The 69,695-nt window shown below is 36.3% G+C and overlaps 7 protein-coding genes and 2 long non-coding RNA genes across 12 annotated transcripts in view; 6 read left to right on the top strand and 3 right to left on the bottom strand.

Moving 5' to 3' along the window:
* The window catches only part of LOC113732081 (uncharacterized), a 2,077-nt gene extending 1,250 nt beyond the window's left edge, over positions 1 to 827 (bottom strand). The window contains exon 1 of the mRNA XM_027257684.2: positions 698 to 827. The gene's annotated coding sequence lies outside the window, so the exon portion shown is untranslated. The remainder of the gene's footprint in view (positions 1 to 697) is intronic.
* A 17,983-nt stretch (positions 828 to 18,810) lies between these two features.
* LOC113732078 (putative ABC transporter C family member 15) lies at positions 18,811 to 30,405 on the top strand. Its single transcript, XM_027257680.2, has 11 exons — positions 18,811 to 19,148; positions 22,606 to 24,953; positions 25,215 to 25,301; positions 25,710 to 26,357; positions 27,388 to 27,552; positions 27,824 to 28,118; positions 28,303 to 28,517; positions 28,740 to 29,045; positions 29,408 to 29,471; positions 29,570 to 29,809; positions 29,914 to 30,405. The coding sequence occupies exons 1-11, from the start codon at positions 19,118 to 19,120 to the stop codon at positions 30,039 to 30,041; spliced, it is 4,527 nt and encodes a 1,508-aa protein (XP_027113481.1). The 5' UTR covers positions 18,811 to 19,117; the 3' UTR covers positions 30,042 to 30,405.
* On the bottom strand, positions 27,264 to 28,424 carry LOC140036919 (uncharacterized). The gene is made up of 2 exons (XR_011840514.1): positions 28,285 to 28,424; positions 27,264 to 28,178 (listed from the first exon to the last, which is right to left on the bottom strand). It is a non-coding gene; the product is annotated as an uncharacterized lncRNA (long non-coding RNA).
* A 676-nt stretch (positions 30,406 to 31,081) lies between the features above and the next one.
* LOC113732080 (uncharacterized) lies at positions 31,082 to 34,013 on the top strand. The gene is made up of 4 exons (XM_027257682.2): positions 31,082 to 31,234; positions 32,337 to 32,433; positions 33,393 to 33,447; positions 33,537 to 34,013. The coding sequence occupies exons 1-4, from the start codon at positions 31,082 to 31,084 to the stop codon at positions 33,736 to 33,738; spliced, it is 507 nt and encodes a 168-aa protein (XP_027113483.1). The 3' UTR covers positions 33,739 to 34,013.
* Positions 34,014 to 34,212: 199 nt separating this feature from the next.
* LOC113732079 (ribose-phosphate pyrophosphokinase 5, chloroplastic-like) lies at positions 34,213 to 42,180 on the bottom strand. Of its 2 annotated transcripts, XM_027257681.2 has the most exons (9): positions 41,978 to 42,180; positions 41,579 to 41,767; positions 39,813 to 40,061; positions 38,918 to 39,061; positions 38,544 to 38,711; positions 36,664 to 36,733; positions 35,754 to 35,835; positions 34,936 to 35,095; positions 34,213 to 34,526 (listed from the first exon to the last, which is right to left on the bottom strand). In XM_027257681.2, the coding sequence occupies exons 1-9, from the start codon at positions 42,065 to 42,067 to the stop codon at positions 34,488 to 34,490; spliced, it is 1,191 nt and encodes a 396-aa protein (XP_027113482.2). In that variant the 5' UTR covers positions 42,068 to 42,180; the 3' UTR covers positions 34,213 to 34,487. The 2 variants fall into 2 exon arrangements, with proteins under 2 accessions (XP_027113482.2, XP_071936165.1); XM_072080064.1 differs by lacking the exons at positions 41,579 to 41,767; positions 41,978 to 42,180 and adding an exon at positions 40,253 to 40,949.
* A 1,853-nt stretch (positions 42,181 to 44,033) lies between these two features.
* Positions 44,034 to 47,502, top strand: LOC140036918 (uncharacterized). 2 transcript variants are annotated; one of them, XR_011840513.1, is made up of 4 exons: positions 44,034 to 44,439; positions 44,554 to 46,305; positions 46,422 to 46,541; positions 47,366 to 47,502. It is a non-coding gene; the product is annotated as an uncharacterized lncRNA (long non-coding RNA). The 2 variants fall into 2 exon arrangements; XR_011840512.1 differs by lacking the exon at positions 47,366 to 47,502 and having other exon boundaries at positions 46,422 to 46,671.
* Positions 47,503 to 48,845: 1,343 nt separating this feature from the next.
* Positions 48,846 to 52,998, top strand: LOC113732077 (NADH dehydrogenase [ubiquinone] iron-sulfur protein 8, mitochondrial). Its single transcript, XM_027257679.2, has 7 exons — positions 48,846 to 49,073; positions 49,911 to 50,007; positions 50,885 to 50,938; positions 51,026 to 51,117; positions 51,630 to 51,743; positions 52,257 to 52,436; positions 52,515 to 52,998. The coding sequence occupies exons 1-7, from the start codon at positions 49,020 to 49,022 to the stop codon at positions 52,608 to 52,610; spliced, it is 687 nt and encodes a 228-aa protein (XP_027113480.1). The 5' UTR covers positions 48,846 to 49,019; the 3' UTR covers positions 52,611 to 52,998.
* Positions 52,999 to 54,106: 1,108 nt separating this feature from the next.
* LOC113732074 (phenylalanine--tRNA ligase alpha subunit, cytoplasmic-like) lies at positions 54,107 to 62,284 on the top strand. Its single transcript, XM_072080062.1, has 18 exons — positions 54,107 to 54,445; positions 55,119 to 55,244; positions 55,715 to 55,807; positions 56,259 to 56,315; positions 57,031 to 57,086; positions 57,218 to 57,310; positions 58,094 to 58,184; positions 58,835 to 58,872; positions 58,979 to 59,017; positions 59,675 to 59,751; positions 59,831 to 59,915; positions 59,992 to 60,088; positions 60,776 to 60,872; positions 61,231 to 61,302; positions 61,377 to 61,443; positions 61,525 to 61,650; positions 61,826 to 61,880; positions 61,964 to 62,284. Exons 1-18 carry the CDS (start codon positions 54,299 to 54,301, stop codon positions 62,030 to 62,032), a joined length of 1,485 nt encoding a protein of 494 aa, XP_071936163.1. The 5' UTR covers positions 54,107 to 54,298; the 3' UTR covers positions 62,033 to 62,284.
* Positions 62,285 to 68,695: 6,411 nt separating this feature from the next.
* LOC113732073 (uncharacterized) overlaps positions 68,696 to 69,695 on the top strand; it is a 3,641-nt gene continuing 2,641 nt past the window's right edge. For both annotated transcript variants that reach the window (XM_072080061.1, XM_027257676.2), the window contains exon 1: positions 68,696 to 69,695. This exon is cut by the window's right edge and continues 1,129 nt beyond it. In XM_072080061.1, coding sequence (XP_071936162.1) covers positions 68,839 to 69,695 — 857 coding nt within the window. In that variant the 5' untranslated portion in view covers positions 68,696 to 68,838.

The raw sequence follows: 69,695 nt of genomic DNA, 5'->3' as shown, positions 1-69,695 counted from the left end.
TAAAGGATACAGCATGGACCAAATTCTAATCCTATTACATCAGCTTGATCCTAATTTCTGTTGGATCAACCTAATTACAAGTGCATAAGTATTGCAATGACTAAATCCTAAGTCAAAAACAGTTTCTCTTTCTACACTAAAATCAAACAAAGGTTGTGTAAAAACACAGTCAACAAGAGAGAAAAAAGCGAATAAAGAGTAAATGCGTCAAATGAAAATACTCTGTCACTTAGCAATGCACTCCCACTAAAATCAACTAATATTCAGCTAATGACAGCAGTCAAGAAAGGAAGATTATACAATAAAAATTTCCCAATTTTACTAAACAGAGCAAAGCCCAAATCCTGATGACAACCCCATAATTAGATAACTATTATACTGTGAAGAAGTAACAAAAAAGTTACAAATTTGGGTCGGTGACAAAAGATGCACATATCACTTTATTGGGAAAAAAAAAAAAAAAGCCTTCATTTGTATCTCATCTTAAAACTGTCTCGCCCCCTAAATCCTACATACTCCCAAAACCCTTTACTAGGGTTAATCAATAATAGTATTATTCAAGCTCAAATTTTTTATGGGTCACTCCAAATGTTAATCCAAAATGCAATCTTCTTCAGAAAGGGGCAAAAAAACTTAAATGACTGAAAGGTATGGGTTGAAGGAGAAGGACAAGATAGCGGAGAGGAAATAAGCATACCACGGTACCGGAGGGGCTCAGTCCGGAAAGACTTCGACAGGGCTTGACGAGGAGGGGGAAGGAAGAAAAGGGTTTTAGGTAGCATAAGGGTCTGTTTGCTGCTTGCGTTTTCTGCTCCGAAGCTAGAAGAAATCGGGTTCGGGTCAATGGGCTACTATGTTTAAATTTTATTGAGGGGAAATCACCAATTTGGTTCCTAAACTTTTTCACTTAAACCAATTTAGTCCTTCACGGTTTTTTTTCACCAATTTAATCCTCAAACAATTTTTTCGAGTCCAATGTAGGACTTTTTGGGCGGCGCCACCACATTTTATGTATTTTTCACGGCGGACCAGGGGTATAATTGGAATGACAGGTATAATTGTCTAAACACCTTTACTAAAATGGCAGCTCTGTCACGATAAGCAAAAGAAACCCCTGCAAATCGACTTCTTCAGAGCTCATAGGAATTAGGCATTCTGATCAAAATGTAAGAAAATGTGATTGCCAACAGAAGATGAGCAGATCCGTGTCTTCGATGAAGGAAGGTGTCGATGGCGACAAGGATGGTGAAAAGGAAGCAGTTGCAGCAACACTATCCAGTAAGCTTTAACCAGATCTTACTTAGCTGAACATTTTCTGCTATGCTTGTTTGATGTTTGAGCAACTGCATGTTAGTTTAGCCTTTTCATCAAAATGTTAAAGCTAATGTGTTTGTACTTTGTCGTTGTCTGTGGGGCTGAAGTAGTCGAACATTTTCTTCTCTGTTTAATGACAGTGTTAAGCATGTGGGCGATTAATTAGTGGAATATGGTACATTGTGGAGTTGACGTGTTTTTTTAAAAATGTCTTCTGCGTGGGTCATAGGCAGATCTGGGAATGGTGAAATATGCTATATTTAAAGCTTAATTTTTTTAATGGTGATATGGTCCCTGTAGTTCTAAAATGTAGTGTGCTGTTGTTTTCATATTCTAAAAAGTGAGACAAAGTAGTAGGAAAACAACAGCACACTTGAATGTTCTGATGTGGTCCCAGATCAGATTTTTATGGTTATAACACACCTGGATGTTGTTATTAAATAAGTCTTTTTTGTGGTTTAAAAAAATGCAGGACAAGAGGTTGAATTTTTTACTTTGAAAATCTATCATGGGGGTGTATATGTTAAAGAACCCGTAGAGCAATATTTGGGGGGTAGCATGGAAAGTTTTGAAGGTGTCATTGCCATGAGAGTGAATAAAGCAATTGTATCTGACTTTTGCTATTATCTTGGATATCCTGCAAATGTAACAATGATGTATAGAATTCCAACATAAGGTAGTGCACTTGTGTTGAGCAAAATAAATTCTGATGATGTAGCAACTGACATGGCTTGTATAGGCAAGCAAAATGGAGAAGCAGAAGTTTATTTTGTTTCTGACTTTCACATTAGATTGATGGTAAATGTGAGAATGCAGTTGCATCAAACAGTTGTAATGCTATAGAAATAGAAGAAGAAGAAGACTTCTTTGTAGACATAACATTTGAGGATGTTGATGTTGCTGACATAGGGAAAATTCCTGTTCATGTGGAGAAAATGAAGGAGCTTGAGAAGAAGAACCAGGAAACTTGTCAGGCTGTTGAAGTAGAACAAGGTGATGCGGAGGAGGCTAATGATGCTGTAAACTCAGACTCAATGGAGGGTGAAAAGTTCCATGATAGTGGCTATGATTTCAGTGAAGATGATAATGATGTCATTTTTCAAACTTCTGTTGTGGCTCCATATCAGGAGTTAGGTGCTGCAATGGATAAATTGCCAACAGGAAATTGCCAAAGTAGAAATAGAAAGGCAAAGAAAGAAGCAAGACAGGCAGCAGCACCCAATAAAAAAAAAATCAGAGTCAAGGCAACTTCTAATTCACACCTACACCTTGATGAAGAGATCAGATTCCAGTTCATGAGGAATCTAATTCGATGGTGTCAGATGAGCTAAATAGTGTGACTGATTCCTCCGATGAAGATGGCACAAGGAAGAAGCCCAAACTGATCAGATTCCGACCAGAAATGGACATGAATGATCCAAAATTTCATGTTGGTCAACAATTTGATGATAAGCAGCTATTCAAGATGGCAGTTGGCAATTATGCAGTCAAATGGGAAAGGATATAAAGTGGGTGAAGCATGATAAGTATAGAATGAGGGTGAAATGCAAAGCTGAACATTGTAAGTGGATGTTGTTTGCTTCTAAAATTGATGAAGGTGATAATTCCATTGCAATCAAGACAATAGGTCCAGCACACACATGTAGCAGGACTTTTTACCACAAGAGAGCTACCCTCAGGTTTCTTAGCAAGAAAATATGTGGACTTCCTAAGGATGAACAAGAGAATAACAGTTTCTGAGTTCAAGGATAAGGTACATGCAGAGCTGAATGTAAACATTACTAAATCTCAAGTTTATAAGACATTCATGAAAGCAAAAATTTTGATCCATGGGAGCTACAAAAATCAGTACAACAGATTGTGGGATTATTGTGAGGAACTAATGAAGGCAAATCCTGATTCTACAGTGTACATGGAAACTACATTAGATAAAGATTCTGGAAAACAAAGATTTCAGAGACTTTACATTTGCTTCGAGGCACTAAAGAGAGGATTTAAATCTGGTTGTAAAAAGATAATTGGAGTTGATGGTTGCCACTTGAGAGGTCCATATTCGGGTGTGTTATTAACTGCAGTTGGGATAGATCCAAATGACTGTGTTTATCCAGTTGCATATGCAGTAGTTGAAGCAGAAAATAAGAGGTCGTGGAAGTGGTTTATTGAATTCTTGAAATATGACCTATCCATCAATGATCAAAGAAATTGGAGCTTCATAAGTGATAGACAGAAGGTGAATAAGATCAACTTACATTGTTTATATATGTTTATTACATATATATGAATGCTTACTGATTGTGCTGAACTTGCATTTGTCTATTTTGCAGGGTTTAGGATCTGCAATTCAGGAAGTCATTCCAAATCTTGAGCACAGACATTGTGTAAGGCACTTGCACAACAATTTCAAAAAAAAATCATCCGGGTGAAGCATTGAAGGAAAGATTTTGGACATGTGCAAGGTCATCGTACATGAGGATGTTCGAAAATCATATAGAGTGTTTAAGGGATTATGATATAGCTGCTTGGAAGTGGTTAAATGACAACACCTCTCCGTATCACTGGTCAAGATCACACTTTCGAATGGCTGCCAAGTGTGACATTCTCCTTAATAATTTATATGAAAGCTTTAATTCGGTCATAATGGATGCAAGGGAAAAGCCAATCCTTGGAATGCTTGAGACTATCAGAATCTATCTAATGGAAAGGCTTCGTACAAAAAGGGAGTGGATGAAGAAGAGGAGTGATAAGATCTGCCCAAAAATTCAAAAGAAACTGGAGAAGGCAAAAACAGAAGCAGCTGCAAACATTGCGAGATGGTCTGATCAAGATAAATTTGAGGTTACACATATGTATGAAGGCAAACATGTGGTGGACTTAAAGCAACAGACTTGTAGCTGCAAGAGATGGGAGTTGACTGGATTGTCATGCTGCCATGTGATTTGTTATATTTCTTTAATAGGTCAAGAGCCAGAAAGACTTGTTCATCATTACTATTCGCGAGACAATTACTTAAAGTCTTATGAGCCAGCAATTGCTCCTTTGAGTGGGCCAAATGTTTTGGTGCAATCAGATAAAGATCCTATCTTACCACCCTTGAAGTTGAAGTTACCCAGTCAGCCAAAGAAAATAAGAAGAAGGGAACCAGAAGAGCCTAGGCCTAATTCGAAGGGGGTTACCAAACTTTCTAGATCTAGCCTTGTTAGAATGACATGTACAAAATGCTATCAAAAGGGGCATACAGTGAGAAAGTGTCCGCTGCTGGTACCTTCTAATGAGCTTGGTGCATCTACCAATAAAAGGCTACCACCGTCCAACTCCAACAAGTGTAGCAAATGCAAGGCACTTGGCCATAACAAGAGAACTTGACCACAAAATCTCAGAATAAGGGAGAATGCTATATGTAAATTACCCCAAAAATCTGGTAATTTGACCTATCCCTCATCCACTGATATATGGTGTAATACTTAACTAATGATGCTTTGATGTGTACAGATCAAGTGCTCGGGAAGGAGCCAACTAAAGTACCTCTGGAATCTAGCTCAATGCCAGATGTTCCAAGTGGTCAGCAATTTAGGATTTTTCCATGTAGTTCATGATAATTTTATTCTTGTACTTGTTACCTGTTTTAATTTATTTCATGGTCAGGTGATAAAGCACAGGTTGTTATTGATGAACAAGAGGTTATTGATTTACAGTCATCGGGTCAAGAAAAACTACCTGAAGTGCAAAAGAAATTCACCAAGTGTTCCTTCTATCATGGCTTAGGACATAACCGGCAAACATGTGCAACCTGGCAAGCTCAAGCATGGAGAAAAAGAAAGGCTGCTATGACTATTTTTGGTCCATTCCCTCCATCAAAGGAAAAAATGACTAGGAAAAAGGAGAAAGCAAGTTCAAGTAATTAAAACAGAAACAAACAGCATGTCTTGGACATTTGCTGGACAATGATTTTGACATGACTTAAAACGAGACTGTTTATGATTTTTGACATGTGCCTTTATTTGTGTAGGCACATAGGCTGTTGAATGAAGAAGATGATATTGTTGCCCAGTCAAGTTAATGGAGCTTGGGAATACAGTAGACTTCTATTTTGTGGGATATGCTCTGTTTTGTACATTAAAAGCTTCTGTTTTGTCAATGGATACTAACTGGATTAACAATACGATTCTGTTTTGTACATTTGATGTGGCTGCATTTTGTCTAAAACGAATTCAATACTGAGGTAAAATTCAGCCTGCTATATTGGCAATGTCGCACCTATGTTGATGAGTATGAACTTCTATTTGCACTCTTCCTATACCATTTACTTTGACTTTCTTCTTGTTGTTTAGCAGTTTTTATGGGGTATTTGTGCGAGTAGGGATTATCGAAATTTAGGATGAAATGTTGTCAAATTTTTTATACAACTTGAGGTGAATCTCTGTTAAATTTTAACAAAGACATCTTTCAAGGTAATATGTCCAACAACTAACAAAATCTCTTAATCATTTTATAGCGATTTCGTTTCAGTAAATATGCCCAGCAACAACTGACAAAATCTCTCGATTAATTTACAAAAACATCATTCCAGACAATGTTCCATTTTAATGCATACACATGTTCCATACACCCATGTCTACATTCCAACATTACAGCATTCAAATTACATGAAGCAATTACTCAACTGCTAACTTCATACAGGAAGATCTAATGTAGCATTTTTAAGTTGGCATTCCTTTCATTGCCACTGGGTAATAGTACATCAATAACCATAATACATATGCAAACCACGACCAGCATTAGCCACTTCCTTGCTGCTTTCAACTTCCTAATTTCACTTTTGAGCACCTTGTTCTCTTCTTCAAGCTTACACATTTCAATTTTCACGAAATTATTTTCTTCCTCAGCTTTCCTCAAAATTTTCAAAATTCTCACCATCATATTTTTTGTCACCTGTTGCACAGGTGGATCATACCACAAAAAATAATTGCAGGCTTTTGGGGTCTACAATGACCATTAATTCTAGTTATTAGTTGTAGTAAATTATAAAATACATCAAAATATACAAGTGATATGTCGTGATTAATTGTAAAAATTACCCCATAATTTATGCATCCATGAAATCTTCTGCCTGGGTTCGTCAATGTCCATGAAGTTACAATTCTACATTCTTCACAGCAATGGCAAATTACTGTTTCATTCCCATTGTAGAATTCTACCCTCTCTCCCTTCACCCCTGTCGAATGCCCACTTACTCGGCTATCCAGATTTGAGTGTTGGCTGCTACATAAACTTGAGGCGGAGTTGTCGAAATTTCTGCTTGATTGCATTTCACCTGGTTGTCGAAGTCTCTCCCTCAGTTTCTACTTGTCAAAGTTTCTGCCTTAATTCTTATGAGCTCTGAAGAAGTCGATTTGTAGGGGTTTCTTTTGCTTATTGTGACAGAGCTGCCATTCTAGTCAAGGTGTTTAGACAATTATACCTGTCATCCAATTATACCCCTGGTCCGCCATGAAAAATACAAAAAATGTGGTGGCGCCGCCTAAAAAGTCCTACATTGGACTCGGTAAAATTGTTTGAGGATTAAATTGGTGGAAAAAAAACCGTGAAGGACTTAATTGGTTTAAGTGAAAAAGTTTAGGAACCAAATTGGCGATTTTCCCTTTTATTTATAGGCATATGCGCGTGCATGTATATGTATGCATATATGTATGTACGTACATGTAATAATCTACTGTTTTTGGGGGTATTTTTAAAATATTTTATTGTAACAATATATATGAAAAACTTTTATTGTAAATGTTTTTTTGTGTTATTTTTAAATGTGTTTTTAGGATATATTTTGGGGTATTTTTTAAGTTTAAAAACTTTTTAGGATATTTTTAAAAAATTAACACTACTACCCGTCACCTCCACCACTCCCTCCCTCCTCTCTGCTCCCCTCTTCCTCCTTCCTCTTTCTCCTCCTTCCCTCCTCCCCAAATCTGGTCTTGACCAAATCACGGTAGGTCACACAACATTCTAATTGCGACCTGGTAGCGACCAGATCAAGGCCTCTTGTCAGACGATCTAGTTGCAATGAGATCGTGACCAGAAGGTTGCTCAACCTTTCGCGATCGGGGGGAAGCGAGGAGAGAGACGGATGTGGTGGGAAAGGAAGGGGAGAAGGAAAAAGGAGGAGTAAGGGGGAAGGAGAGGAAAGAACAGAAAAGAGAGGGAGGAAGGAGGGAATGATAGTGGTAGTGGTAGCCGATAGTAGTGATAGATAGAAGAAGAAGATGGTGCATATTTTTTTTTAAAAAATTTGTTTGTATATTTGAAGTTATTTTTAATATTGTATGGACGTAGTATTTTTAGAGTTATTTTCATTTGCATACTATTATAACATTACATATGAAAAGTTTGATGTTCAAAAAATGAGGAATCGAAACAGAGCCTTTGTGTTTTGATTGGATGGGTTATTAGTTTGACTAATATGTGAATATTTAAGTATTTGAAATAAACGTAGAAACACAAGATGATTTATATACGGTGGAAGTATTAATAAAATGTCCAATAATGCATGTATAAAAAAATATTTATATAGATTAGACAAAACGTATTTAAGGACAAAATATGTAGATAACTATAACAGTGAAATCTTGAAATAATATGTATATATGTTTGAAATATCTATGAGAATTTCAATTTCTTAAATTTCCTAAGGGAAATAGATGTATATTCAGCTTATATTTTAAATGGTTAGTTACAATTAATCCCCTTAAAGTATACTCTATTTCCCATTTTACCTCATAACATTTTTTTCGTCTCACTTTATTTCCTATCAGACAAAATTACCCTTCTATTATTTTAAACTCTTATTTTTTTTCTCTTTTATTTTTTTCTTTCCCCTTTTTTCCTCATTTATTTTCTTTGTCCCTTTCTTTAATTCTTCCTGTTTCCCACAAGAAATTTCATCTTAGTGATTGAAGTTAAAAAAAAAAAGAGGAATTGTAGAGATCTATTTTCTTCTCAAATGATTACAAAATATTCAAAACCTTAGGAGCGTAAACACCTAAATTTTAAAACTTGTTTGATTATTTTAAAGAGTTTGGAATTTTGTTCAAATTTGGCTTGCTTATTTATTTAATCGAGTTTGAATGAACTTTTTATCGAATTTGAATATTATCAAACATAAAATACTGTTTAAATTTGGTTTAATTAGTTGACGAACCAAATTCGAACGAACTCTTACTAAGTCAAGCTTGATTCGAATATTAAGTAATTTGATTCATCTTTCAGCCCTACACTTACCCAAAATACTATCTTTTAACGTTTCAACTCTTTTGCCTTTTCTCCTTTGAATTCTAGTTTCTCATTTTATTTTCAAGAAAATATCACAAGATGAATTTGTGACCTAATTATTAATCATTAATTGTAATTTGCGATACATGACATTGTACAAAAGATCAAAATTAGCTTTTGATGCCTTTTAAAGTTTCATTCAAAAATGCAATTACAAACTCAAGATAAAATTTTCCGTTGAGATGGAGGTTTTTGGGGAAGAATAGAAGAGAGAAGACAGAAGAAATAGAAAAAAAAGAGAAAGAAATGAGGGAAGAAAGAAGGACAAATAAAAAGTTAAAATAATTGAAGGGTAATGTTATCCTACAGGGATGGTTAAGTGATATAAATTAAAAATTAGGAGGTAAAGTGAGAAATGGGGTACACATTAAGGGGATTAACTGTTATTAACCCTATTTCTAATGATGTTTAGATATATGCCATAATATCTATTCATGGTGTAACAAAAATTAGTTAAAAGATTTCAAGTTGTTTAAAGACGCAATAATACGAGGACATTCCTTAAAGAATAGCTTTTTTTTTTCTCACTTTCTCCCTCTTTAAAGAATAGCTTACTTAATAAAACAAAAGAAATTGCATTACCAGTGCAACTATAGTAGGCTTAGCCTCTTTTGGCCTTTGTTAATGCTGCCTTTTACTTCTCTGTCAAATCATCCCAAACTTTAGATGAGTCCAGAGTCCAAAGTCCAAATATTGTAGCTGTAACCGAGCACTAACAAGAAGTTAAGAACTTCCAAATCATTTCATTCATCTAGGTTAGGCTTGAAAGGTAAACCAACTAGTCAGTACTCGATTTGAATTCGACTTGATAAGAGTTTATTTGAATTTTATTTATTAATTAATCAAAATTAAGGTTGAACAGTATTGTACGTTCAATAACTCTCAAAATTGATAAAAAAAAAAACTCTTTCAAATTTGACTCGGCAAATAAATAAATTAAATTTAAACAAAATTTCAAACTCGTTAAAATGATCAAAACAAGTTTTAACATTAGAATATTCAACTTGATTAGATTCGTTTATATCCCTGTCCAAAGAATGATTTTATTTCGGACACTTTCAAGCGGGAATCACTCTTAGAGCGCTTGCTAGTTACAGTGGTTATGCCCCTATAGAAGCAAAAAAGAGAAAAAAACAGGTTTATAGACTTCTAATAATCTCTGTATTGGCATTTTATATTCTTGTCCATTGACTTAGTCAATAGCACTAGAATAATTTCTTGTCATGTATGTTAGCTAGTACTAGTGTTTTTTGTTCCCTCTGGAATTGTCGATAAATTTGATCAAATCAGGTAAGATCAGCAATTAATTTCCTCCCTTTTCCAAATAAAGACGAGCGTTATGAAATGGTTAAAAATCATATACTTGACAAAAGAGATGATCGGTATCATAATAAAGTATGCTTTAGCAGTTTACGTTGTTTTTAGATTTCCCATTCTATCTTAAATTTCTTGAGAGCAAAATGATTGCTATGTAGCCAATCGTTCATTTTTGTCATAAATGTTTGGATAAAAAATATTTGAAAAAATGAAATAACACTAGCTACTGTAACTTTTTTTTTTGTGATGTAATATATATGAGATAAAAATATGATTAAAAAATAAAAAATATTTATTTACTGTGATGAATGTGAAATAAAAAATTTAAAAAATAAAAAAGTAATTAAAAAACATCATGATTCAATCAAAAACTCTTTTTTTTTTAAAAAAAAAAATATTAGCCCATAAGCGTAGCAAAAAGAGGTTCTGACCTTCTGGGCTTGTGAAAATGATCATTGTGGAGGTTGTATTCGAGCCTGTGGCAGGCCTGGACCGGCCATTGTCTTAGGATGTAGAGATGAACCAATCTTTTACTTCGGGGGCAACTTTTGGCCCCTTTGTAGAAATAATTCTTGATAGTGTTAGAAATTGGAAACCTACGTCCCTTAAATGCTAGAAATATTACTCTTGGCCCCTTGCTGCTTACTTTTATTTTTTCAAAAGAAAAAGGAAAAAACGTTTGGATGGATTCGACTCCCCGATCACCACAAGGAGTCAATCCATGTTCCTAGAATCATAGAAATTTTTACAGATCGTTTACCAACACAACTCCCTCATCAACTGCAAGATTTACTTAATTTCTTTCGACAGGCATAACTATTTCTCGAAACAAATATAAAGATGATATTTACTACATTGCAATTGTATGCTGAAAGTCTCTCGTTCTCTTGCAGCAAAGATGCTTTTCACGAGTTTATATGAGCAACATATATCTAATTAGATAAGAACGTTTACGAAAAAGTTATTTTGTTTCCTCTGCCGCCATTTGAACATAAGACTAGTAGCACCATCGACTTCATCGACTATGTTAAATTTCCTAAAATTTTGCAGTAATAATGTACAGCTTGCTGACTTCGTTTATGTGATTTATAGAAATTCGGTCCATTATTTCCTAGGCCAGAATATAATGAAAGTAACAAGGAAACAAAAGAAAAACGATAAAAAAAAAAGAATAGCAAGCTTTAATCTATTAATTAATACATGTTTTGCATACGTTATACATATAAATAAATCCTGTTTCTTGGATCAATTAGTTTCAATGTGACAGTTATCTCAACGCAGTTGTTCCCTAAAAGAAAGGAAGAGAGGAAAACTAACCGTTTAAGGTTTGTTTGGATTGCTTTATATTTCCCCAATTTTATTTGCTTACATCATCTTTACAATTTCCAATACACCTTTTTATCTTCCCAATATCTTTTTATCTCACATACATCACATCACAAAAAGTGCTACAGTAAAAATATCCCAAATAACTTACAATCCAAACAGACATTATGTAGAGCCAGAAAATGATCTAGCTACGAGACAGACATGCATATGCACGAACCAATGTTTTGAAATTCGGACAAATAAGTGAATTGGATGAATTTTCGATCTACAGTTCAATCTATGATTGATTGGTTCACGGTTCAATCGATGGTGCCGGTTATCCTGTCCAGTTCTCGAAACACTGGTTCAGAGACGCCTGGACTAAATCTACGAGTCCTTGAGGAACCGCAGAAAAGCAACAAGAAGATTAAATTGCACATGCATCTCACCAATTTTCAGTAGAGTACAAGAGAGGTACATTATCTTGTGCATATCCATGCAGATTTAGTAATCTTAATTTGTGCAGCCATCACTTGCTTACATGAGCGTGCTTGCTGTAGCAGGATATTTTAGATCTTAATGAGAATATTCCATACACAAAGCAAACGGCCAAAACCCTTGGATCAATAGCCTTAATTAAATTACATTATGATTCTCTCACCATTAAAGTGCCAAGGAAATTCAACCAAATGGCTTAGGTATGACAGTGTCAAGAAGTCCACAAGTTTTAAATCATATGCCTAACCAAGTTGGTTCACATGACGGGGACATTTCGTAGGCTGTGTGTTCGGATTTTGCTACTACAAATATAAAAAATGTGTTGACGGGTGATTTATAAAAATCTCTAATGACTAATTTTTAGTTTTGAAACATATAACTTAACCTATGATAACCACAGCTCATTCCATTCAAAATTTCTCATACCAAAAGAAAAAGAGGGATAATATGATCTTATCGAAACGAGTCGTTGGTGTGAAAGGGACCCCGCAACTCTTTTCTTTCATGATGTTCCGATTTAAGATTTACTGTCATCAATTGTTGGTGTTTGATTTTGAAGCAAGTTTAATCGGTCGATTGAAATATTAGTACAAGTGTATAACAAGGCTATCCATGATGTGAGAGGTCTTTCATTTGTAAGTGGCATTTGAAAAAAGAAAGAAAGAAAGACAAAGTGCGCAAGGTCATCATCACCCCGGTTGATTGGCTTTTTCTTTGAGTGTGCTGCTGGTGAAGGTACCAACTGCCATGAAAAGCAACAGCGCCGATCCCCACTTTCTATGAACTTTCATTCTTTTGTCACTTACTAGAATTAGTCGCCTTCCAAATTGTACTTTCCTGAAGGGATTTCCGTCACCGCAGGTACATTGTCGGGCGTGCTATAGAAAAATTACACGGCCTTTTAACTGTGCAATTCCCTTCTCGGCGGGTGCCTTTTTTTGTTTTGTTCGATTGGTAAAAGAAAGAAAACCTCTACTTTCATGATGGCTTTCATTTCCATTTTGAATCTGTTTGATTGTAGAACATATAAGCAAAGGAGCTCTACCCAGATCAAATGTACACAATCCCCCATAAACCGGTGAACTTTTTTTCAATTGTTAGGGGAAGACCTCTTAGAGCCTCTCGCTCATAAGGTCGTGTTTTGCTTCCAAATTCATTAAAATTTAGAAATTGTAATAATACATTCATCTAATTTAGAAGTGGGTTTTTTTCTCTCCCCGCCTTTATGCTTCTCCCACAATGTAGCAATAGATTAATAGTACTTAGTAATGTTGCTATTTGTAATTTTTTTTTTAAAAAAAAATTGATACTAAAAGAGAAGAAAAGTAGATAATAGGGAATATCTGTCATTTGCACCTTTCTAACAGCGGTAGTAGATTCAACTGTTAATTACTCTTCACTAGTAATAACCAGACTAGGACAACTGGAGAAGTTACACTATAGCATTGCTTGTCAGCAAGTTATTTGTCTCAGATTCTACTAATTTGACAAAAATAAACTAATTTATCATTTGTCTTAGTTCTACTGATGAAATCGAAAGTTAACAAGCATGACGATCAGCTGCGAGTTGCAACATCGTGAAATGTTAGGCCTTTTTATCTACTTTTGTTTTTTTTTCTGCAACGGTAGTTTTTGTATTGATGGGCAAAAGATGTACACTTATATGAGCAAAGACTCGAGAAGTTTTATACAAAAGTGTTAGACCCTCAGTGTTAGATGAGGAATGGATTAATCCTCAGTGTATCTAACACCTTTTTATCTACTTGTTTATGGATTTTTAGAGGAATGATACATGTAACGTTTTCAACATGCATACAGGGTTTCAATCACAGGGTCCTTTACCATCTAATTTTCGATATCTTTTGACAGTCATATCAACAGGATTTAGGCTTTTAGATTGGAGACAATAATTATTGAATTGCCATGCCTTATTTTGCAATTGGAGAACTTGTGCAGAAACTGGGAGGTGCGCACATCCAATTTAGGAAAGATCAAAGCTTACTACTAGAAGGCAGAAACAGACATAATACACTCGTGACTATGATTTTAATCCATTTCTTATTCACTCATATTGGCATCCACTCAACAATGTTGATGCAGACCACTCAGTTGCATCAAAGTTGGTTTTTTCCACTTATTCGCCAAAATGGGGAAGATGCTCCACACAAATTTGAGCCGCATAACCTATTAGATAGGCATAGGGTTTCTCAGAACTGAGAATGGTAACTCAGGATCTGGAATTTCCAATCAAAACAAAGATAGGCACAATTCTTTTTCCTTCACAAAATTAAGATGTTAACATAATTTAGCTTCAACCACTTTAGGAGAGGAATTTTCCTTGTATATTTCTTTGATAACCACTAAGCTGGACATCAATAGAACTATGTATGGACAGAAAAAGAAACAAAAAATGTGTAGAACATGTACATGCATATGTGCAATGACATTTTTCTTTAAAACTTTTAAAAGGAGAAGTGTGAAGTGACATAAGAAAAGGGGGTACTTAGAATTAATTTCTCTTTAAAATTCTTGAATGAGAAAGCAAGCCCAATTCATGTATCTACACTACATTTGCAAAATTACATTGGTCCTAGGAGAATCATAAATAAAAGATCAAAAAGCTTCCTAAGAAGATGATAATTTACATGCATCCAATAACTTTTTGCACAGCACTTTAGACTACAACAAACATAGTATGTGCATTACCTTGACATCGATCACTTGATTAAATACACCGGCACTCTCATATTTATAGAACTTCTTGCTCCGGCATAACTTTGTCACATGGAGTAAATCAATTTTTATTAGCACTTGAAATTTTTATTTAATTATTCCGTAAATGCCTAGGGAAGTGCTAAACTTTAGTGATCGATAAACTGAATGCATGGCCTTTAAAACACATATATCCTGTTTACTATGTAACCTATTTCATGCCAAAGCATGCTAATATTCGGAAGGTCATAATTTCTCAATGGAGAATAAATTATCTGTTTTCCTTTTTCTCCCTTGTAGTAAGTTTTGTAATGGCAGGTTTTCATCCTCCAGACGTTATATTATCCTTTTGAATTTGTTTAGGTCGACGATAGAATTACTACATTAAGTAGGAGAGGCGTTAGGATTTAAAATTTCGGGAGGGAGAAAGAAATTGGAACCTAAAACCTTTAATTTCTAGGGGTTCAACTTTATCTATTAGACCAAGGGTCTGCTTGATAACATAAAAAAGTGCTGAAACTGAAAATTTTCAGACATTCAGATGTTTTGAGTGTTTGATAAATGAAAATCTATCTGCTGAATTTGCTAAACAGTGCTAAATTTGTGTGTATTTTTTTCAGCACAAGAATCCTAACCAAATGCTTAATTCTGATAAAAATCAATAGAATTACTTCAACTACCTTATCTTATCTACCAAATCTACCCTTGTTTGTTAATTATGTTCAAAATTCTTATCTAATTAAATAACTTGATATTTTCTATCTAACGATTTTCTGTTTCTCTTTTCTCCCTTTTCAATGACTTTCACATCTTCTCCATACTCCTCATGTAATATATTTCATTTTTTATATTAATTTGATTTAAAAATAAATATTGTCATTTTCATACCTAACAATTTTAAACTAATTAAATCATAGGTTCTATTTCTCTTTTGAATGAAAAGATATAAGGGCAAAATTATCAAATTAAACTTATTAAGCATTCAATTATAAATATTTATCAAACAGTATAAATAGTGCTTAAAATTCAGCAAATTAATTGTTTCAATATTCAGATTTCAGAACTCAGCTTCAGAATTCAGATTCAATTTTATCAAACGGAACCAAGATTTTCTTGATAGATTTCTAATATTGTTTGCTTGGCCTTATTCAAAATCATTATTGGGGCTGTGTGTCCATCCTCAATGCAACCAATTAAGGTTCCTAGCAGTGTGAGATGACATGTGGCTTGGCGGTGAGATGACTAGGGTTTCGTTAATTTATGCCATTATAAGCCATCTCCCACGTTTTGATGCTAAATAAACACAAGGGTTGAACAAACATTAAGCATTTCCGGTCCAAAATACTCTCTCCATTTAGCCATATACTGTCTTATTTCTGACCCCGAATAAAGATTTGGGGTCCTTTACAATGTTTAATAGTTTCTTTTCTCGAAAATGTTTAACATATTCGATCTCCTAACGCATTTTATCTCGTATACACTATTTTTTCTATAAAGTTCTTTTGGGTAGGTTTTTTTTTTTTTTTTTTTTCTTTCCATAAAGTTGCTACCAATTATTTCTGAAAACAACCATCCAAACGGTCATTTTTGTACAAGAAGACTGAGGATGCATAGATCAAAATTCACAGATTTTGCATCTTTCATGAAAGGCAATATCGCCATCTGTTGAATCGATCAGGGATTAGCAAGATATAATGGAAAATTGTGTACGATGAAAATAGGTTGTCTTGCACCTCAAAACATATACATTACCAGTACCACCTGTCCAGCAATTGGCTATTTTCCCTTTGATGCATTACCATCGATCAAATGGTCCAGGGTTAATACTTAATACTTGCTATTGACGACTGAAAAGGACCACACAAATTCATTGATTCCGTGATAAAACTTGATACATCTAGTTGAGTAAGGTGGGCAGTTTTTTTCTTCCTTTTTTTTTTTTGACACCACAGACCATTAGATACTTGCATCTAGTTAAGTCCATTAGAAACGTCAAATTTCTTTCGTCCAGTTTTAGGTGGCTACATTAATTTGGATTCAAACATCTCCATCCCACTAGAGAAAGAAAATGTGCATTTCCAGGTCAGGATTGGTCCACAAAAATAGAGTAATTAAATAATAATGGATTTTTTTTATCGGATGTGCGTTCCTCATTAATGCAGCACCTATTTCATATCTAATAACTTACCATGTATACGAAATTAATTAATTAATTTGTTGATATCTAAAATAGATGTGCATAGGAAGAAATTTCGATGGCACTTAGACGACCAGATAGAACTTCAAAATTCGACAGATACTATTACAAATTATCGTTTTCACAAAAAAAAAAAGAGATAAAAATAGAAACAAATATTGAGCTTTGCTAAGAATTTATGTGAACATCAATAATCTTTGGAAGCGATCTAACTAGGTCGATGAATGGAACTTCAATAATTTCAACTTTCTGATTGACCTAACCATCTTTCTACAAATGCCACAAATAAGATGATTCCTACTCATATCACTATAATCCCAAGTCATGTTTTGATTGTTTGTGCTGTTCTGATTTGAAATTAAAGCCCCACCACTTTCAATCTCGCTACAAATTGCCATATTTTCGCAGCACCTACTGACTAGCCATAGATACTGCAACCAAACCTAGAACATGAAATATGTTGAGATTCATCATTGCCAATTTGATGTAACAGGGCTGACAGGATCAAAAGAGCAATTTATGAACCTTGTATTGAAACCTAATCATTCTCATCATAGATAAATCAAACACAAAAGTTGTACAGATGTATTGGGATCTTTGAAATAATGAGCCTCATGATTCTTGAAGGCCAAGTTTCAACTCACTTCCATTGTCACATCAAACAAGATGTACAAAAGTTGTACAAATGTATTGGGATCTTTGAAATAATGAGCCTCATGATTCTTGAAGGCCAAGTTTCAACTCACTTCCATTGTCACATCAAACAAGATGTGCATATAAACTAGTAAAGGATAGCTAATAGTAGGGAAATGGGGCAGGAACGGTTGTCAGTGACAACCGCCGTTCCTGAAGGTTCACGGCCACGATGTGGCCTCAAAAATTTGTGCGGCTCAGATTACAGCATGTAACTCAATTTTCACGTCATGTGTGGGGCCCACAAAAAAGTGTTGTAAAATTACGTCGTGTGCAAAGTAAGTTACATCGTGTGCAATAGAAATTACGCGCAGTGAAAAATAAATATAACCGGCTGCAACGTTTGTGCCCCTTATCCCTAATAGTAGATACCAATGTGCTATTTCAAGTGTGCTTGGCTGTGAAGCAAATTGAGCAAACCATTAATCATGACATGCTCGCCAGTGTTGTCACTTTCTATCGGGAGCAATGTGTATTGGTAACTAACAAGCTTTTGTAAAGGCAAGAAAGACAAAAACCAAAGTTCAAGTAAAACATTCAAGGTTTGCTAGCTGCTAAGACATACTTACCAAACATTTTACACTACTGAGAGTTCTAAACATGTCACTACCTTAATACTCAATCATCTCCAGCAAATTATAGTGGGCTGATTAGACATGGATTTGGGGCAGGGACGGTCATCAGTATGACCGTCCCTGCACGGTTAAAAATTTGTGCGGCTGAAAATTGGCCCTCAAAATTTTGTGCGGCTGAAATAACACCATGTAACTCGAAATCCGCGCCAAGTGTGGGGCCCACCACTATCTGTTGTGAAAATACATCCTGTGAAAAAAAAGTTACGCGCAGTTGAACCAATGTTACGCGCAGTTGAAATGAGCTAAAATTGGCAGGGACGGTTGCACCTGCAACCGTCCAGGTGCAACCGTCCCTGCCCCGAGTCCGATTAGACATTCATGCCTAGACTAGTCTAATCTTTGAAGCCTATCATGTCTTTTTTATATCCTTCCATATTTTAATTATTGGCAGAATGAAATGACAGGAAACTGTTCATCAATACTACTATCCCACCTTTTTATTTATGCATATTTACTCCATAATCTTTAACAATTTTGGGAAACAATTTAATATGTTGGCTCTTTAATTGATTTGCTAGCTTTTCGTGAGGGCTTTCTAATGCGTGTCTATATATCTAATTTATTATATGAATATATACACTAAAAATTATTACGTTCTCTGATATTTATATATATTTTTGATTTAATTTTATTTTCCAAAAAGTTAATATATGAACTTTGTTGTTGTGGTGCCCAATAAACATTCCATAGATTTTAGACGGTCTCGTTTTCATATGCAAAAGCTTGCATGCAGACATCTCATCTCAAGTCTTATATCACACAAGGAAACATGGTAATGAGTTAAAAAATCCAGCCAAAGGACTGTCCTTAAAAGTTACAATCACGTGCAAAAACCCTACAACAATCAGATCAGGACAAACAAAGAACTATTTCCTTATGCACAATCCCCCAACTCCAGCTTTCTTCAACCCTCTGATCATCTTTCACCAACGCCAACAGACACATAGAACATGGTGTCTTCTTATAAACAACTGAGGTAGGATATCATATATGCTGTAACTGCTATATAACCTCAGTACCAAAACTTCACGTCCATATTAACACCTTACAAGAAGTACTACGTACAAGTTGAGAAGCCCTTAAACCTGGAGGTGGAAGCTTTTTCTTGGTTTTGGAAGCAATTATGATGAGGTCCACCATCGGCAGCCCAGAAGGTAAGTGTAATCTGACTTTCTTCTCTGAAGTAGTATACTATTTTTAGCAACCATGCATGCTAATATACTGTGGACTGTAAAATTCCATGGAACTTCTCATGACTAAGTACATAATCTGTCCTACTTCCTAGACTGTAGACTACAAAAATGGAGCATAAAACTTAACGAACACATGCTTCATCATTGATACTTTCTTTCTGTGTTTGTGGGACGATGAAACAGTAAATTAATATTCTACCGTGTTCACCAGCTAACAAAAAATATTCATTCCATCGTTCTTTAGTTCATCCAAAAGTTTATTTAGCTCTTTTCGAGGCCAAATAAAAATCATTTTGTTCTCATAGATCTTCCCTTATAATCTTGAAACACCACGAATAAGTTGGATCATGTTTATCAGTAGTTTTCCTTTTAAACAAACCAATCCATGTCGTTCCATAATTAAATAAAAATAATGTTGTCGATTTCTCATAGATGCTCCTAAATAATTCTGTTTTGGACCATTGGGTCTCGTAAACAATTTCTACTTCATAGTAAATTGTGTGGAGTCGAACTTAAGGGTTATTAATTAGCAAAGAACTCTGAATGTGAGTTAATTGTGTCATTGAGTCATCGGACCAATAATGTCTCATTGTGAACTAATCTCTGCTACTCAAATTATGATTGTAGCTACCAGATTGCATAAATGATTAGACTACGTCGGTGAATAGTAGAAAATCTTTTGCAAACCTGCCCTTAAATCTAGAAATAAGCTTACTTTTTGCGGAATTTTTGCATTTGGTCTTTGCTTTATATAGAAAAGAGCGAGAAAATTAAATGCCTGTGATGCGAGGAATGCGTTTACAGCAGCAGAATAACGTTTCGATTCTCAAGAGATATGTGACTTGAAAGACATCCACCAAGGCAAGTTTCAACTTTCAAGTGCCATCATCCACCAAAATCTTTGTACAAAAAATTAATTATACCATTCTACTGTTTTTTTTTTTTTTTAATATTCAAATCGTGAAAGCTACAAACTTTCATAAAGTGTTAAAAGTGGGCAAGAGAAACAAATAAAAGATAAAGGGCTGAACACAAGGAATGAATCCACGCCTGAAGTTGCCAAAAGGCACACGACAATTTGAACTAATTTTTATTTGCCAACACGTTAATACGTCCAAATATAGGAAACTTTTGTAATCAGTGGACAGTACTGGACTGAACACTGGACAGAGTAATGTAAAATACTACTGGAATTGATTTCTTTTTTCTGTTATTTATACTCAGGGATGATCTCAAAAACCTCCCCTGAGATTTTTGAAAATTGTGGCCACCTCTCTTAAGATTTGAAAAATTACACTTATCTCTCTTGATACTATGAAAAGACTATGATGCTTTCACAAATTTTAAGTGAAAATGAGTTTAAAACAGAAAAATAAAAATTATTTTCTGATAATCCTTCTTTATCCTAAAATTCTAATGTCATCTAGTCTAGTAAATTAGATTTCATTCCAAATTTTTTTGACGAGATTTATTAATCAATTTACAAAAAATCGACCGACCAAATAAGGAAGCACTTGTTAAAATAAGTATCTTCAAAAATTACTTAACCAAAAAAATGTCCAAAGTACCAAAAAAGAATGCTACAAAATATGTCTTAAATTTTCCTGCAAAAAACTAACCTGAAATTTTCACTTAACGGTTAATGGTGATAGTTCACTTTTTAGCATTTAATTTGTTTTACATATTAGAGAGGGGTAATATTGGATATTCATTGATTTTTTTGCTTACATCATCAATTATTACAAAGACATACTTACTAGGGGAGGTTTCCATAAATTTTCAAATCTCAGGGGAGATAGCTATAATTATTAAAAACCTCAGGGGAGGTTTCTAAAATTATCCCTTATACTAAAGCAAAATATGTATTTGTGTGTGGGTTTTGGGGGGGGGGGGTGTTGGTAGTCCTTTTTTTTTCCAATTATCTGGAAAGGGAAAATTTGCTTATAGCTGCATGCTGAGAATTGGTGGATCTGTTGATGTATATGGATGGAATACTTAGCAACATAGCTTCAAGAAAATGAATAATTTAACTCTTAAAATTCTTGAATTAAGAATTACACTCAAAATAAGTGCAAGCTGATTTTTTTTCCCTTCTAAAAAAAATTGTGTTAGCTTGAACCTTTTGCATAAGCATTGACCATTTCTTTCTTCATACTTCTACTATTGTCAAGTGCTCTTCGCAAAATCAATTCTAGTGTTTTACTTACGATGGCTAATTATCCTTGTAAAGGAAATTTTTACAGTTTCCTTCAAGCAAAGGTTTTTGATGCCGTTAGCCTTTTCCTTGTAAAGGAAATTAATAACCGTTGCCAGGCAACACTAGCTTTGGCAGACATTTCTTGACTCCAATTTTGACAATCTGGATTTATGTGGACAAATTTGAATACGTTAACCAACAAGTGGTGAACAACTAATGATAACTTGTACAGTGTTATTGTATTCACATCATAATAGATTTTAATATTATGGATTTTTCTGTCTACATAACCTAATATGTATATACGCATATTAATAATTATTACCGTTCCTTGTATTGATACATTTTTTCTAATTAATTTTACCTTTATTAGACACACCCTGACGTTATTATCAAGTTATTCATGAACAACTAATATTACCATTTATTTTTTGTCTTGTGCTAAATGGTAAGTATGTTCAATGCAGGATGATATGGTGCAATGAATTTGGCTGTTACATTAAAACTATTAGACCACATAAAATTTCCAAGGGGTCAGCATTTGAATTTTTCAGATTCACCTACTATAGTCGTTACATTTCCCTCTCCCAAAAAAGGGTGAAAAAATCTAAGTCATTATGGGGCAAAATATATAATCAAAGTGGCTGACGACGATTGCAACAAATTCTAACATTTACCCTGAATGATTGCATCCTTGAACTGAACAGCCGACTTCTAAGGGAGAAAGACTTGAATCCTTACTGGGATTAGACAACTCAACCTTGGCATCTTATTTTGAGAAACCATTGTACTCTTGAGTGTAATCCCCTTAAAATCTCCAAGAGGGTTATAAATAATTAGACGATTGCTGCAAGTTTCGTTCCTTAGATCAAAGATGGTCAATGATGATAAGAACCACGATAGAGAAGGCATCCCAGGAAGCTAACTATTTGATATGGTGCAATCTACCATTAACATTCAATCTTCCGGTGCTACAAAGCCTGTTAAGAACAGTATGGTTTAATTTCAACCCTTGATAGTTAATAAGAAAGAAGGACTTCTGGATATGCATTGTGTATACTTATTAATAGTCTCCATGTTTCTTATGCATAGTAGCATCAGAACGTTATCTGGTAACATATAGTATACGAGTCCAGTAAAAACACTGCTTGGACGCTATGTTGTTTTGATTTGTACTCCCAAGATGAGTAATAATGCAATGTTGTTCTTTGATCATGGCAGGTCTAATGCTCCTACAGTTTCGCATCCCATGGCGACAGCTACTTTCATCATCTTGCTTGTTGGAAGATGCGAGCATTGTCCCGCAACTTGGTTTCTTGGGTGTCTTACTGCTCCAATTCATAATATATGTTGTAGAATCAAAATGCAGAGGCAGAAAAAAGAGTATGGCTGGAGAAAAGTGTTCTGTGGGTGCAAAGGTTGGGCTTAGTTACAAGCTGACCCTTGTTTGCTCCATTTTACTTCTCGGAGCTCATTTCCTCGAGCTGCTGATGCTACAGAGTAATAATTCGGCTCACTGTGCATTGGAAGTGCCAAATTATGCCTCAGAGACGATGCAAGTAATTTCATGGTCCATTTCATTAATTCTGCTGTATAAAATACTAAGAGACAAACAAGTCAGGTTGCCTTGGATCATCAGGATCTGGTGGATATCCAGCTTCTTGATATCTCTTGCATCTGCGGCTATCGATGGAAATTATATCATAATAAACCATGAAAGCCTCAAAGTCCAATCATATGCTGACGCCTTGAATCTTCTTGCATCTGCATTCCTACTTGTCATTTCAATACGAGGCAGAACAGGCATTGTGCTTGACATCCCAAATGGCATCACTGCCCCACTTTTGAATGGAAAAAGTGAAAAGCATTTGGAAGGAAAACAAGATTGTCCATATGGGAGAGCCACTCTTCTCCAACTGGTGACATTTTCATGGCTCAATCCGCTCTTTGAGGTGGGGATTAAGAAGCCACTTGATCAGGATGAAGTCCCAGAAGTTGATTTCAGGGACTCGGCTCATAACCTGTCTCGATCCTTTGATGATTGCCTTGAACATGTAAGGAAAAAAGATGGAACAGCAAATCCGTCTATTTATAAGGCAATATATATATTTGCATGGAAGAAAGCAGCAATTAATGCCCTTTTTGCAGTTATAAGTGCATCATCATCTTACGTTGGCCCCTATCTCATTGACGATTTTGTAAATTTCCTAACTGAGAAAAAGTTCAGGAGCTTAGGAAGTGGCTATCTACTTGCATTGGGTTTTCTGAGTGCAAAAATGGTTGAAACAATAGCGCAGAGGCAGTGGATATTTGGAGCTCGCCAACTAGGCCTTCGGTTAAGAGCAGCTCTGATATCTCAAATATACCAGAAGGGCATAGTTCTATCAAGTAAATCACGTCAAAGCCACACCAGTGGGGAGATCATTAACTATATGAGCGTTGATGTCCAAAGAATTACAGACTTCATCTGGTACTTGAACACAATTTGGATGTTGCCTATACAAATTTCCCTGGCTATCTACGTTCTACACACAAATCTGGGATTGGGATCACTTGTAGCTTTGGTTGTAACTCTGATAATAATGTGTGGAAACATACCACTGACTAGAATCCTGAAGAGATTCCAAACTAAAATAATGGAGTCAAAAGATGATAGGATGAAAGCTACTTCAGAAGTTCTTCGCAACATGAAGACAATAAAACTTCAGGCATGGGACAGTTATTTCCTAGACAAACTAGAAATTCTAAGGCAAACTGAGTACAATTGGTTATGGAAGTCATTAAGATTGCTGGCATTAACAGCTTTCATATTCTGGGGATCGCCAGCTTTTATATCTGTTATGACTTTTGGTGGATGTGTTTTAATGGGAATCCCTCTCACTGCAGGGCGAGTCTTATCAGCATTGGCAACATTTCGCATGCTCCAAGATCCCATATTTAATCTACCAGATTTATTGTCTGTAATTGCTCAGGGAAAAGTTTCTGCAGATAGAATTGCTTCTTTCCTGCAGCAAGATGAAGTTCAATCAGATGCAGTTTTGTACCATTCTTGTAGTGATACAGAATTTTCAGTTGAGATAGATGGTGGAAAATTCTGCTGGAATACTGAATCAGGAAGTGCAACACTTGATGGAATAAACTTAAGGGTAAAAAGAGGAATGAAGGTGGCAATATGTGGCACTGTTGGATCAGGAAAGTCCAGTTTGCTCTCATGTGTACTTGGAGAGATGTCAAAGCAGTCAGGGACGGTGAAGATCAGTGGTACTAAGGCTTATGTCCCTCAATCCCCATGGATATTGACAGGAGATATTAGAGAAAACATTCTCTTTGGAAACCCATATGACAGTGACAAGTATAATAGAACAGTTGAAGCATGTGCTCTTACAAAGGACTTAGAGCTTTTTTCTGCTGGCGACCTAACTGAGATAGGAGAAAGAGGAATAAACATGAGTGGAGGCCAGAAGCAAAGAATACAAATTGCCCGTGCTGTCTACCAAGATGCTGATATTTATCTCCTCGACGACCCTTTCAGTGCTGTGGATGCTCATACAGGCACACAACTGTTCCAGGTCAGCAGATTTAGGATTTTTGTCTTGATTAATAATAATACATTTTGCAAGGTCCTACTGTTCCACACAAAATGCTTTAACTTAAAATGATTCAGTGGAAGAACAGTTGTTCTTGAAATGTTTTATGAATTCCCTTTACATTTATGTCTGACCTAAAGTAACCATGATACCCTGATGTGTTTTTGTGTGTGTGTGTATAGTGAAAAATCTGAAGTCTCACATAATTTTGATACCACGTTAAGTTTTGTTTCATTTCTTCAGGATTGTTTGATGGGAATCCTCAAGGACAAGACTATACTTTATGTCACCCACCAAGTTGAGTTTCTTCCAGCTGCAGATCTCATTTTGGTAAGAAAGAAAAATGCATGGTTGCTAGTATAACTTTGTCATTTAAATTTGACTAAGCACTAAATATATTTCAAGTGTTACATATTCTTGTTGCCCAAGAGAAAAGGAAGCTTCAATATGATCTGACTGATACTGATTCACATTGGAGTTTTGTCCACGTTGATGATAGATATGTTTCCCGATGTTGATGTGTATATACAAGTATTTGATGGGAAACACAAGAGGCTCTTGAAGATGGAACCATTTTATGAAGTTTGTCTCTTCAATCTTACATTGAGTACTGAAACCATACAAATGATCAGGGAATCTTAAGGATGATTTTCCACCCAAAGTTATGTACAGTTGACTTCAGCATATTACATTATTCTATCATAAAGGTTTCAGGTTGTATCTGGTAAATTGTAACAGGTGATGCAAAATGGAAGAATTGCACAAGCTGGTTCATTTGAAGAACTTCTAAAACACAATGTTGGGTTTGAAGTCATCGTTGGGGCCCACAATGAAGCTCTAGAATCAATTCTGAAAGTTGAAAGCTCTAGTAGAACTTTCAATCATGAAACTGATGGTGGTGAATCTAATTCAGAACCTAATCCAAATGCAGAATTTCCACACACGAAACAAGATTCCGAGCACAATCTATGTGTTGAAATAGCAGAAAAAGAAGGACGGTTGGTACAGGATGAAGAAAGAGAAAAGGGAAGTATTGGGAAGGAAGTTTACTGGTCTTACTTGACCATCGTGAAACGTGGTGCCTTTGTTCCAATAATTTTACTTGCTCAATCATCATTCCAAGCATTGCAGATAGCCAGCAATTATTGGATGGCATGGGCCTGTCCTACTGGGAATCATGAACCAGTTGTTGGGATGCACTTCATACTATTTGTTTATGTACTTCTTGCCATTGGAAGTTCACTTTGTGTGCTGATCCGAGCCACATTATTGGCTATAACAGGCCTTTTGACCTCAGAGAAGCTATTCAGCAACATGCTGCACAGCATTATTCGTGCTCCTATGGCTTTCTTTGACTCAACTCCAACTGGAAGAATTTTAAACAGGGTACGTAAGCATGATTAAACAGGATAAAATATTTAACTATTGTTGTCATTGGAAGCTGAAAACTTTCGTGCAACATTGAATTTTTTTAGTGTTCTTTACTTTGGCTGTCTGTCTTGGAGTTAATCTTATCATGTAGGCATTAAGAGCTTCAGCATAGGCTAGTTAAGAATTTCTGTAGTTAAAAAGTAGAAAGCAGATCAAGAGATAGGTTAACAGAAAAAACCAATTCTTAAGTGTCTGTATAGCTGCTAATTGATCTGAATTTGCAAATTATGGTTTTCTGTTATTGTCTGATATGTCATAAGCATCAAGACATTTAGTCTATGCTAGATGAAACTCGGCATAGAGAACTTATATCATTTGAAAGTTTTATCAAATCCAATCAGTTTGTAGCAAAGAAAATAAGCAAATTGTATGATAGGCAGCAAATTAACCAACCTTCAATGACATACTACATTTTGCAAGATTTACAGGAACTTGATATCAAGAAGAGAGACAGTAAGCAGGATATCTGAAGGAATTGACCATATAATATTCCTCTAATGGTCTAACCGTCTTTGTTGTTTGTACTGGACAAAATTCATCTATTGCTTCATCAAATAGTGCTAGCTTTTTCAACCAATTGAGAATAACTATGCGACTGACAAGCTCCGCATGAAATGGGCAATACTCCATCTTTAATTGACCAAATCTATCTGGTGGGATTATTATATGACTGACTAGCTCCTCAAGAAATGGATACATGCTAGGCATATTCAAGCTCAGATATTAAATGCATACTTGCTTAATCATGGGCGCTGCCTAAACTTGAAAATGAGTTCTTGGAGCCTATTGATCATCCTAAATACAAAGGAGCGCATAAATTGGGCCAAATGCATGGGAAAGGCAAAGGTTTCAGTATACTACTTATGAGGCAAATTTAAGTTTCACACTATTAGATTTCTGATATCATGGAGTTCACGTTTTTTTTCTCTTGATACTCCGGAATATAGTGTTTAAGAATGAAAACAACCATTTATGTCATGCACAGGCATCAACAGATCAAAGTGTCCTAGACTTGGAGTTGGCAAACAAAATAGGCTGGTGTGCATTCTCAATTATCCAGTTACTTGGAACCATAGCAGTCATGTCGCAGGTAGCATGGGAAGTGTTTGTCCTCTTCATTCCTGTCACAGCCATCTGCATATGGTACCAGGTAAATCATTTTGACCCTTGCTATTGCACTCAAGTCAATTCTTTGGAGAATTCAAAAGCTGTTTTATAATACTTAACCTCAGAGGGAGAAATCCTGAATCATATTCAAAAGCTTATTACTACAGTTCTACATTCAGATTTTAGCAGGAAGCAGGAACAAATCTGTCATGCAAAATATTTTAGACCGATTAGACATATTTTAATGCAATTTTCAGGTTGCCACATAGCAAATCCTTACAGTATAATCCTACATCTATTCATCAAATTTTCAGCGATATTACATACCAACGGCAAGAGAATTGGCACGTTTAGCTGGTATACAGAGAGCTCCAATCCTCCATCACTTCGCTGAGTCACTAGCTGGAGCAGCAACAATACGCGCTTTTGACCAAAAATGTCGCTTCATTGACTCAAACCTCTGTCTCATCGACAACCATTCAAGACCATGGTTTCACAATGTGTCAGCAATGGAGTGGCTTTCTTTCAGACTGAATCAGTTATCCAACTTTGTGTTTGCCTTCTCACTCGTTTTGCTTGTGACTCTACCAGATGGAATCATAGATCCCAGTAAGCATCGAAACTACTGCATTTCTAAGTATATAATCACTGATCACATGTAAAGTACTCCTGTCATAGTGCAAATGGTGGACGTTAATCCATGAAAGGCATAAGCCCCTGTGGGAAAAACTATATCAAACTCCTTCATTTACTGCATGCTCTTGCAAAGACTTACCTAGTGAATATTCTACAGGCATTGCCGGGCTGGCAGTAACATATGGCATCAATTTGAATGTTCAGCAAGCTTCAGTTATTTGGAATATATGCAATGCTGATAACAAAATGATATCAGTGGAAAGGATTCTTCAGTATTCGAACATTGCCAGTGAAGCACCCTTAGTTATTGAAGATCACAGACCACCAGGAAATTGGCCAGATATCGGAACAATTCAATTCACAAACTTAAAGGTAAGTTCGTTTTCAGAACAAAAAGGTTCATTAATCCCGTAACTAATATGCTTAATTCTAAGTGCAACATTATCATTTTTGTTGTGCATAATCTGCTGCATTACATACTAATGAGCTGTAGAAAAAATATGCAAATAAAGAATAGACAGAGCATGAGAGTAAGTCTTCTATACTCTTTGGCTTTTGTTTTTGATAATGAAACTATTCATGGTCTGTCCACAGATCCGGTATGCTGAGCATCTACCATCTGTATTAAAGAGTATAACCTGCACATTTCCTGGGAAGAAGAAAGTTGGTGTTGTTGGAAGGACAGGAAGTGGTAAATCAACTCTCATTCAGGCCATCTTTAGGATTGTAGAGCCCAGTGAGGGAAGTATCATAATTGATGACGTGGACATCACCAAAATAGGGCTTCATGACTTGAGATCAAGGCTTAGCATCATCCCCCAAGATCCTACAATGTTCGAAGGAACAGTTAGAGGAAATCTTGATCCATTAGACCAGTACTCTGACTATGAAATTTGGGAGGTAAAGTTTTCCACGATAGCTAAAGCAGTAGATACCTGTTTTAATATGCATTTACATTGATCCCGAACCTCTCTAAGCTCATTTAGAATACAGAATTTCAAACAAAAAAAAAAAAGAAATTTATCAAGTTGAGTGAATCATAAATGTACGCTTGGCACATAATGCAACAGTACAGATGTTAAAAGTAGTCAGCAGAATTGCGAGGGAATTTTTTTGGCAACATTTCAGTTGATAAGCCTAGCCCTGTAAACATTTGATCTTTTTAATGTTGGATAGAAAGATGAAATGGACTAATCATCACGAATGATTATTTATAATTGCACTTTCTTATCAGCTGAGTAGATTTATCTTATACCTCCCAGGCTCTAGACAAATGTCAGTTAGGTGATTTGATGCGGGGGAAGCCAGAGAAGCTAGAAACTACAGGTCACATACTTGCCTTGGACTATTATCTCAAATGCAATGCTTAGGTGGTGATAAAATGTGTACTAAACTATCTTTCTTTTAATGCAACTAACATACAGTGGTTGAAAATGGGGAAAACTGGAGTGTCGGCCAGAGGCAATTATTCTGTCTTGGTAGAGCCTTGCTAAAGAAGAGCACAGTTCTTGTCTTAGATGAAGCCACTGCATCTGTTGATTCTGCAACCGATGGTACAATACAAAAGATCATCAGTCAAGAATTTAAAGATCGAACAGTCGTTACTATAGCTCACAGAATCCACACAGTTATAGATAGTGATCTTGTATTGGTCCTCAGTGATGGTAAGAAAACAAATGAACATCTCAATTTTTTCTTACATGTGCTTCTAGTTGTGTGCTCTTTGGTGTTCAATTCATTAAACTCATGATTGTTGTTCCATGAACAGGGCGGATAGCCGAGTATGACACACCAGCAAAGCTACTGGAAAGAGAGGATTCTTTCTTCTCAAGATTGATAAGAGAGTACTCAAAAAGATCACAGAGTTTTAGTAGCTTTTCCAAGATTCAAAGCTAACTCTGATCACAAGATGCAGGAAAACCAAATTGGAGGCATCCTGACCACCAAGATATCATAATTACCATGGTGTAAGTGAAGTCTTCTCAGAAGCAAAAGAAAGTTTGAACAAGTCATAGCCACAATGAAAGATACAGTACGTGGCTGCAGCACCAAGAACTCCTTAAGCTACATTAGACAAAGCATTCTTGATTTTATCCTCGGGTTAAAATATGTTTTGCCTACAGATTTTGGTTTATGTCAGAAACCATAATAGAGAGATCTCCACAATGTAATAGAGTCATTCACAAAGTATTCATGCACCATTTATTCTGCGGAAAAAAAACTACTTTTGCAATAACATGAGTTGCAGTTCATGAACAAACTCCCTATTTTTATGTATGATCCAATCCTGGGACTACAATTTCTTGCAAAGTTGTGACTAAAGATTTAAGCGAATGATAGAAGACCCTAAAGTTTTTAACCAAATATTTGTAAGTCACTTAACTTATCCAGCAACAATCTAATGTTCTTAGATGCAAAAAACCTGCTTCTTGGTAATTGTACAGGTGAGTACACAAATTCTTTACAGCACTTGAACCTTACAAATAATAATAGTTTAGTTCAAAAGAATCAAACCATGATTTTCAAGAATCTTACAAATAGTTAATAATCATATTAGTTAGTTTACAACTAACAAGAATCAACAACTAGTGGCTGAGTGCTTTTAGTACACAACCTCAAAGATTAGTCATTAGTGTGATTACAACAACAGGGGCACCGAGAAGGCGTGGCATTTGGTTCTAATACCATTTCACGTCTTTACAGTTCATGGGTCATGAAAGACGTGGGCAGAGGACCGTCAAAAACCACGTCTTGGACATATATGTAATTCACATCATCTGAAAGAAACTCCAATCCATTGTGATTATACAGTAGAAAGAGAGAGACTACTACAAGTGAGGTATAGGAGATCAAATGAAACCCGATAGCTTTGTGGCCCAATAACCGTTATCAGCAATCACAGTGGAGGAATTTTGACGGCAGTATATTCCTATCAGATGAGTGCTCAGAATCTGGTGGCAGCCGTTAGATTGGAAGCCATAAATTCAGCCGGCGGTGCAACTCCTCCACCTAACCATAACCCTTCACCAATTTCGACAGCTAGGCCTCTGCTTTCAGTTTCAAAGCCATCTTGGATAGTCAGAACTGAGGTATGATCAATGATGCAGAAAGACCACTTTCTTTTTGCCCTCTGCATATATATAGTTTTGATGATGAATCTTTGTATGTGCAGTTCTTATTAATGGTATTGATTATGAATGTTGTCTTTTATCACGCTGGAAATGTTTAACTAGGAATAATAATCAATAATGCTTGTTGCAAGAAGTATTTTATTGGTTAATGGTGAGAAATAGTGAGGTGCCTTCACTAATAAAAGTTGATTTTTGGAGATGTATATATTTTCTTTTAGTACATCATGTTACTATGCTAAGGCAGAACAGGGAAATGGGGTCGGTTGGAGTCCAACCTGCCATGATTAGTGGAATAGGAAAGGTGACTTTACCACTTGGGTCAAATTTTTTGTTGCAAATAGTAGTTTGGTTTGAGGTTTGGCATAGGCCACGTGATTATGTGGCAGACTGTAAGAATGTAATATTTCCGCAATGAAATGGAGAATAACTCATAACTAAGGAGCAAAAGTAGTGGAAAAGAAGCTGCATGGCTGAAACTAGGAAGAGGAATGAGAGGGGGATTAGTGAGTTGGATGAATTCCAAGAAAGATGATGGAATTTTTTGAATTAAAAAAATGCCATTGGATAAAACTCGTTATGGCACGGCTCTTGGAGTCACAACCAAAGACCATAAGTATTTAGATGCTAAGCTGCCTGGTTAAACTGTTGCTACAAGGAGCTATGAGGAATTTGGAGAAATTGTAGCTACATTTGCTGTCTGGTCCATTTCCTAAATTCCATTTTAGGTGTCAAATTTGTATGGCTGCTGAAGAACTGACTTCAGTCATTACCAGATTCTCAATTATTTTTCAGCAATCTTTTTAGAAGCACTAGATGTATGCATTTTGCACTGACTTAAAAACAAAGAGAGCAGCAAGTCAAGCAACTGAACTCTTCAATCAGAGGGCATATCTGTTTTCCTTCTATTAAATGTTAATATTAACTTTTGGTGCTGGAAATAATGACTCCATTAAAATTTTATGTATTATTGTTTATCACCAAGTGCGTGCTCATTTGTCACTAGTCAAAGTTTAAATCTTATATTGAGCTTTATCCCTCTCTGATATTGTTCCTGTTGTAGTCAAATGTGTGGAGAGAACAAAGAAAGAAGCCAGATCCACCTTGCGTAGTGTGTAGAGGGAGCGGCAGAGTTAGTTGCCATAATTGCCATGGGATAGGTTCGTATACCGTTCCTTCGCATTCTGAGCTTCTCTTATTTGTTGGCTTAGCTGTATGGTATATGAACCTTTTGTCTGTAGCAGTAATTCAGACCTTGCACCTTTTTAATTTTTATACAGGTCAATGTCCTTTGTCACTTCAACTTAGATGGCTGGACTAATTATGAATTTATCTGGAATGTTAGGCCTCCTAGAGTATTCATTTGGTAGTCCTAGTTCAATCTGCTGAAGCACCACTGTTTTGGTTCTAGTATGAACTATATGTTGTCTTCTATGTATAATCTCTCTAATCTAGTCTGGCTTTCCTTTGTTTTTTTTTTTTTTTGTTGGGGGGGGGGGGGGGGGGAGGAGAGGGTTGGCAGTTAGCTTTATCATTGAATCTGCTGTCTGTTTCTTCGTAGGTCAAGCTAGAACCAGTAGTACCCAATTCTATGTCATGAGCGTATAATACAATCTACTTTCCCTTCAACTTCATTTTCTTGATGCATTTTTTGTAAGGCATTGTTCCTGACTAGACAGAATCGATCCCTTAGTAGCCACTTTGATAACCAAAGATGCCTGACTGGTTTATGAGGCAGTGGAGAATGGCCAACTTTAGCAAGAAAGGAGCAACTCGAGGATGCTAAATATTATCTCCCTACGCATTTCAAGACTGATAGATACTATGTGGATGAATGGCATTGCACACGACTGAGAACTTCTTTTCTAGACAGCAAACAAATAAGTTCCCTTGGTAATCTAAAGAACCTGCTTTTTTGTTTAGCAATGCCACTCTTTATAGCTAATTAACCATTTATATAGTCGTTTTTGGAATGGAATGCTGCATTTTCCTCCCCTGGTATTTGTATTTTGGTTGTTTAAATTTACCTTCATTTTAGGTTTCTTTAACAACTACAGTACTTTTCAAATATGGGAAGTGGTTTCATGAGTTGCGTGACTTTGCATCGTGCATAATGCAGGGAGGACAAATTTCACACATCTTACAATACTTCCTAAAGGAGCATGGCCAAAATGGTGAGGTATCAGTATAATTTCTATGTTTCAATTGTGTGTCCTGGAATATGCTCTTGATCTGAGGATTGCCCACATGTTGCCCACTGCAGGTGCAGGGACTGTGGTGGGAGTGGCCTTAGCTACTGCTCCCGTTGTCTTGGAACTGGGGAGTACAGGTATATTATGGGATTTCACTTCATGAAAATGAAAAGTGATGAATCCGAAGATATTACAAGACATCAAGGTCAAAGAAAACCAAGAAGACGAAGTCCAGAAGATTTACTTCAAAGAGATGAAATAGATTCAACTTAAGTGAAATTGATGACCGTCTGCTTTGCAATTTGAGTACAAATAGTGAAGCGCTGCTGTTGTTCAAGTGTGGCTGCAGTTGCCGTTGAGAGGGAAATGGTAGCTGTGGATATCCTTAAAGGTGATAATGCTACACATATTGTCCTTTCAGGCTTTTTTGAAGAACTTTTTCTTTGTAGGTTTCCATGTTAGTTTGGGGATGGCTGCTGAGAACCATACCTGATCTTGTAAATTAGTTTTTGGTGTCAATGCTAAGATATCATACTCCTTCAGTATAATCCATTAGAGCAACATAGGACGCAGCATGCATTCTTCTCCTGCATCGATCAAAGTCGAATGATACAAATACCAAAAAGATGCACATGGAGATATCATATTTGACAAAAGGGAATTGATAATCCTCGCAGAGAAAGTCAATATTGAAAAAAAATATCATTCTACTGATAATATAATGTAACCAGTGAAACGAACCAGGAATGACCAAAGCTCCCAAATTATTTATATATACTGGCATCAAGTCATTCTCAGTTACAAGATTTACATTTGGCAATAACTATTCTACACCACAGATGAGGTACATAAGAAATATCATACAACAGGGGTGACAAAGTCCAGACAATTTTAGGAAAAATGAAATGCTGGATGCTACTAAAGAATGAAAATTTTATCCACAGCATTGCTTCCAGGCCAGAAGCTGTACTTCACACAATCTCAAAACAGGAAAAAAAAAAAAAAAGCTCACTCGAAACTGATCAATCAATGCCCAAGCTGGAATAGGGTTCAAAGCTTCCCTGAAAGCCAAGATATTAAGAAGAAACGTCAAAAAATGAAGGAAAGAACTGAAATCCTCATACAGAGATTTTATAAACCAAGCACTGAATCAATTAGAGGATGTTCAAAGCACCAATTGAAATATGAAGCAAGCATTGACGTCCCAATACTGGAGTGAGAGTTCATACAAGGTGTCATGGGCCAACTAAACTATACCAAGGGAGAAACAAAACTCTAAGTTCCTCTGATCCTTTTTTTTGATAAAAAGCAAATTTCATTAACTTTAAGCTCCTCTGATCCTTGTTTAAACGTATTTCACCAAGCAGAATGTGTTATAATCAAAGGAAAAAGAGGAGGTAAATCCTCATCTGCTAGGGCACAAATATAAAGTTATGAAGCAAACATATATTTGGTTGAAGTAATACTCACAGAACAATCATCATGAACGCGCCAAATGGTCTCACCCAAAAGGTTTGCAACAGATAGAACTGTAAGCTGGGGAAAATAGTTCTGCTCTGCTAAAGGGATGGTGTTTGTTACGATCACCTCTTGGAACAATCCATTTGACAACCTTTCTATTGCAGGAGGACTGAAAAAGACCAGATAGACAAAATACTTTAGCAGAACCCAGATAAACGTGAGGAACCATGCTAATTGCAGATCATAGTGTGAATGCTAAATAATATTACCCCGCTCACTACTAAGTACAAGTCCAAAGAAAAGTTCATTGGAGAAGGAAACAGTAAATGGGAACTGAAAAGAATATCATATGCTATTGGTCTTGCACACAAGGTTCTAATACAGATCTGCCTCAGAACTTTTCCACAACAATATCCAGAATACTCCAGAACATAAACATTTTTGTGCCAAAAACCCACGAGTCATATGCAATTACCATCTTCAGATGTGTTTCTGAGGCTAGCAACTACTTGGAGAAAAAAAAATTCAAGACAAAAATGGCTCTACCACTAATGTGCTATTCAAAAGTTGAAGTCATGAAAACTCAATCCAGCCAACTTCATAGATGTGGTCAACTACCACATGAAAGAGTAAAATCAGAATTTATTAAAATTCTATTATTATTTTTAGCCCTATGTGGTGTTATTGAGGAAATGAATTTTTAAGAGGAAACAAGATTATTAAGATTTTATCTTCAGCTTGATATTAAGCTTATTGAGAACCACTTTCAATTGGAGCAGCTTTATCATATGTAAGTAATGGAGCATTATGCACTGGAGATGTAGTACCTGAAAACAGCATGGGTGCAGCATGCATAAACTTCCCTAGCTCCCTCTTGATGTAATAGTGCTGCACCTTTTGCAATGGTGCCTGGAAGTCAGCAGCAAATTGGAATTTTAACATGTTATACAACCACTAAAACATAAGACTACAATAAATAGGTAGTGACCCAAACTTATTATAAACAAAGATGATAGTCACTCCATTTGCTCCCGGAAGGATCAAAATTCAGTGAGAGGATACATGGATTGGTCTAAAATTTCCATCAAGGAAACAGGTGTGGTTTCTAAGATTTGCTTGGACAAAAGACCAATGGGCTGAGTAATCAACCACCAGTACAAGGTGACAAAAATTACATATGTTATCTTCATAAACAAGTTATTCTAACAACGAAATAAAGCACAAGAGAGAGGTAAAAAAGAAAGTCTAGCATGTAGCATGTCACTATATCAGTACGTTTTGGCATAGCAACAAAACAAGATCAAAGAAAGGCATTGACTTCCATAAATGGCATAAATCAGCTGAATCAATCACAGGCGGGCAACATCACAACTAGCCCAAGATGACAAAAAGCAAAGTAGAAGTAAAGCATATTGGAAGCCCAATCATGTATAGATAACTATTAGTACCTAGAATAGCAGACACAGATAAAGGCAAACCAGTTTATGGCAGATTTCCCGAGAATTAAAATACACAAAACACAGAGCGCTTCACTTCTTCCAGCCCCCCTTATACTTTAGAGACACCAGGCATGCCCGTCCCATGTACAAAAAGAAGCTGGGAGATGGGGACGGGGATTCAACTTAAACTCAAATAGTTGGATTTGCCTTTGATGCCATGGATATTTTTTATATTTCCATTTGTTAACAAAATGAGGCATAAGTAATAAATCAGGAGCATGAATCCAGGAATGCTTACCAGCAGTATCTATCATGTCATCCACCATAACTGCTACTTTTCCCTTTACATCACCGATCAAATTCAACACCTGGGGAATTGATACATCCATGCAATTGTGCAAGCTTTTCAGTTGGAAGTCATTGGAAGATGAAGTAGCCACTGATAACACTAAAATGCGAATGAAAAATCTATCATATGGAAAAGTAATGCAGAATTATGAAGATAAATCTACAGTGGGAATAAATCAAGAATGAGCCAGCATTGTATCTAAAATTTCAGAGTATCGAGGATTGCAGAGAGAGAAAGGATTGTGTTAAATTTTCTTTTTAAGTAAAAGGCAACGTCTGATGACGAAAAATTGGACAAGAAGCAAGAAGAGGCATATCCATGCACCAACTACAATGAACAAAGGAAATAAAATAACAGTAAATCCAGAAGATCCTTCCTATCTCGAACATTAGATACTCTGTAATTAGTTGGTTGAAATGCAACCATTGAGCAACATAAGTGAAAAGTAAGATTGAACCACATGCAGAGAGAAGGACAAAGAGCTGGAGCTCATCTAGTGGAGATGTTCGAACTGGAGGTCAAAAACTAAACAGATGTTATTGACAGATTATTGGTTCTAGTTCTCCAATTAACTGATCTTCACAACCTGACATTTCTGATTTGGTCCCTGATGATTATATGATCAACTTCAGCAAGGGAAGCTATATTTATACCTAATTCCTGCTGATATTAACAATTTGACCTTAAAAATCAGTAAAATAACTCAAAAGGAACTGATGAGGGCATGCAGAAGCTGTCAAGCATGTGGTTTGATTAACATAGTAGTTCATAAAGTCTCCAACCTAAATATCCACATTACAGACTGCTTCTATTCAGGTTGAGAACTTAAGGGGCAGAGTGCTTCTATTCAGGTTGAAAGCTTAAGGGTTTATTTGATAAACCAAACCAGCTAAGAAGAAGGCTGACAATGCATCTCTGATTCCAGCAACCAGAAAATCAGTTACTCAATAAACAAACTAAACTACTGAAGTAGAATTTACACTGCCCATGATTTAATCCATCTTCAATGAGCCTAAAACAAGAAGAAACCTCAGGAGCCATCAAAAGGTAGGCAAGCAACAAAGAGGTCAAGAAGCAACAAAAGAGAATTTGACTTAACATTGTAGGTTCTTCAGCTGTAACTAGCAGTAATTATATGAAAACAGTGAAAAAAATTTAGGTAAAACATTGCACATAGGTAAATTATAACTTTAAAGATAGAAGTAAGAAGAAAAGTGTCAGAAAATCAGGAATCTGGCTCCCGGCATACATATACTATGCATAGTAGCTTAGAAGTAAAACAATAGAAGGAAGAAGAACAAAAGTGACTTTTAAAATATAACAAAGGATATAAATTTTTTTAATAAAGCCTCTATGATAAACATATAATTCATAGCAACCTATGAGCATACATGACTTAGGAAGCATATTGTAACACATAAAACAAGATTATTGTCTTCAATTTTACTTGAGAAGCATCAATGGTTATACTTGTTTCATCCAAAACACACATTAATCGCTTATGTCTCCAAAAGAATTAGCCATGTAAAGGTCCATGATACCAACAGAATCAAAGATGATTACATGGTTTCATCCACCTATGTAAAAAAATTTAAAAAGTAAAAAGGTGTCAGACTTCTGAATAACTCAAGCTGAACTTTCGATGCAATAAACCAAATGACTCACTAATGGAAAAGGTAACTTATGTTGTAGATAAAGAATAGCCACTTCAACAGCACTATAAAATGCCTCTACATTCTTAACACTGAAATTGGATAACATTTACTTAATTCCTTAAAGTTAATCAACGTGAGTGAACATCACCAGCAGATTTAATGTACAGGACTTACCTCAGCTACATTGTGTCCTTGACGCCTTTTATCAACAATAGCAAGGGGTGCATCGGAGAGTTTTTTGGCAAAAGCTCTTGCCCTTGCTACCCCCCCAACATCTGGTGATACCACAACCAGATCATCTGTACATTTTGTCTTGCTGGCAAGGTAATCAAGTATGACAGGCTGCAAGCATACATAAGCATTGAAAGCATATTAGTTAACTAAAAATCTGCAAGATAGGACTTTTTAATTTAACTTAGAGTAAATCTGCTAAAAACTTGCGAAACATAAAAGTTAGGCTGTTTGGCCATGCCAGTTTCACTCCAAATTCATGTTTTATCCTGTTTTCACAAGTACAAATTCACAATAAGTGATATCTGTTCCACTACCTGCCCATGGACGTGGTCAATAGGTATGTCGAAGTAGCCCATTGATTGCCCAGAATGAAGATCGCAAGCAAGAACACGGTCTGCACCTGCTTCAGTAATCAGATTTGCAACAAGTTTGGCTGCAATTGATTCACGCCCTTGACTCTGAAAGAGAAGCAGATGTACCCAACACATGATTTTAGAGGAAAACCACTATAGCAATCAGCTTATAACAATTCATGGCATCCATGACTATTTTGTTTCAGTGAGTCAGCCGATCTTTCTAGGACAACTTTGGGCAGATTCCCGGGGCTCTCAAAGCCCCTCCTCAAGTTCACAAGAATAAATACTCCTGAATGTCCATAAATGAAATCCAAGTATCTGCTTCTTACTACTTCCACTACATTAATCAATTATTTTTCTTTTTGATACTTCAACAGTAAAAAGCAACCAAAAAGCAAGCAATAATCAGAATATAACTTTATGCTAGAAGGAAAATCAACTTAAAAACAGCATCAACTACCTGCACTAATGAAAAGTGCAGTGAATCAAAACCTAATCGAATAGATATTCAATCCCAATCTATCATGCTAAGAAGACATAAGATTTGCAAGACCATCATTACCTAATCACGAGAGAATGAATGGAAAATGTAACGTGATTGTCGAATCTCATTGCAATTTATTTAAGAGTTAATTACAGTGTTGGTACCTTAAATGTTTTAGCATTCTGTCAAAGCTAGGTAAGAGAGTATATTCTAGATCTCAACACCTTTGAATGACTGAATAGCAAGAAATAACAACATTTCCCTCCATGAATCTTATTGCTTAGTTTTACTGCTTTTATTAAGTGTTCATGTCTAATTGCACCTAGATCACATCATTATCTATTTCAAGCTGCCTTAATGTAAACTTACCTTACGGTCAGCCCTGGCATAACCAAAATAAGGGATCACAGCAGTTATGGTTTTTGCAGAAGCCCTCCGACAAGCATCAATCATTATCAAGAGCTCCATGAGATTTTCATTTGCTGGAGGACAGGTTGGTTGCACAAGATATACATCGCATCCTCTGACACTGTCTTGTAATTGAACATAAATCTCGCCATCAGCAAAACGTTTTATCCTAATTTTTCCGAGCTCGAGACCCATGTAGCAAGCAATTTCCTGTAAAATACAATGTCCTATATGAAATATAGCTAGCAATCTTCAGGTCTGTTTGTTTCAACTAAAAAGATTTTCCAGAAAATATTTTCCATGATTTCCGCAGTTTGGTTCAATTTAGCCCCAAGAAAATGATTTCTCCTGTAAAATCTTTTCCATAAGTGGGTATAAAATAACTTCACGTATAAACTTACTCAAGTTATTTTCCACCCTTTAATCCCATCACTTTTGGCCTTAGTTACCTTCATCAACATAAGAAGTAAAAGGCCCATGGGAAACAGTTCCGGTGGGATTGTCCGACATCTGTCGGCAAAACATCGAGCCTTTCCCCCCACCCACCTCTTTTCATTTCATGTTATTCCTCCTCTCACATAAACGCAATCCAACCTATTGCACATCCCATTGCATCTGCGTTGGACTTACAGAAACAATTAAGATCTATGGAAACAGGAAGGATCTAGAGAGACAAAACAAGGAGATTGGTGACATAAAGAAAGAAGAGATCTCAGAGAAACTTTTACAAGAGGGAGAAAGTCTTTTAAGATTGGCCACGGAGGAGAAAGATGAACTAATTCTATATATCACTAACAGCATCCAGCTTTTGCTTTGGAAATTTCAATCTGAGATCCTCTAGATCTTTGGAACAATTTTGGCGGTAAAATATTCTTGTGAGACTTGGTTTTGTTTCATTGTCATCTTCAATATCTTATGACCGGTTATGGTTGAGTTGGAAAACTGACATTGATCATTCATGTAGCTATTGCTTTAATCTCTTCTTGGCCAGAGAATGATGGCAGGGGTCGTGCATGTGGTGGAGGAAAGTTTTTTGTGGTGGAGACAGTAGAGGAATGGTGGAGACGGCCGACGGGAGAGGACTTCTTGATATGGTGAGGAATTGAATTAATTACTTGTGAGGATAAATGTTTACCAAAAGTAACCAAACAGATGAAAATTAGAAAGAAAACTTTTTCCAGAAAAAAGACTTCCAACGGAATTATTATCCCAAAGAAAATATTTTACATCCTACCAAACAGACCCTTAAAGCACGAACCATTCCCAAACCCTTTCATCTCTAAGAAATAACCGTACCCCAAAAAAAAAGTTGAAATCAACAATAATAAATATGAAAAATTCACAAACTGCTGTACATGAAGTCAATAGATCAGTATAAAGGCTGATTCTTTCTACTTTGCAATTCAACAAAAAAGTTTGCATAGAATGAAAGGAGAAGATAATTCTATGCTTAGCTCTTTATCACTCTCAAAAGTGGTAACATTTAACTATCCATTACTGCCTGTCCCCATGAACTCAAACATGAACATTGCACGTTTTGGAGGGCTTAGATGACAACATCAACTTCAATACTTAATAAATTAGACCTTCAAATTAGTAGTATAAGGCATGGTTAAACAATAAGAACAAAAATACGAACTTCCAAGTCTTCAATATGAAATTGATGCCCCACTTAATAATCTGGAGTAACATTCCAAAAAGGCAATTGCTTTGTATGACTCACTAACCTGAGCAAGTAAAGGATTGGCAGTCCCAGAGAAGATCTTGAGCCTGGTATCACTTTTCTGAACTGGGATTCTTTCAATATGAGTGGAAGTTAAAAAACTTGGAAAGGATGCAGTTTGCTCCCCGTTGGCAAGAGGCATCACTGGTTTTCCATTGTCCTTAAATTTCAATGGCTCTGCCACATTACACCTCTACAAATACGAGAAGACCATACATAAATCAAAACCCACTATAATTTTTCAAGTAATAACTCCAGTATGCTTACAATTCAGTTCAATCAATACAGAAAATAATGAATGAATCAGTGCATGGACAAACTGTACATAAAAGCGTGACTCTTTTTATATTAGGTCTTACTTGGAACATGCATAAGAAAGGAGGAGAAGATGAGGAATACTTACAATCAAGAAGCGGTTTGTGGGGGAAGAAAATGGAAAACAAGGATTTGGTTGAGCTACAAGACCTCCTGGGAAGGCCAAGGAGGCCATCATTTTCCCCTCTGAATTTAGTTGGTAATCTTGAAGATTGAAAAAGCTGGGGGTTTTAGGGGGAATAAGTCAGAAATGAGAAATAGGGGTTAGGGAACCTTAGAGTACCCTGTGGACTGGGACTCTCTTATGTTTTATTCGCGAGGGAAACACGTCTACATGGAGAACAATAAAATTTAGGGATAATTGCAGAAACCACCCCTGAGGTTTTTGATATTTGCATTGACCTCCCTTGTAGTTTGAAAAATTACACTGACCTCCTCTGAGTTTACTAATCCTTTGCAAATTCAGTTCAAACGATTAAAATATTATTTTAGAGAGTGAAATTAGAATTTTGTACCAAATTTATCCTTTGTACTACATGTCCAATGAATGACAAAGTACTACAAATCAATTGACAATTAATAAACATTAAGGAGTATAGTTTATAGGCAAATACGCATTACCTATTTAAAGTACCGGCTCTTTATCGGTATTTTACTTTCAAACATTTAATTTAATACAAATACTTACGCTCAAATACAGATTTGTATTTACTTTCAAATATTTCATTTTTGTTAAATACAAAAACTACCAATCTCTCTTCCGTAAAAATATTAATATAACAATTTTCAATTTTAGTTACAAACATTTATGTATTTAACATAAATTAAATGATTCAGAATAAAATGCCCATAAAGAGCCAATACTTTACTCATGTAATGAATGAAAGCCATAAAGAATTAATACTTTATGGGCCATTTCTTTTTTTTTAAATATTTAATTTATATTAAATAAATAACCTACCGATTTCCTTTTCGCAAGAATATTACTGTAATACTTTTTGAATTTTACTTATAAACATTGATATATTTATCATAAATTAAATGTTTGAAAGTAAAATACCCGTAAAGAGCCGGTATTTTAAATGAGTAATATGTGTTTGCCCATAAAGAGCCGGTAACTATTTAAAGTACCGGTTCTTTACGGGTATTTTACTTTAAAATGTTTAATTTAATACAAATATTTACGCTCAAATACAAATTTGTATTTACTTTCAAATATTTAATTTTTGTTAAATACAAAACCTACTAATCTCTCTTTCGTAAAAATATTAATATAACACTTTTTCAATTTTAGTTACAAACATTTATGTTTTTAACATAAATTAAATGATTCAGAATAAAATGCACATAAAGAGCGAATACTTTACTCATGTAATTGATGAAAACCATAAAAAATTAATACTTTATGGGTCATTTCTTTTTTTAAAAAAAATATTTAATTTATATTAAATAAATAACCTACCAATTTTCTTTTTGCAATAATATTACTATAATACTTTTTGAATTTTACTTACAAATATTGATATATTGATCATAAATTAAATGTTTGAAATTAAAATACCCGTAAAGAACCGGTACTTTAAATGAGTAATGCGTGTTTACCCATAAATTATACTCTTTAAAGTTTATTAATTGTTAATTGATTTATAGTACTTTGTCATTCATTAAACATGTAGCACAAAGGGCAAATCTGGTCCAAAATTCTAATTTCACTCCCTAAAATAATATTTTAATCGTTTGGACTAAATTTGCAAAGGATTAGTAACCTCAGGGGAGGTCAGTGTAATTTTTTAAACCACAGGGGAGGTCAGTGCAAATGTCAGAAACCTCAGGGGGAGGTTTCTGCAATTATCCCTAAAATTTAGGACTTCAACCTGTAAGTTACGATTATTTTATGCTTGAAATTTTAGAAACAAGGGCAAATTATCCAATTGGCCCTTGAATTCTTTGTCTAGGTAAAAATAAACTCCTCATCTATTTTTTGCTGACTTTAAACCCTCGAACTTGATAAATTGAGCACCCGTGACCCTTTTAGCCAGTTTCTCCGATTTTGCAACCGGAAGGCCAATTCACACGAATGCCAGTGTGCTTCTTCAAAGGGCATTTTTGTCCGCATTTTCTAAGCAAAAAAGAAACAACTTCTCCTTCTTCCCTCCATCTAACCTAACCCAACCATTAACTTATTCAACAAACGAATTCTAGAGGGAAGAGAGAGAAGTCTGCAAAGAAACAAGAAAAAGGGAAGAAGGTAAAATCTTTGTGAAGAGAAGAAAAAAATGCGCAAATATCACAACCCTCTGCTTCCTATTCGTCATTGCTATAAAGTCACGAAGATGATTACTTCTTGGACTGATAGAAATCCAGAGAGAAGGTACGCCGTTTGCTCAGAAGAAGTTGGTGGCTATGGGTATTGGAATTGGATTGACGATGAGATGTGCCCCCACCAGATCTATAATCTGTCTCTTCTATGTATATAATTTGGAGAATTTTCATCATAGCCTCTGATCTTCTCCTACTTATCCCCAATTGATATAGCGCAGCGGAAATGAAGTATGGGTCCCTTTTCTATATTTATTTAAATCGACGATTTTTCAACTGATCTTTTACTTTTAATTTTTTTAAAAAAAAAATTTTAAAATTTTTTTTTCTGGGTCTTTAATGCAGGTGTGTTTGATCCATTTTGGAAGAGGAGCGTGAGCCAATTCAGTGAGTACTCTTCGATCGCATCCGGAGTTGGTCCTGGGTCTGAAGCTAAGGAGACCGGTGATGGTTTGAATCTGCAAGTGACGGGCAAAGAGGATGATGATGTCAGCCCGAAAGTTGATACAAGAAAAAATGTCTTTCGCCCCTTATCTCCTCATCTTCCTATATACCAGCCCCAGGTGAACTCGACAATGTCAATTTTAAACAGAATCTCCGGAGTTTATCTATCCGCATTAGTCCTGTCTTTTTATCTTGCTTCTATGAAGATGGGTTCGATTTGCTTCAGCTATGGGAGTTTCTACCAATTCTTCTTTTATTCATCGAAACTCAGCCCAATATCCGCCGAGATTGCTGCCTTAGCCCTTTTCTATCACGTCTATGCTGGAGTTCGTCATTTATTGATGGATGTTTTGAGAACCGTCTTCTTCCGAAGAAAACTGCACAAATGATTGCCTTTCATGTTCATGTTTGGGCGGATTAGGAAAATAGAGGGAGGAAGGAGGAGTTGTTGCTTTTTTGCTTAGAAGATGCGGACAAAAATGCCCTTTGAAGAAACACACTGGCATTCGTGTGAATTGGCCTTCCGGTTGCAAAATCGGAGAAACTGGCTAAAAGGGTCACGGGTACCCAATTTATCAAGTTCGAGGGTTTAAAGTCAGCGAAAAATAGATGAGGGGCTTATTTTTACTTAGACAAAAAGTTCAAGGGCTAATTGGATAATTTGCCCTAGAAACAATGATGAATGAAGTGTCTTTCTTCATAGGTGACCATTTTACATTCACAAAGTAAAACTATTTTCTTCTTTCATTTGTCTCCCCCTCGCTCCTCCTCCTCTCTTCTCCCACCCTTCTTTTCCTCCTCTTCTCCTCCCCTCCTTCCCCGCAAAAGGAGGAGAAGGAAGAGAGAGGTCGAAGGAGAAGGAGTGGAGGAAGAGAGAGGAGGAGGGAGGGGATAGTGACGGTGGTGAGTGGCGAAGGCGGTGGGTGGCGTAGTGAGTGATAGTGTTAATTTTAAAAAATTATACTAAAAAGTTTTTAAATTTTAAAAATATTTCAAAATGTATTTTAAAAAGGATTAATCTTTCCTCCACTGACAGTGTATACACTATCAGCATTGGATGAATGACAACTATGCAAAATTTGAAATTAAAATTCAACTTTTGTATACATGTCATGAATCCAATAATGATAGTGTATACACCGTCAGTGTAGAAAAGATTTACTCTTTTAAAAAACCACAAAAAACAGACCAGTTTGGATCCCCCAAGTAATTGAATTACTGTTTTTGTAGTCTAAAAACAGGGCTGGAGTCTTTAAAAAGTAATTATAAATCCACTATGCTCACTGTAGTAGAACGACACCATTTTTACCAAAATCCCAACGTTGTTTTTCTGTCCCAATTACCTTCGGCATCGTTTTCCACCAGACTTTCCCCTTTTGATTTTGATGTTCTTGCCGAAGCATAACCTCTCCACGATTCCAAATCGTCGAACAACTCCATCCGCCTAGTAAACTTGACACGAGATTCTCCATTGGTGCACCAAATCTTCGCAAAAGCTTGCCAAATTAGCAGATCCCCCATTGTTAACGGCCCACTCAACTCAACATATCAGGCTTCATTATTCTATCTACTGCGTTTTGAGTATTCCGGCCAATTTGACTCAACATGGTCCCCCTCTCTTAAGAAGCGTTCCGAGTAGCTTCATAAGTCCAAGTACAGCTGCATTCTCTCTTTCCTTTTTAGTCTAACACTTACTTTGGGCGTGCAATTTTTCGAATTAGGTTATCGGCGGATTAGGCTGACACTTCTTTGCCCTTTTTGGATGTCAGTTTTTTGGGAGCCTCTGTTGCCGTCTGCGAGGAAGTTGCTACAAATTGAAGGCAAGATCTTCATAGGGCAGTCATCTGCAGTTTTTTTTCGGCCTTACTAAACGGCAATCTTCTTGCCCGGTCCGTATATTCTCTAGGTTTTAAAGACAACAGAATTCATTATCCTACTAGCTCTTTTATTATATAGTTTAATAAATGAAAATCCTATGATATAGAATGATAGTGGGAGCGTCTTTTTTAAAAAAGTAGAGTGAGATTAACATTTGCCTAATTCCTTGACATCAATTATATTTCTTTATTTTCATAATGTTCTTTAAAAATTTGTGGTTCCATTGTCAAAAGCTATAATGCTAGTTGTTAAATCACTTCATTTTCCCAATCGAGAACAAGGAGTGGGTTTAAAATACAAATTTACGAATTAAATTACAAGAATTTTTTGTAATAAAAATCACAATTTCATTCGAATATCAACATTAAGGGCAGTAAAATTTTTTTACCAATGCTATTAGGTCACCATTAGGTCTTAACTTGTCTGCAAATAAACCTCATCTACATTTTTCTTAACTGATCTACATTTCTTGCCCTTCTTCTCATGATATCGGGTATTGTAGACTTGTTCTCAACATTTGTTTTTAATGCACCTTAATCGTTGTTCCTTTGCATGGATTTTCTTTTTTCCAACTAAAGTTAACTGTTGTAATTGCTATTGCTTTAATTGTGCATTAAAGTTAACCGGCAATATGCTTCACTTGGAAATATTATTGAACGAACTTTTGGGGTTCTTAAGAGGCGTTTCCTAATACTCAAAGATCCAATGTAGAACTATCTCATAGCAACTCAAAACAACATTGTGCTTTCATGTTGCACTATGCACAACTTCATGAGGGATTATATGCCCAACGATGAGCATTTCAATGAACAAGCTATCCTCGAAACCTTTGCAGATGCACAAGAAGGAGGAAATCAAGTCCATGGGGCCCAACCCATCGATATATCGCAACGGAGCATAGATAACTGGAACGAAGATCCGCGGGTAATAGCGATTCACATGTATTTCAATGGACAGAACTAGCAATTGGCCCCTGTCCTGAGTCCAGCGTCAGCTGGCAGAACACTAACATGCTCATTTGAAAAAAGTTACTGGCCCTTATTAGTTTGAACTATGCCAATTTATTACGTAAGGTGGCAATTATCAAGAATTGTACTAGTTCAAAACTTTTCATGACTCCTACAACCTTACTAAAACATTTGTCAATTAAAGTTCATTGTAGGAACTACGTCAATAGTGGCAATATTTTTATAAATGATTGGTCTTAGAACAAAAAGTCACCAAATTTTTACTCTTCGTTGAGGACGACATGCCCAAGCAAGAAAAAAAAAGTTTTAGATAGGTGGGGAGAACCCAACATATTGTAATAATCTGCAACTTCAAACCTACCTATGACGCAGTTCCATGATTGGATGGCAGACAGTAGCTTGCCAGCGAGTGCAAATCATTCATCAAAGTGTAGTTATTTTTCAAATATAGGTCAATTCAAAAGCAAAAAAATTTCAAAAACAATTTGAAACGACATCAACAGTATTTGAAAATCTTACAGTAAAATTTTTTAAAAATATCTCAAAAAACAGTGGATCCAAACGGACCCAACATCTACAGTAAAAGTTTTTTATATATATTGCTACAATAAAATATTTTAAAAATAACTCCAAATATAGCTAATTTAAATAGAGCCATAATTGTTAATGACCAAAAAGAACAAACATGAGGCTACAGTGGTTAATTGCCAAAAAAATATAACTTTTTCCTCTTACAAAAATTTTACTAAAATGGAATATAGTGTACATTTTCTTCCTATTCCTATGTACGAAATCGCCTTATTTGAATTAGCATTTTTTCTCAAAAATTTTATATATTTTTCGTGAAACATACTTTTCAATCACATTTTTATCTTATATACCTTAAATCGTTACAATATATTTTCCTATAAAAATTTCAAAAAATAGCAATTCAAACAAAAAGTCTTTCATGTAACTTACATATCACTTTTGCACTCATGAAACCATATTTTGAACCTAAAATAGTGTTAATATATTACTACATAGACGATTTCCTATATTAATTATAAAACATATTGCTCATATGAATTCACTCACACTAATAATTTTTTGATTTATTTACTAGTTTCTTTTTCCTATTTAGAGTGGCATTTTCAAGAGATGTGTGCCCATAAAAACAAAATCAAGATATGGTTATTTAACTAGTCCCCTAATAATAATGAGGGCTAGGAAAAGAAAAAGAGAAAACTGGGGGTTAGTAATGTAACTAAAAACTCAGGGAAGCTGTAGTAATTACCAGAAATCACAGGGAGCAAGGTGCAATTTTTGGCCCGGTGGCTATCACCGTCTACCACCTGTCTGGGATTGTCTGCGTGGGTAACACACGACTTGAAATCTGAAAGACGGCAGATTCTACCCCAACAGCTAAAAGGAGCTGATTAACCATTTTGATCCTTCAGGCGTCAACCAGAAAAAGCCGAGTTGGAGTAAAAACTGAACTCCTCACTCGTCATTTGCCATTTCTTCGTCGATCAATCGGCCATGGCCTCCATCTTAGCTCGCAAATCCCTCGCCGCTTTTCGTGCTCGTCAGCTAGTGAGCTTCCCCTTCTTTTTTGTTCATATTATTCGAATACAATCTGACTGACTTTTTACTATTGATTTTTTCTAATGTTATCATTTCTGAAGTCTCTTTTACTCCGTTCATTGTTCCTAGGTATTTTTTTTCGAAACCGACATCGTAATATTGCCCCCTAACTAAAACTAGAGGTTGTTAGAGTGATCGGTTGTCATTGTTTTGGATTCACTCGTAGGAGGCTAGGGCTCCTTGTAATCGAGTCTCTGGAGGGTATTCTGTATTTCAGAGGAGGAGGAAGAAGTGATAAAAAACATGAATTGGGGATTTTTTTTTTTTTTTTTGGTTTTTCATTGTTGCACGGTTTTGTGAGCTATGTGCCCCGAGAAACCGGTTCATGAAAATCTTTTTCTTGACTTTACCTTGTCCCTGTCGCATTTACTTTCATTGTTCAAGAAAAGTATGAGAATCTCTGTGAGGTGGACTTTGCTCTGAGGTTGATTAGGGTTATGTGTGTGTGTGTGTGTGTGTTTCCTTTTAATCCCATTTGATGCTCGATTACTTTGGAATATAAGATCCCTGCTAGGGAAAGTTCTGGCAGCTTTGCTGTTTATGGTATTTAGTCATCCTTAGAAGTTCTTGTTTTTTACTGTTGTTGATTGACGGTTCAAGCTACGTTAGCATGTTGATTTGATGAAAGAGTCCATTCAGATGCCAAATTTCACTGTCTGTTATGGTTCTGAAAATGTGCGGAACACTTAATCATAGGATTTTTTTCTTTCTTATAGCCTTTTTTTGATTATTTGTTGGGAGATGTTGGATCTTAAGAGATTTGATTTTTTGGGATTGAAATGGTAGGCTGCAGCTGGGCAAGCATGGCAGGACCCCAGTCGTTTTGCTTTGGTGAACAGGTCTCGCACTTTCGCCACAAAGCACTCTTTTTCCACTGACAAAGGTATCGTCATCTCTCCTTCATCTGCTCCTTGTTACTTGTACAGCTGCTTGTAGTTGGTTGTTGCCAATAGCTGTTAATTGTGGTTTTGTGATGTGCAAGTATGATGCACATATTTCTTTACACCTATATTGTTGAGTGCGGAGTTAGTATCCTGCTAAAATAACGTGTGAGCCCGTATAGAGCAGTTTACTAGATGGTTCCACTTTGTCTTTCTGACTTGCGTAGATGAGTTAATTCAGTTAGATATTCTCCAATCAGCGGGATAACGATGCACTTGTTTTGCCATATGAAGGTGTCTTTATGCCAATATTGACATTGTTGATCAGCAGCAAGTATTTCTTAAGCTCCATAACATATGAGACTAATTTGGGCTTTCTGTGGCTTATAAGTGCATCATGGTTTTAATTAGCATGTCAAATTGACTAAGTTAAAGGGCATATCCATGGTGACTATCACACTTTGTAATTGGGTTGACTGATTTAGGAATGAACTATTTGTGATTGTACCATTGCCTGCTCATTTTGTGTCACCGTAGATTAGCATTAAATTGCCCATATTTTAGAAGATTAAATGCGGAAGGACTAAGCTGGTGTTTGAAGTATTTCTGTATATTTTGCCACTAATATTATTTTGAATGGACTTGAGTGGTTTGAATTCAAGCAATTGGGTGCATGTCAAGGGGTTTTTCTTCGCTGTAAAAGGATTGGAGTGTAGAGAAATCACTGGTATTAGAAAGTGAATCAATAATGGTGAAGTTGTACATACCATTCAGTTGGTGATCTGTATTGTGGCAAATTTTTATTGGTTCTTCATAAGCTAAGGCACAGACTCCAGTGTCAAATTTCTTAATTATGTCTGTTGCCTTAAATTACTGCAGATGATGAAGAAAGAGAAAAGCTTGCTAAAGAGATTTCAAAAGATTGGAATTCTGGTAAGAGCTTTTAAGATCTCTCGTTCAGTTATCTCAATTCGGTAATTCTATCCTCATCTTGTTCACTTCCTTGCTAACTGCATCCAGTATTTGAGAGGAGCATAAACACATTGTTTCTGACTGAAATGGTCCGTGGTTTGAGTTTGACGATGAAGTACTTCTTTGAGAAGAAAGTTACTGTAAGTTCTTTCCTTTTCTTTTTCTTCCTACTTTATCTGCTCTTTGTCCTCCCTTTCCTCCTCTTTAAACAAAGACTCTCCATCAACAGGCTAGAAAATTTGGTTAGTATACAAAGCAGATGAGATCTGTCTTTTGAACCTCCCCTTCACCACACCCAGAATAAAGGAGAAATGTTAAAACCAGGACATATGAATGAGTCAGCAGCTGACAAGCCCCCCTCTTCTTTGCTGGATTACTTTGTATCCATGGTTAATGACAACGGCTTTTCTGATTTCCACACCCTCTCTTTCGTGGCAGTTTTGTTTTTCCTAGAATTGGTCTAATATTTCAACCTTCTCCTTGAAGCCCTTCCTTAATGGCAAGAAAGGTTTATTATTGCTTTTACTTAAGTACTCAAATGGTACCACTTGATTCTCATGGTTTAAGGGTTTGTTTCTGGGCATGTTCTTTTGGTACTTGTATGGCCTTGAAATTGATTTGGACTGTAATTTATGACTTATTTTGTTTTCAGATCAACTATCCATTTGAGAAGGGTCCATTGAGCCCTCGTTTTCGTGGTGAACATGCTCTCCGACGTTATCCAACCGGAGAGGAACGTTGCATTGCTTGTAAACTTTGTGAAGCTGTACGTACTTCATCCTTACTGACTCTCGTATGTGTGAAAATTCTTTTGTTGTTATTATTCCCTATACTCTTATGCATTTATGTCCTTGTTAGATCAATGATCATGATGACTGTTAAACTTTTGAAAACTTAATTGGCTTACCATGACACATGTTTGTGCAGTTCTTTAGTGTAAGTCACATTAGCTAGGTCTTAGTGTGCCTGGGCTTCATGGGGATAATGCTTGTTGAGAATGCTTGTGATTTGGGTTTGTGTATGGTAGTCATTGAATTTCATTTTTGCTCGAACCTGGTGTAGAGGCTTTGAGCATTTCACATACCTGGACCTTTTGATTGCTTACATGGATGTGTGGGTATTAGTTCTCCATCACCGTAGTTTACACTGGAACCTGATCTTCTTTTTTTTTTCTTTTTCCGTTTCCAGTTCAATAGAAATGTTAAGCATCCTTGGATTTTTGTTCTTTCACGTGCCTTGCTAGTGTTTGTTTATATTATTACTCTTTCATTCGTGACAGATATGCCCAGCTCAAGCAATCACAATAGAGGCAGAAGAAAGAGAAGATGGGAGCCGTCGAACAACTAGGTATGACATTGACATGACAAAGTGCATCTATTGTGGATTTTGCCAAGAAGCTTGCCCGGTTGATGCCATTGTTGAAGGGCCCAACTTTGAGTTTGCCACTGAGACTCACGAGGTTAGTAAAAACATCTGCCATCAATAGCTGAGACAACCCCTCTGATAGAAATGGTGAATGAGATGTTCTGTTTTATAGGAACTCTTGTATGACAAGGAAAAGCTGCTTGAGAACGGAGACCGGTGGGAAACTGAGATTGCAGAAAATCTCAGGTCGGAAAGCCTTTATCGCTGAGTTGGGCTGGTCATTTTCATACGTAGTTATGTGAAAATGGATAAGTTGGTACTCATATTTTGAGGTTATGAGATAAAAGGGGGGCTTGCTTATTAATAGACAATTTTCAGTCTTTGATTGTGATATAAATTCAGTTCTCTTTTCCCCCAAACTGCTCTGTTCCTACATCTTGAAACCTAGATGGTAAGGCGTGAGAATAAACTTCAAATTGATTTTTGAATGTTGGCTTTGCTACCAAGTCTTCTCACGCAATATGCTCTTGAAGTACGCCTGTTTAGTGGTGTATTTTGAAGCCCAACTGGTATGGCTACCAAGGGTAATCAAGGAACAAATCTGTATTTGTTTGACATTACAGCTCATCAGTCAAAGCTCTACATTTTTTTTACCACATCAGTGTCTCGTGTGGTTTAGACCTCTGGACATCTATATATATTCGGCTGTCATATTATTTCCAACCACTTCCCTGGAATCAAAAGCTTTTCTAGTGCTTGTTACTCGTAAAAAATCTCAATTATGTGAACTTCTTCCCTCTTTAAGAAAAATTTCACGCTGAAGACAAACCGGGAAAAAAGGAAAGTTAAAGTTGCAGTACCCTTTCTTGTGGTTTTTCGCTTTCCGGTTGCTCTTCTGCATTTGCCAATCAAAATTTAAGCGGCTGAGGTAAAAACCACTCAAATGGGCCGAGCATAATTTTTTTTTTACTAGAAACGTTAGATGATTTCATTGATATGTTGTAATCTATACAATTGTTGAGCAAATGTTCAAAATGACTTTACAAGTGCACCTTGGCACTAAGAGTGCAGCCACTCTTCATCAAAAGAAATGCTTAATGCATGCATGTTAACTAAATCAACCCTTTCCTCTGTTAAGTTAGTGGACAAAACGAATGAGCATTCCGTAAACATTGAGCACAAATTTCTGATGTCCTCCAAGTGAGAGCATAATGAAGATGCTTTGTTTTGAAGTGTAAAGCTTTTCAGAGATGGCGATTTGGGTTACTAGAAATGGGGCGGTCTAGGTTCAAGTGAGACTCAAGAAAAAAAAAAAATGCCCCAGAGAAAGTAGATTATATATAAAGTCTTTTCAATCAAAAGTGCTTAATTTTTCACATTTACTACATATAGTGATGATGGAAATCAGTGCACATTGATTTACAGTTAAATTCAGACCGGTATTTATAAGATTGTGAAATTTGATTGATATTTATTGGGTTGTAAAATTTTTTAATAAGAATGTACGAGGTTCATGATTTGATAAAACAAAACATATTACCATATCAATAAGTTTGTAATAAGGATGTTTTTTTTTCATATTTTCTTTTTCAAATTTTTTTTAAAAAGTATAATTTAACTATTTCCCGTTCAAATAGCTGGTTCAGAACTTTACGTGCCTTTCAGAGGTAGAGTGAAATTAAGTGAGATCTTGGGGAGCGTTGTGTAAATTATCCTATTTTGGTGGGTTGCTGAATGTAATTCACAGTGAGACGTACCAGCACAAAGCCCTGAGAAAGCCTTTTTGACTACAATATACACTGCACCAACGCTATCCCCACCTCTAGCTTGGAATACCCCTAGCCTCCGTCATTTGACGGCTTTTTGGCATTCCGATTCACGGCGCCGCTGACGACGTGGGGTTTTTACAAAGTAAACAAGTACGACAACTAAACCTAAAAGAGGAAGAAAGAAAATATGGCGGAAGAGGCCGTGCTCAGATATCTGGAGAAGAACGAAGAGATATCCGACTCCGGCAAGTTCGCGGAGGATCGAGGTTTGAGCCATGACGACATCGTCAACATTATTAAGAGCCTCAACGGATTCAGACTTGTTGATGCTCAGGTATGAATTCCCATTTTATGTTTATTATCTGTAAAAAAAATGCATGCTTGGCGCTTTTTTTTTTTTTTTTTTTTATGGCGAAGACGCTTATTTTTTAATTAGGTATTTAGGTCATTGGAACTTGAGATGAACGGAATTGATATTTACTCCAATTGATTGAGAATAAAGAAAGATCGAGAGACAGTTCTGTCTGTTGATTGCTCAAATGATGAAGTTTAAGAGAAATGTACCTTATAAAATCAGTTTAGTTTTGGGAATTTCAATTGAGATATTCAAGCTGGCAAAATACTTTATGAAAGGCAGCTCTAATTTTTTTTTCTTTGGGTTGGCATTTTCTGACTCTTTTAGTTATCGTAGCTTGTCAATTATCACCTTTTCAGATTCCTTATCTGCTTTTGGCCTAATGTTCTGCAAAAAATTTGTGGAGCAAATTTTGTTTTTTCTTCTTGTTAATTTTGAATTACAGGAAATTGTTCTGGTTATATTGTGATGATGATCATTTTAATATGCCAAAGGTAGGTGGATTTAGGCATGTGTATCTGCCATTTTAGTTTTAAGTGCCTGAGTTGCTTGTTAAGCAGTACCTTTTTTAAGCTTGCCAAAAAATTGTCTAATTGAGGTTTATGAACTTAAATCTTAGGGATTTTACTTTAGCTGCATGCCAATTGTGCAGGATATTAAGAAGGAGAGATGGGTGCTCACGGATGAGGGAAAAAAGTATGCTGAAGCTGGATCTCCCGAAGTCCAACTCTTCTTGGCTATACCAGCGGAGGAGGGTATTGCACGGGAAGACTTGCAGGTTGTCAAACATTATTTGATTACATATTTTGGGTGCTTTCTGCATTGGTCTTGCGCTACTGTGCTTGACATTATTCGTATTCTACAGTCCTTTTATGTTTTCTTCCCATGCATGTCTTTCTTTCTCTCTTTTTTTTATACTGATTTTACAATCAAATTCCTGCAAAACCCTATATTTTCTGTTACTTGACCTAGAGCTTATAGGTTTGGAGTTTGATCCTGCTGTATGGAGTGAATTTTGCTTTGGTGCTTTATGTCTTCAAGACATTCGTTTCTTGGTTTGACCCTTATAGGAAACAGTAACTTCAGTTGTCACTCCTATAGTATCGTTGTGAAGCAACTTCAAAGTTCTGGCACCAACAAAAACCAACCAAGCTGCAACTATGACATTCTGATCTGAATTTTGGTCCTTTTTTGGGTCTACTTAACTATGGAAGATATGCTTGTGAAATGGGATATCCGTATGTGCAGAAAAAGCTGGAGTCCTCTATTTTCAAGATCGGTTCCCAGCAGGCCATAAAGAATAAATGGATCGAGATGGGAAAGTCACAAGTTTCCAGAAAGGTAACAATTAGATTGGCATGGAACAATTGTGAATTACATGGCTGTCAATTTATTTTCAACTTTATGCTATATTTCCTGATAACAATATCACCATTGAGTCCAAGAGAAGGGCCAGTGTTAATGACCACCCCTATACTTAGGTTCTAATAGGTGTATCTGCATCTAAAAACTATTTGACATTTATTTGAAATTATTAGTTGTGGAAGTAAAAGATAAGGTCTATAGTCTGTATCGGCTTCTATTGTTGATTGTGGATCGTTATGTTTTGTCTTATTCAATGTACTGCAGGTTCAGCATGTTGGGGATAAAGTTAAATTTTTACTTTTACGGATCCAAAATGCACTAGTAAAAATTATTAAATGTGGAAGTAAAAGATAAGATCTATAGTCTCTGTCAGCTTCTGTTGTTGATTGCGAACCCTTATGTTTTTGTCTTATTCAACACTTTGCAGGTTCAGCAAGTTGAGGATAAAATTAAAATTTTACTTCTACAGATCCAAAATGGAGAGGTATTTAGTATTTTCAATAGTTTTAGATTGGTATTTCGTGCATTTAATAGTTTTTGGATTTTCTGTTCCTCCTCCCTTGGTGAATTAGTTGCTTCCATTTTCATTTGCCATTTACCTATCCAAATAGTGCTTTAAGCTGCAAGAACAGGATTTGTTCTAGCCTATCTTAGTAAAATTACATTGGTTTGAACTATTAGTTCTTGTGTAAGTTGACAACATACTGCCAAATGATTAACAATGTACTGTATAGTCATGGTGTTAATATTCAACATTTTGTTGCCTTTAATTACTAGATTTTTCATTTAAAAACTTGAAACAAAAGAAGAAAGAAGTAGCTTGCTATCTTAGGGTGAATTGTTTTTACTTGTGTTAGCATTCAGCTTTTCTTTAACAAATCACGTTGATTATGTAGCCAAATTGTGGATCTGTTAACTACAAGTGGGTGATGCAATTCAACATTGTTCTAAACAAGTTATCACAAGGTAGCATGTCAATTTAAGTGGGTTTATTTAGGACTGAGCTTTTTTCTTTTCTGGACATGACCCCTTAGTCTAATTAAACCATTGAATTAGGTTTATTGCTGTCTAAGTAAGGTTGCTCTATAACAAATTATGATGTATCAGAAAATAAATACTATTTGTTGACTACTATAATTTGGACTTCACTGCCGATTAGGTACTAATCTTTTATGCTGCAAATGGTATTGTAATTGCAGGCAGTAAGTTCGGAGGATATTGACGCTCTTAAAAGAAGAAAGCTTATTACTCAACAGTAATGTCTTAAGCAATTCATATTCATTTATTTATTTACGTTGGAGATATTAAGTTGCTTATTCTGTGTGACGCACCTTTAGGATGTATATTACCTTTTTTTGAGATGTTTTACTTTTTTTTTTTTTATAGAATATGGAAAGGTTACTCAGTCAGAAAGGGTCCCAAATATGCTCCGAAAAGGAAAAAAGCTGCCACTGATCTTACACGAGAGAATATACAGAGGTAATTAAATGCTTATCTGTTTTTTGTCAAAATGACTGCTGTGAGTCATCGTTAAGAATGCAAAGATTTCTCTTCATGCTAGTTGAGATGGATGACTGTGTAAATTTTTGGTAATACTTCATGCTGTTTCTCATTTGTGAGCTATACAATAAAATGGCTTTTTTTGTGAATTTACTTTTATCAACTTGTGTGCGTATTGGCTGGAATGTCTTAAATGTTCCTACTTAAGTAAATTTGATAGCTTTCAATTGCTCACATGTGCTTCAGAGAGCAAATAATTTTCATACTTGTAGATGAGTATCTAATTTGGTTTGGTGTCTTACTATAGAATGAAAATGAGTTTGGATTGTTGATTTGCTGGATGGGAACCTGAATTTGCCTACATATGTGTACTTTAGTAGGCTTTTCTTGCTATGATATGCTTTTGAAGGAAACTGTATGCAGACTTTCAATTTTTACATTTGCAAAATAAATAACTAGGAAAGTGAGCAATTTGGGCTTGGCTGGTATAAAATTGTACCATATACTTGTTGAGAACCTTTGATAGCTAATTGTACAAAATTTTTGGTTTTTGTTTGCACAATATGTCCGTTATCACAGAGATATGTGTCTCTGTGATATCTTCAATCCATGAGCAAGGATGTGTATTGTCATATCGTTTTATTGCTTTATCATGATTGGGAGGTTAAGGATACATGAATTAGTTTATCAACATGAGATATTATCGGGATTAGCATGCTTTTATGGCTGGTGGGTTCTCATATTCTTATTTTATCCTTGAAGGGGCGACTGGAAGGAATTGGAGTTTAAAGAGTACAACTTCAGTGCTAAAGGTCAACCACTTGAAGGTGGTCATCTACATCCGTTGCTCAAGGCAGGAATCCCTTGTTTCTGTCTGTCTCGCTAGCTTTTCATTATTTTGCTTGCCGGTTTTTCTCTTTCGCTTATGTTCATTAGTTTCCCTGAAGTTGAAGCATGAGGAGTTATGCATTGCAAACTAAAGTTGGTTCTGGTTTTGGTTTTGCTTATCCTAGAAAAGTTGGCTGGGCCTTTGAAGTTGAGGTGATTGAATAGCTTGTTTAGACCCTTTATTCATACCGTTTATGAAGTCTCTGCCTTTTACTAGGATGCAGAAAAAATTCTTCTCCTTGTGAGCATATTTCTAAGTGAAGAATTTACTGAATATTAGGCACAGAGATACTCGTGAGGTGTACCTTACTAAAATGCATGAGACATTCCTTGCCACTGAGTAACTACTTGTGTAATTTCTGGTTGTTTCTTTGACGACTGAGTTTATGTTTCATTACTCAAGGATCCCTGTGGTCTCTTATTATAGGATAACCTACTGTATGCTGGTGTTGCAGTTGGGCTGAATATTAATTTCATAAATGACTAACTCTGACGTTAGGCACAAAACTAGCACTTGCAGTGATTAGCCATCAATAATCAACTTCAACAGTCATTTATAAGGTAGCATTGTTCTGTGCGCTTACTAATCGGCTGTTGTTTTTACATTTGCTATAGGTACGGCGTCAAGTACAGATGATTTTTCTTCAGATGGGGTATGACCTGGTCATTTTGTTGATGTTGCATTCGTGCTATATATTTGCCTTCATCAGAAGAGTTTTTTTATGGCCTGCACCTTCGTTATTGCTTTGCTTTGTGCAGATTTGAGGAGATGCCAACAAATAATTTTGTGGAAAGCAGGTAGATTATCAAATGCATGCTTACTCCTCAGCTAAAGAAAGCCTTCTCAAGGTTTTGACAAAATTTTTAGTTTAGTAGCTAGAGGAAAGTGATGAAAATAAAGAATGTTTGAGACACTAAAACCTGCAGCTGCTATTTTCACATTTAAACTGTGATTCACCCCTCCTTATTATGAGGCATATGAAGCCATTTCTACTGAAGAGCTTCTCTTATATTGCTCAATGAATTTAAATGAATACAAGTAAATTTACTATAGCTCTCCGAGGCCCATTGTTCTCAATTATGAAGTGTGAGGTGATTGGGGAGTTTCTTCTCAGCTTTTGGGTTAGCAGTGGGTGGTAGACACACTTCTCATGAGTTGTCACCAGGAGTGTAGCAAGTAAATGTTGAAGACTGGTTTTGAAAATGGAACAGGGAGATGATTCCTTTTGTAATTATTATGGCCTTTAATTATGAGGAGATTTGTCGGTAAATAGATACTTCCTTTAATATGCAATTGGGTGTCAGCAAAGCTGGAGATTGCTCTGCTTAATAAAAAATGGTGCCACAGTTTTTCTTCTTTCTATATTAACTGATGGAGGAGCTTTTCAAGTAATAGAAATAATAGTAGTTTTGTTATTGAATCTTAGTTGACAAAAATTCTTTCCAATGTTGCAGCTTTTGGAATTTTGATGCGCTTTTCCAGCCACAGCAACATCCTGCGCGTGATTCACATGATACATTCTTCTTGAAAGGTTGGTTTGGTTTTAATCTTAGGATGTTTATCGTCCGTTCTGATTTTCTCTAATAAATGCATGTTCATAAAATTTACAGAACCTTCTACTACAAAGACACTGCCTGAAGATTATGTGGACCGGGTCAAGGAAGTTCATGAAAATGGTGGTTATGGGTCTCGAGGGTATGCTAGTAAAAGTTACTTGTAATACCATTCTATATTCAGCACTGAATGCATCTAAGTAGAGCTGTCTTTGTAGGTATGGATATGAGTGGAAAAGGGAGGAAGCAAATAAGAATCTTCTCAGGACTCATACAACTGCTGTTTCTTCGCGGATGCTGTACTTGCTTGCACAGGTTTTATTTTTTTTTCCCATCTTGAAAGTTCCCAGCTCCTTTTTATCTATTTCCAAAAATGTTGTATATGCTCATGTAAGTTTGTATGTGAAGGTCTGTGCTTTAGGGGTTGTTTAATAAATGGGTATGAGGTGTAGGAACCGGTTTCGGAGTTATACATGTTATCGACTGCTATAGGAATCATTCAATTAGAATGAATGTTTTAGACCTTACCACCTATTGTTCCCCACTCAAAACTTGGGTTTAAAATTAATGAGCTCTTTAACAGAATGATACCCATTCGACTTGCAAACCAAACCCCATACTCAGTAGTGGGGTCTATGATTCCAATTCCGATTTCAATACCAAAATTTGACCCAATAACCTCCATAGTTATCTCCAGTGTAATAATGAGTGCAGATTGAGATATGCTTAGAGTTGGTTGTGAGTTTGTTTAGTGCGAAGTGATTCTTTTCTTGGAAATACTTGTGTAATTAGTGCATTATAAAATCTCTGCCTCTCTTTCTCTCTCTCTTCCCCCCCCCTCTGTGTGTGTGTGTGTATTTGTCTGTGTTTGGATAGAGCAGGTGTGAGAGTGGGTTGACTTGCCTGCATATTTTATGATTGTTTTGTCTGTAATGGCTTCTGCATTTTTCATATAGTGGACAGCCAGTGTAATATCATCTAAGGAACTATGATTGTATGCAGAAACCTTTCGCTCCCAAGAAGTACTATTCAATAGATCGTGTTTTTCGAAATGAAGCTGTTGATAGGACTCATCTTGCTGAGTTTCACCAAATAGAAGGTATTCATGTTTCTTAATAGCACGTGGATCTTAGGTTTCTTTACTTCCTCAGGTGCAATTTTCCTTGTGTCATGACTCTGTGAAGGTAATTTTTTGCCCCCTAACAGAAGGGGGGGGGGGTGTTTAATAAGTGGGAAGGGGGAAGGGGGGATTTGAAACGAGGACCTCTAATTTCTGGTGCCTCTACCTTAGCCACTAGAAGATTGATGACAAATCGGGGGAATTATAATAATATAAAATTCTTTCAGATAAAAATGTTGTTCTTGGTCTTGAAGTAATTAATATCTGCTATTGATGAGTACTATGGAAAGATTTTACATGCCTGTATCATCATTGTTTTTTTGGTTTGTGGTTGCAGGTGTTATGTGTGATAGGGGACTTGCCCTTAGTGATCTGATTGGAGTTCTTCATGAATTCTTCTCTCGTTTGGGTAATAGTATCATAAGATTTATGCTATGCTTACTGTGTAATTCTTGTGGAATAACTATTGTCCCCTATTCACAGGCATGTCCAAGCTCCGTTTCAAACCTGCATATAATCCATACACGGAACCCAGCATGGAAATTTTCAGGTAGTAATCACCACTTTGTTTGTAAAGGTTTGAGGCATGTCCAATAGTAGTAAATATTCTGATGGTACTTTACTTGGTCAGTTATCATGAAGGCTTCAAAAAATGGGTGGAAGTAGGAAATTCTGGTATGTTCAGACCTGAGATGCTGCAACCTATGGGGCTTCCTGAAGATGTTCAAGTTATTGCCTGGGGCCTTTCTCTGGAAAGGTAAACAGATTTATTTAATTGTGACCACATTAACCTGCATACTTACATGTGCCGTATATAATTGTGCTCATTCAAGCGAGTGCAAGTCTTTAGATTCTGTCAATGTGTCTCTTCAGGGTGGTTGATAATTATCTGCCTTTTTCTTTTTCCTTTATTATTATTATTTTTTCATTAGGCCTACCATGATCCTCTATGGAATTGATAATATCAGAGATCTCTTTGGCCACAAGGTACAACTTCTTCATTCTATGATAAGGACTGAATTAAGGTCTGTTCGGTACACAGGCATAGACTTCATTTTGGGTTTTTGCAGGTGGATCTTGGACTCATTAAGAGAAACCCAGTATGCCGCCTTGGTCTCCAGTATATGGACTCGGCTTAGCTTTATCTGCTGTTCATTCTTTTTAACATTTTAACTGATAACTGTCATCAAGGAGAGCATCAAAGAGGAAGTTCTTTGTCGAAAATATAGTATATCGTCTTGAGGTTGAGGCTATAGATGAAACTGATTGATAGATGCAATTCCAAAGCATCTGTATTAAGGGCCTTGGGAGACCCTAAGCATTCTTTTTTGACAATGGGTTTGTTTGTTGTTTCTTTGCTCAATGGATTGATTTATGCTTGTTGCACAATATTTATCGGGCTTAAGAAATCTGTACGGCTTAAGACTAAACGTCCAGAAAATCCAGCAGCTTTGGGTTAGCTTCGAATTGACTTTGTTGAAGGGTTTGCTTCTTGAAATTTTACTAGGGAGTTTCTGGAGAAATTGGGCTAGCAAAAGAAGGGTTAAAAACATAAAAGCCTCCTGTGATATAGTTATTACACATAAAAACTCCTTGTGGTTTCAAATCATACCTATCGGTACCCCATGATTTGAAAAAAAGTGCATTTTCGACGGAAATCGTTAAAGGAAACGTGATTATCAACCACGCACTGAAAAGGAGCGTGGTTGCTTCGGAAAATGGTTTTTTAACTCTAAGTTTGAGCTGATATACCTCTTGTGCCCTTGACAACTTATTAAAACTTCAAGCCAATCAGCTTCTTCGGCATTTTGCAGCAACCCAGCTTCTTTGACCGAAGAATTGCTCAAGCTCTCGTGCCTCCTTAAGATCGAGGAGGAAAATCTGCAGGCTCGTGCCTCCTTAAGTGCAAGTTTCAAAAGGTAAAACCTTTAACCATTTGGACTTAAAGTGAAACATGTAAAATTTACAGAGCTTAAAGAGAAGCTGATCTGAAACTTGAAGGACCTCCGCGGAGGTAAAATATGTTGCAATAGTGCACGTGCAGTGCAGGTGCAGCCACCGCATTTATAAGAAATTGAGAAAACTCCACATTGATCTAGAAATTACCAGAGGCACAAACGAGGAGGAGTGTCTCTGAATGAAACTTCTGGAATTTCAAATCTTCTCCTATTCCCTCTCCTCCCAGCCCCCCCATCCTCCTCCAATTCCTGCCTATGGTGACTTGTAGCAGTATAAAATAAACCCACAGCTGCCCCAATCCATATTACAGATAAAAATCTCCAAGTATAGAACTTATCTTTTTTTTTTTAATCTCAGAAAAAACCATGCATCTTCAACTTTCGGCAGCAATTTTTTTTTCCTTTTGGGAATTTTGAAAAGCTATCAAACAATGGATTTTCCCTTTCATAGAAGCCAATGGGCAAAACCCTCTGCCAGCAATTTCTACGAACCCATCATAGCCAGAGGGATCCCAGTCCGCCCTGAGGAGGTGAAAACGGCAACCAGGATGACCCCTAAACTGACTAATTCCTTCACCAATTTTTCACTTATATTGTTACGGCATTTATGTCTTTTCACTGAGCTCCGTTTCCTTTAACGATTTCTGTCGAAAATGCACTTTCTTTCAAATCATGGGGTACCGATAGGTATGATTTGAAACCACAAGAAGTTTTTATGTGTAATAGTTATACCACAGGGGGCTTTTATGTTTTTAACCCGCAAAAGAATGAACCTAAAATTTGATTTGTTAAAGACTTTTGAGAGCGAAATTGGAAAACTAACACGTGAAAATTTTCAACCCATGATCTTGTAGTTGCTTTGATCTTTAGCAGCATTTTAAACAGCATCTTCAAGTTACGCAGAGGAAAATTTATTGTAGCCTTGTGCTTCATTCAGTCATCATGTCAAACCTAGATTAGTGCACAAACTTATCCGGGAACAGGAATGGTGCATGAGTAGGTGTGATTTTGAAAAAAAATGAGACATGATGGAGACCTCTCTCTCTTCTTGTGGTTTCTTGAATGCGATATAAGATTTAGCTTTCTAAACTCCGGTTTGGTTTTCATGCATGTGAAATAAGAGTAGCGTGTTTTCAAACTGAAGAGGGCTACTGAAATTCTGTATTGTAAATCTTGAGAAGAAGGAATAGTCTCTCTCTACGGCTGTTCTTCATGTTTCAAAGGTCGTAGTAACATCATGTCCAGATCCACAGTTTACAAGTAACTCAATCTCTTTCCTGTGGTGAATCTACTTGGCTCAGGTTACTTGGTTGCTCTTGGCAAAGGTCTTTAGACAACAACCCAAGCAGAGTGAATTGAAAGATCAGAACCCTGCTTGAACGTTGTAATTTTAAGAATACACGCACAAGAAAGCAGTGGTTAAGCATATAATCCAGGCAACCTAGCTGAGACTTCATAGTATGTCAAAGACGGAAATTCTACCATTGGAGTTATCAAGAAAATTGTTGAAGTAGACAGCCATTTAATTTTTCAATTGCAAGTACCCCATAAAAGGGCATGTTTTTACTTTCAGTCTCATTTTCTTGGACAAGCGAATGTTCTGGATAGCAAGCATCACGTCTCAACCTGCTGCTGCATGTTAGAAGAAAAACAGGTTCTGTTGAAGCTAGCTATGGAAATACAATCAACCGAATCAGTGGCAGATTTAAGGTGGGGGCAACGGGGGCACAAGCTCCACTGCCCTCCTTAAATTCCTATAGTGCGGATAGAATTTTAGTATAATTTCAAGTGTGCCTTCAGAGTTTTCTTATGAATGAAGTGAAAAAATTACGTGGTTCTCTAAATTGGTTCATGAACTAATATTATAAAAGGATATGCAGGTCATAAAATTCCATTTGAAATAAGTTAAAAAAAGACTTTTCATTTCAACTTCTTGGTGAATATTTTTTTGTTTAAAAAACTAAAAAAAGAGTAGGTAAAAAATTTTAGTGTTGCTCCACTGAGAAAAATTTTAGTGTTGCTCCACCGAGACTTTTTTCTGGCTCCGCCTCAAGACGAAATTTTACTTATGGGATGGACACAAAGCATCACATTACCCATTAACTATTGCATGGACTTGGAGGACCTGGTTGCCAGTTAGCCACCGGGTCTTCAATTGTCATTTAAGTGAATGAGGAAGGTCTCGCCAGAATCACGAATTCTAGACCTACGCCTATTTGATCATTTTAGACATTTAGGTCTCAAAAAGGAGATCCAGACCAAGAAAGGAGAGCAAAACAATTAAAAGATTAAAAGTTCACATATGATCAAGACTGAAAATTTACTTTTATTCTCCAACGTAGGATGCATAAGCATTATCGAGGATTCTACACTACATATTTTATGGCTCTTGGCAACTGATGGTTAATTTGAGGCAGAAGATGGCAACTGGATATCCCGTTGGTACTAAGGTGCAGGGTGATTATTAGGTGTTTAACCATCTCAAGTTCACTGTTTTGATTCACAAGTACGAGAAGAATAACGTGGCTGGTGTGACTCGGGCTGGAGACGGGGCTGAATTGATCACCACCAATGACAAGAATCTAACCACAGATTCTCCTGGTTGTGGGATTTTGAAGTCGTACCCTGCAGCGTTCAGCACGATCCTAAGCTGCTCAAGAATCTAACCACGTACTCTAAAGTACCCTTCGCCAATTCAATGCGAACCGGACAAAGTAAGCATGCCTGTGAAGGAAGCTCAGCCGTTTACTTTCAGCTATGAGGTCTCTTTCGTCGAGATGGGATGCATATCCGAAGATGGAAGATGCAAAGGTTCATTGGCATCCACTCATCAATTTTGCAAAGTTCGGGTGAGCTTTTATCAAGGGATCTCTCTAAGCAAAGCAATGTCATCCTATCATGAATATTCGTGATAATAACTTGAGTAATGAGATAATAAGCTCTTGCAGCAAGTATAGGCGAGGCACCCAGAAATCCAATAATGTTGTTTCGATGGCAACTTTCCTGTCCTTAATCTGGCCCTTAAAAACATTCCACCATGACGTGCCACACAGAAGAACTTGTCTTGGCTAAAATCATTAGCAAAATTCCCTGAGCTCTGACACGCTGAAATGTTTTCACACCCAGAAGTCTATGCATGCCCTTGAGTTCGACAGTCCATGGTTCAAAGTCACAGTCGCGGCCCGGAACGTTCCACATCGGTCTCGGCATATCGGTCGCGGTCTCGGTGAGACGCAAATTTTAAAGTATTTAATATTCTAAAAATTGTTAATAATATAAAAAAGTATGCTAAATAAAAATAATTAAAAAATAGCAAAAGAAGCGGCCAAGTCAATCCGTCACGGTGTGACTCGGCTGATTTCTCGTCTTGACTCGGAATAACTTGGTGTGACTCGGCCGAGTCAATCCGTCGCGGTGACGACTCGACCGATTTCTCGGCGAGTCAAGTACTTCGGTATCGTTTCGTCACGGTATCGTATCGGTAGGGGCCGAGACTTCGAACCATGTTCGACACTGAACCGCAGTACGTGCGCATTCTATAACTAAGATAGATATCAACTTAATTACCAGTCTCGATACATTCTTGTTCGTCCATGAAACTCTCGAGTCGAGTGTATCTCCTCTCATTCTGGGAGACTCCAGAATCGATTTCCACCTGCCACATGAAAAGCCCAATACGCAGTCCCCTGAGCTAGCTTGTTCCAGAAGAAGCATGATGATATTCTCTCCTCCTCAACCCAGCTCGTTTTCTTCTTTCTTGAATTTTTCATGATTTCCTTTACTTTCCTTTCTTCTTTCGGGTTGAACGTCTCTGCCATATATGACACCTTTGGAGAATCTCAAATTGCAGCATGTGCTAATTAATGTAGATGGCTATGAAGAAGGGAAATTTTCATACTGCCCCCCCGCCCATCACGTCTGGTTTCATCTAATTGCACCTCTACTAAATAAGGGCGCGAGAGCTCTAGTTATAGGAAAATTACATCCATTTTCACTGACACTTGCATCATCATGACTTTTAAAATTGATTCAGTTACATCAACTCTCGTCCTTATTAATTTTAAGAAGCAAGAAAATTAGCTTGATTTTGTCTAATTCGTAAACAATTGGAAGGTTGTGCAACCATTCTCAAAGGGTTGAATTCTTGAAAAGTAACCCAAAAAAAAAAACAATTGGGACTGGGAGAGTATGTAATGGCAAAACAGCATACATAAGCAATTGATTCAGCAACGGATTTGCTTTAGTTATTTGATCTACTAGCCGCATTTGCCACATGAAAAGTGATTTGTAGCTAACAAGTTAATTGCATATCAATTAGCATCCATGCAGTTTCAAAATTCTCTCTTATCTCCCTTGTCATATTGACAAGACGAAATTTCTCTATCATGGATAGTAAATTGATGTTATTACCCTTCTAGAATCCTTAATTGATTAACTAAAATTTGCACCAAAAAAAAAAGAATTTGGAAAAAAATTAGGATGATAATTAACAAAACTACCATTTATGGAAGTAAATTATTATCTCTCCTCATCTACTTTTTTATAATTTAAAAATCTATAATTTAACCCTTCATAGATTGTAAGTTTTCGAAATAGTGATGGAAATCGTCACATCTAATATTGACAAGCAAAATATCAATATTTCCCCTACAAATAAACGGGTTAAATACAAAAACTTCTCGTGTGGTTTAGTAAGTGTTTAATTTATCTTCTATGGTTAAAAAATGTACACAAGTTAACCACTTATGATTTATAAGTTCTTGAAATTAACACTAATAAAATTTTTACAAAGTTTGGATTGATATTTCAAATCTCTAGTTCTGCCACCTCCTAGATAACATGAAGAAAATATTCCTAAAGACATAGGAAACATGTTTTGTATTTTTTCCTTCACTATAACACAAAATAGATAATAAAATCACCATAAACTAACTAACAATATTCAATTATAAAATGTAAAATTTTTATCTCCTTTTCCAATTCACACAACCCCCCCCCCCCCCCCCCCCCCCCGGTAATGAACAAGCAAAAATAATGGGGTCGAGCCAATTTAATGTAAATTCTCCATTGTCATCCTTAATCTTGAAATGAAATCTCTCACTTATATTTTTTTCCTTCATATTGTTCAGGTCCATCCTCCATCCTAATGGAACCATGTCTAGTTTTTTCTTACTGCATAATTGTTGTAGAGATAGATAAAGATTATCACTTTCGTGAGTGAGAGATGAGGGATGAGATTAGGGCTGCAAACGAATCGAGCCGCTCGCAAGCGGCTCGAGTCAGCTCGAGTCAAACTCGAGCTCGAACTCGAGCTCAGAATATTAAGCTCGTTAGCTCGCGAGCCGGCTCGCGAGCTTGAGTATATATATATATTTTTTTTTATTTTTATTTTTATTTAATAATAAAATTACGTATATTATATTTTTTTATTTTTTATTTTTTATTTTCATAGTAAAATTACGTATATATCCTTAATATTTTATTCTTTATTAAGAAAAAAATATTATTTTATTTATTTTTTAAAAAATAAAATAATTATTTTTTATTTTTTTCGAGCTCGAGTTCGAGTTCGAGCTCGACTCGAGCTCGGCTCGACTTGATTCGAGTCGAGCTCGAGCTTGAAAATTGCCGGCTCGTCGAGCTCGAGCTTGGTAAAATTTAGTCGAGACTCGACTCGATTAGCTCAAAACTCGACTCGGCTCGGCTCGTTTGCAGCCCCAGATGAGATGGATGGTCCAGCCGCATCCCCAGGGAAGTGGGAGAAGATTATAACCTTTACTTTTGTACCATATCTAATTTATTCGTCATATTTTATCCGGGATTTTTTTTTTTTGTCCCTTACACAGAAATCAATCTAAATGTGCAATCCATTTTGCCAAGATTCCAAAGTCGAAGCACCACAAAACTAAGCCCGGGTCGGCCAGAATCAACACCACCCCTACCCCTCCTCCTCCTCCTCCTCCTCCTCCTCCACCTCCAGGCCGTCAATGCTTCTCACGAGATTCAGCTCCCTCACCCGCAGGTACACTCATCAATCTCTACCTGTCTTCACTACATCGTCTCCGCTCTCTCTAACTCTTTTTTCAACCCTCGATTCTCCCTTTAAGTGTACTAACGACCCAGAGAATCAATCGCAGCAAAAACATCCTCATATCGACGAAGCCCATATACTGTATCAACTCTCAGACATCCTGCCAATCCGTCACAGCCCTGTAATTCGAAAACCAAATTCCTCCTCTGATAAGGGAATAGAAACCCGGGCAGTTGATGAATTTTTGCCTCCCGAAGATAAATTTCGTGGGATTTTTCTCCAGAAAATTCTCGGTAAAAATGCAATTGAAACGGCATTAACTAATGTTGGGATTGAAATTACCCCTGATATACTTGATAAAGTAGTGAATAGAGGCAATTTAGGGGGCGAAGCCATGGTTATGTTTTTCAATTGGGCAGTGGAACAACCAAGAATGACTAGAGATGTGGATAGTTATCATGTGATTATTAAAGCATTAGGTAGGAGAAAATGTTTTGAATTTGTGGTGGATATGTTGTTTGATATGAGAAAAAGAGGAACAAATCCCAATTGCGATACCCTTTTTATAGTTATGGATAGTTTTATCCGGGCTCGGCGGGTTTCTAAAGCCGTCAAAATGCTTGATGATTTAGAAGATTTTGGATTAAAATGCGATACTGAGACGTTTAACGTTCTTCTGAAATGTTTAATTCGACGATCACATGTAGGAACTGCAAGTTCATTAGTCAATAAGATGAGAGGGAAGATTCGCTTTAATAGTGTGACCTATAATTCGGTGATCAGTGGGTGGTCGAGATTTGGCATAGTTAGTGA

Source organism: Coffea arabica, chromosome 2e (genome assembly GCF_036785885.1).
Source record: "Coffea arabica cultivar ET-39 chromosome 2e, Coffea Arabica ET-39 HiFi, whole genome shotgun sequence".
Taxonomy (NCBI): domain Eukaryota; kingdom Viridiplantae; phylum Streptophyta; class Magnoliopsida; order Gentianales; family Rubiaceae; genus Coffea; species Coffea arabica.
The sequence above is the reverse complement of the archived record's forward strand: the minus strand, read 5'-3'. Positions and strand labels throughout refer to the sequence as shown.

Excerpts from the sequence above, each read along its gene's own strand:
- LOC113732078 (XM_027257680.2), top strand. The coding sequence starts at position 19,118 with ATGATGAGGTCCACCATCGGCAGCCCAGAAG. Across the intron at positions 27,553-27,823 it reads CCATCTGCATATGGTACCAG|CGATATTACATACCAACGGC; the intron begins GTAAATCATTTT and ends TCAAATTTTCAG. Across the intron at positions 28,518-28,739 it reads TTCAATTCACAAACTTAAAG|ATCCGGTATGCTGAGCATCT; the intron begins GTAAGTTCGTTT and ends GTCTGTCCACAG.
- LOC113732080 (XM_027257682.2), top strand. The coding sequence starts at position 31,082 with ATGAGTGCTCAGAATCTGGTGGCAGCCGTTAGATTGGAAGCCATAAAT. Across the intron at positions 32,434-33,392 it reads CCATAATTGCCATGGGATAG|GGAGGACAAATTTCACACAT; the intron begins GTTCGTATACCG and ends TGCATAATGCAG. Across the intron at positions 33,448-33,536 it reads AAAGGAGCATGGCCAAAATG|GTGCAGGGACTGTGGTGGGA; the intron begins GTGAGGTATCAG and ends TGCCCACTGCAG.
- LOC113732079 (XM_027257681.2), bottom strand. The coding sequence starts at position 42,067 with ATGATGGCCTCCTTGGCCTTCCCAGGAGGTCTTGTAGCTCAACCAAAT. Across the intron at positions 39,062-39,812 it reads ATGCCAGGGCTGACCGTAAG|AGTCAAGGGCGTGAATCAAT; the intron begins GTAAGTTTACAT and ends CTTCTCTTTCAG. Across the intron at positions 34,527-34,935 it reads GCGTTCATGATGATTGTTCT|GGAAGCTTTGAACCCTATTC; the intron begins GTGAGTATTACT and ends CTTGGCTTTCAG.
- LOC113732077 (XM_027257679.2), top strand. The coding sequence starts at position 49,020 with ATGGCCTCCATCTTAGCTCGCAAATCCCTCGCCGCTTTTCGTGCTCGT. Across the intron at positions 50,939-51,025 it reads TTCAAAAGATTGGAATTCTG|TATTTGAGAGGAGCATAAAC; the intron begins GTAAGAGCTTTT and ends AACTGCATCCAG. Across the intron at positions 51,118-51,629 it reads TCTTTGAGAAGAAAGTTACT|ATCAACTATCCATTTGAGAA; the intron begins GTAAGTTCTTTC and ends TTTTGTTTTCAG.
- LOC113732074 (XM_072080062.1), top strand. The coding sequence starts at position 54,299 with ATGGCGGAAGAGGCCGTGCTCAGATATCTGGAGAAGAACGAAGAGATA. Across the intron at positions 60,089-60,775 it reads TGCTGTACTTGCTTGCACAG|AAACCTTTCGCTCCCAAGAA; the intron begins GTTTTATTTTTT and ends GATTGTATGCAG. Across the intron at positions 61,303-61,376 it reads TGAATTCTTCTCTCGTTTGG|GCATGTCCAAGCTCCGTTTC; the intron begins GTAATAGTATCA and ends CCCTATTCACAG.